The sequence below is a fragment of the Phragmites australis genome, chromosome 3 (genome assembly GCF_958298935.1).
Source record: "Phragmites australis chromosome 3, lpPhrAust1.1, whole genome shotgun sequence".
NCBI lineage: Eukaryota > Viridiplantae > Streptophyta > Magnoliopsida > Poales > Poaceae > Phragmites > Phragmites australis.
The window spans coordinates 43,275,752-43,340,401 of record NC_084923.1 but is presented as its reverse complement, the minus strand read 5'-3'; the positions used below and the strand labels follow the sequence as shown (position 1 = coordinate 43,340,401).

The window sequence follows — 64,650 nt, the reverse complement described above, 5'->3', positions numbered from 1 at the left end:
AAAATGTGCATACGATGCATTCTTGAATAACAATAAAGCGTTGTGTTTTGAAAACATTTACAAAAGATTGACAAATGACGCGGCTAGGAAAAAGTTTGAACCTTAGATAAGACGTCATAAGTTCATAAGCCTTTGAGCCGTTGGCGTTCAGACCGGCGGCATATAGAGAGTTTGTGTTTTAGCGGTTAGACCGAAACCCTGGGCGGTCAGACCGCGTGGTCTGACTGGCCCTAGTGACAGTCTAACTCCTGACTATGGAGTTTGACTGAGGTTTTGACCTACAACCGGCAGTCAGACCGGCCTGAGCGGCGGTCAGACCGTGAGTCCCTGTCAACAGCACCTTGGCGAGGTCGCCGGTAAAGGCTCCGGTGATGCCTTCGACCACGAAGGGTACCAAAGCGTTGTAGGAGACTAGTTGAGTGCTTCTAGGGGGTTTGGACAACATTCACCGAGCCAAACTTGGAAAGCTCCATGGATGGGATTTAGGCTAGGGTGGAGCTCGAGTCAAATAGAATGGGGACCGATTAGAGCTCTGGAACGATGAAAAAATGGTAAGAGATGTCTCACCTTAGCACCGGGAAGTTTTCTTTTGGAGGGGATCACTCCGGGGAAACTTCGATTTGGAGATTGGGCTCCCGGAGTGGTGTACGGGCTTGGGGTGGATGAATCTGTGTAGAAACGTCTCCGGTGAAGAGGAGGGAGTGGATGAGCTCAAGGAAGTCCTCGAGGAGCTTAAGGAAGTTCTCCCCGTTGATCTCCAATCGTTAAACCCGTTGAGGTGGATCTCTCCTTCTCTATCTAGGGTTGAGTGAAGAGTGTGAGTGAGAGTGACAAGTGAGAGAGAGATCGAGAGAGTTGGGTGATTCCTTAAGGGCGCGCTCGGCACCCTTGCGGTCGGACCGCGAGAACGATCTCTTTTTCCTTTTTCTATTCTTCTTCTTCTCAAAAGTTTTGGGTGTTTTCTTAAAGATCTCGAAACCATTTTTACTCACAAATATACTCACATTTAGGCGGGTAAAGGTTCCAAACATAAAACCTTTAAAATCCAATTGAACGTTTAAAATAATAATGATACACGTAAAATACAATGTCATGATGATTATACATACTTAATTATGTAATTAACGCTTTGGGATGTGAGAGTCATTATGCCACTTGTGTAGGCAGAGGGCGAACCACGACGGTGTGCAGCCCTGGGCAAGCGACGACCCTCCTCCCGCAATAGGTTGAGCTCGCCTTCTCCCATTAGGCCAGCGTCAGTTCAGTGCGTGATTTGACGACGCTGCCCCTTCCTTGTTCAAATTTGGGCAGAGAGGTTTGATGCAGACAAAGGAAGAACTCGGCCTAGAGGAGGATGACGCAGTCGGGCAACTAGCTCAAGCCCGAGAGACGCTCTAGCTCCGGGCAGGTGACGGTGCAGCGGATTGTAACTAGGGCAATGGCTGCTCCAATTCCAACATGCTTGCCCGCATCCAAACGAGGCTCTCACTCTTCATGCTCGCTATCAGCCCGACCATGGACATAGCCTATGTGTAGTGCTCGAATTTGTGAAGAATTTGAGGAAGAAGGAGAGTGCAATGGAGGAGAAGGCAAGGGGGTTGGTGAGGTGGAAGGTGGGGAAGGCTATGGCTGCAGCCATGAATTATGGTGGTGAAGGTGGATAGGAAAGGGGAGGTCAGAATTGCACACACAAGGGAGAAGAGGGGTAGAACAGGCATTTCACTTGGGCTGCCACATCAAAATAAATAAATAAATGCCAGGTGGCACAGAAAGGGCTGAAAGTTGCAAATAAGCAAATTTTTGTGACGCTCAGATGGCATTTACATTTGAAAAGTTACCATTTCCGGTACAGTGACAAAAATTTAATTAACCGCTGTCTTCTAGCGTGAGAGCATATTAATTCCTCATAGCACATGTACGGACCTACAGCCCTGAGCTATGCAGTTAACCTCAATTATGCCACCTTAGGCTTAAGACACATCTAAATACAGATTTAGGTTGCCTTTACAATGTGTTTTTCTTTTTCACAGGAGATGTGCTCGTTTCAGGCTTTTACCGGTTTACAGTAACAAACCATTGCCCGTGGTGGATGCCCGCATGGACCATGTAGTACAAACGTTCGTGTTACGCTGACACCACGTACCTAAGTTAGTACGCACTGGGGAGATAGAATATTCACAATGGTTAAATATGAGTGCCGACAATCATCGACGACACAGTTTCGCGCACGTAAAAACGCAAAGTCATGCCAATCCGAAGGAAAGTATAGTACAGTACGTATTTTGTCACTATGTAGTACCTACTCGCAAAAGTTGACGACCATGTACAAGTTTCGCGCTAGATTCGAAGAACCGAGACATTCCGCACTCCGGGTTGCGAAAAGTCGCAGACGGGTTGCACACATCCATCAACGAAAGCTTTCGACGGCCGGATAATGGACTAGTGAGGACAAGTCCCTAATAGAATACGTCCCCGTAATGGAAAGCTTTTGACGGCCGCATGGACATGACCCGAAATTTAAGGTGGAAAAGATTCTCAGAGAGAAGATTTCATTGGACGAAGACCGAACACGCCTATGGCCAATCTTGTACCGTTTCTAGGTACCTTCGATTTGTTTTCATGTCACTAATGAGATATGATGTCCTTGTACTTTTGGGAAGCATTTGCTGTAGATTATTTCTAATAGATATAGATGCATAGCATATCCTCTGATTTTGATTTTTGAACGAGGAGCATGCGTTTGTTCCTCGAGAGGGATACTGCAGCATGCCAGCATGTTGTTTCTCTCAGAAATTCAAATAGCATGCTTTTTTTTTTCTTCCTACGTACCAGATATGGGCGGCCTAAAGATTTCAGTGCGTCGTACGATCTAGGAATGGGAATTCCAAGAAGAAAACGAAATGCCGAGATCCTATCTTAGAGACGAGACGAGATGTGATAGGGACGGACGGGGCCGGCTTCCTCGTGGCCGACATGAATAAAGAGGAGCCCTGCCAGCCATCGCGTCCCCCTGTGGGCTGGCGTCGCCACCGCCCCAACGGCCAACGTCAAGTCCCATCCGCGGACACGCCTACACGGCGCGAAGCACCGCACCGCGCCGCGCCGCGCCATCTGCACACCAGCGAGATGTGGACGACCTATCCCTGCTTGGCTATCCGTTGGCGTCTCCTCGCTCTGGTCCAAACTAAATGACGCTTTTGCCCCTTGGTCTCTTTCCCAATTATGCTCCGCCCGGGCCCTCGCCGGCTGTGAATCGATCCGTCTGGTTAAAGTTGCTACTGTATCTGCGTGTCGTGTCGTGCTCGTGCATCGTTCAATAAAGGAAGGAGGTCCCGGTTTTGCCCTTGCAACCTCAGTTGCTTAGCCATCAACAAACGATAGGCTGCCTAGATCATAGCTAAGCTTGCTACTCCATCGTTGACATAGCCTAGTTCCTGGCTTCCAGCATCCACATGCACGGAATAGATAGGGTGGATGAATGCACGACGACGAAATTTTAATTTCTCTTAGTCGAGTTATTGCAAAACGTACAGAAACGGTTACGATGGCGTGACGGGCCGGGACATCCCCGGCTCGGCGGAGCCCTATGACCGCGCTGCGAACTCTACCGAGAAAAACACATGCCACGTCGCCACCGCGCCGACGGCAACCGCGGTTGCCGGCACCGATCAAACATGTTAGGCTATATGTTACGGATACAAAATGATGTGTTTGTTATAGTAGGATAATATTAGTTTTTATTTTATTTTTAAGTGGTTTGATATCTAAGTCGTATATATTTTATATATTTTGTTCTTAAGGTTCAATAGAACATATCAACTATATTAATCGATCTACATACTCTTTTATAGTATCACAAAGTTATGTTCTAATTTTAGGTAATAAGCCCTAGCTACCTATGCTTCAGCACCGTGTGTCCCTAGGAAGATCGATATATATGATCTTTGTCAGGGGCAGCATTGCCCGTACTTAGGGTTCACGGTGCCATTCATGTTGATCGACCGTCCGAGAGTCTTTTTTATCATTTGATCGAGATTTTCTCTCTCGTCAGTCATTGATCGGTGTTGTCTCTTTGGTTTTTTCCGATCATAGATCGGTTTACGTCGTCCGTCGCTCGTCAATCTCGTACGCCTTTACTCCAACCTCGGCAACGACTTCACCAACTGGCTCCTCCACTCGTGCGACATGGTGACGGCTCCTCTCGTACAGTAGGACGATGGCCACCCATGCGGTCCATCCACCCACGACATCCACCCATCGCGGAGAGCTAAGCTGTCCACACGTCCATCCGTCCACGCGCCACACACGTCGGCGTCTCCGTCCTCACCACGCATCCACAAGTCCCCGCTGCCCGTCCGCACGATCTCTATCACCCGCTCAGGTGCCTGGATCCGGTCACCGTCACCATGCATCTCCTATCATATCCGCGTGCACGGGACATCTTGACTCCACGTGTCGTCACCACGTCTCCATGCACGCTTGCTCTTGGATCCGCTCAGTGCCCGTCACTAGTCAATTAACTCCACGTGTCGTCATCCCATCTCCACGTGCACAGCTCCGTCCGCCATCGTCTCCACGCATTTGATCCGACTCCATCTGCCTCTATCGACCATGTGCCCGACCACGTCATCGACCCTGACCACATGCTAGATCGTCGCCCCTAACCACGCTGCTCGACCAGCACGCCCTCGACCACGGCTGTCCGTGACCACGGCGCTCTAGGGGATGTCCTCACGCGTCGCTACACCGCCACTCCGTTCGCACGACACTCCACGTCAGTTTGTCTTTGTCGTCACCTCCACTCGGGTCTCTTTGCCTTGACCGTCTCGTGCACCCTCGGTCTAATTAGCCGATCACGTGCGGTTCGTCCCAATCGATCGGCAGTAGCTCTTGTCCTCCTCGTCCATGGGTACATGCTTCTTCCCGAGCACCGGGGCTTCCACTGTGTCGCCTTTGGGCCATAGTGCTGTCGTCCTTTATCGTGCTTGTCGTCCTTTATCGTGCCTCTGCAGCGCCTCCGCGCCCTCCCTAGCGCGATTCGGTCGAACGAAGGATCCCACCGTCGCCCTACATTGCCATCCCATGCGCCACCGCACTTCAGTCGACAATCGCCCCCTCTTCTGCGCGTCATCACCTCAATTGTCGGCGCCCTTGGTCCTTGTCATGTTGTTCAGGTGTTTTTTGCCATCTTCTTTGAATACCACCGCCACGCTCTCCCGAGCACCGGATTCACCGCTCTAAGCCACTAGTTTCGCCTTTACCGCCTTCGTCTAACACAATCTCATCACTAACGTCGTAATCTTCTCCTCAACTACTTCGTCTACTTCGGGAACCGTGAGCTGCATCAACACTCTCCTCCTTGCCACTCTGCTGCTCCCTCAAACAGTGGCGTATGGTTGGGCTTCCTACCTTCATGCGTCCGGTACTGGCAACACCGGTGTGTGCCTTCGTTCCCACTGTGTTCCCGAGCTTAGCAAACTCGATGCACGCCTCATCCTCGACGGCCTAGACTACGTCGACTTCGACATCGACATACTCTTCTACGACTGCGTCGTCTGCGTTACCATCTTCTTCTGCCGGGCTTCCCTGTGCCCGTCAGCATAGCTCATTCTTTCGCCCGTAGCTTCATGCTTAGCTCCCTTAACCACGGCAACCTTGACTACGACTAAGTCGACTACAACTATCTCACGCACGGCATCCTCGACCACAACTGCTCGCCTAGCACTCAGCTACATCGACATCAGGCATAAATGGCTACCATCTGTATGAGCAATTCATTGGTTTCTCGAATCACAACATTTTATCGTGTTGTTTCGACTACGGGGGTTGTGCTTCGTTTTTCTCTCCAGTCTCATCGTTTGCGACATTCCCACTGTGACTACTTGGATAGTAGAGTATATAGTATATGGTACACAATGATCTAATTGTTATGATATGATATAATTAATTTTTAGCTTATATCTAAAGTGGCTCGATATTCCCATCATATATATTATGTATATTCCGACCTCAAAACTTAATACAACGCACCGACCACGTCAACTAATCCTAGTACCCTATCAAAACAATTGCCGCAAGGTAGCACCAAGCGACACACGTCCGGCTTCCGGAGCACACATAGCGGCACAGCTAAGCGCCCGAACGTGGCGCGCTGCCTGCCCGCGTGCGTGCGTGACGCTATCCACCTCGATCGGCCGCCTTCGTTTGCGTTCGTCGGCGCCTCCAGTTAGGGGTTTCCCATCCGCGGCGGCGCGACGCGTGTGTGCTGCATGCGCGCGCGGCCGGGCCGCTTTAAGGCGGGCGAGTCCCGATGCGATAGCGTAGCGGAGGTAGGAAACCGGTGGCCATGTCCTTTCCCTGTCCATCATTTCAATGCGCGGTGCGCGTTATGGTACTGGTTGGTGGGTTGGTTGGCAACTTGGCGCCGGTATCGTTATCTTTCTATCTTCCATGCATGCATCGCGCAAGAGAACGGACCCGGCCTATGCGTCAAAAAGTGGCGACGCCGACGCCGGTGGGGTGATTAGGTCGATCGAGGTCGAAGTTTCTGGAAAGCGTAAACCGCAAGCGACCCGTTCCCAGGCTCGGAACCATGGTTTGGTACCACCACCACCAGCGCGTATAGAAGCGAGAACTTTCGGGCACGGCCTTGTCTTGGTTCGAGAGGCACTGTTGCTTGCAAGTTGCAATAATTCCGTGATCATTCGCTCGTTCACCCGTCCCCGCCGGAAAAATTCCCAGCGTACGCCCATCCCATGACTTGATGTTTCCTACAGTATTCAAACGCATCTCGGGCTTAGTCTTGTAGCTACCGTCCACATCCCGACGTGGTCAAATCTACCTCGCCATCTACCAATAAAAATACTCCTGTACGAGACGAGCGGCAGTAGTACATGCGTGGTTCCCCTGAGGTTTCCGAGAATTGCTTACAGATCCTTTGGGCACCGGTGACGGCTCCCTGCGCCTCCATCGGGCTGACACATGTAGGCGACAACATTCTGATGAGCGTGTGAGTAGTTTACACTCGAGAGAAGCGTCCCGTTAGCTCCTAACCGCAGCTACGAATCTAGGTCTCTTGTGAAAGGCTGTGCAGTGCGCGCCTTGTGGTGACCTCGGGTTTCCTGCGACGACGTCGTGGCTTACAAACCACGCCGCCCTTGCAGACAGCTGCAGCGAGCCACTCCAGCTTCTTGGGTTCGGCGTGTCGTTTGGATGGATTAGCGGTTAACTTAATCGGACGCCACAATCTGCGTCGTCCTCCTCCATCATTCCGATGGCGCTGCCGCACGCGCGGCCCCATGCACATGTTCGCGCCTTTTGTCTCGCCCCTCGCCCGGGCACACGCATGGGAACCCGAGTTCTCCAGCTGGGACCAGGCTGCGTACCATACAGGCATGCATACACACACACTAGTCGTACACCCTCCCTGCTCCAAGCCCATGCATTGTCTCTCTACGAAATGATGGACGGGTTCACGACCTGATCAAACTAGTGGCTTGAAGTTTCCTTGATTTCTTGATTGGTAACAAATCACCAAAACGACCGAAGTTGTGGCAAGGCACAAACCAACATTTGTCCCGTGCAGTCAAATGCCCAAGTGCCAAAGGGCCGTGTTTGTACGCACGTCCTACAAGGCGTATGTGCTGACCAGAGCAGTTGCAGGAGCTGGCGAGAAAGCCCAGGGAAGATGACAGGAGAAGCTTGCAGTGCATCATGCAAGGAGAGACAAAAGGCGGTCTCATTAGTTAAATGACAGAAGGCTTGGAACTTGGAACTTGGAAGCTGGAAGCTGCCGGCAGCCTCACTAGTTAAATGACGCTAGTGTACATGTCTTTTCCTCGTGTTAACCAATGTGCTAGCTAGGCACAAGGCATGGGCCTCTTTGATCTAGCTTGTACCGTAACACTGTGATTAAGTGTGTTATGCGCGCGCGATTGCATTCCCACCATCCCATGCATGCACCTGATCAACAAAAGTAATCCACAAAATTAGCCACAGGACATCTCCATGTATACAATGCGTACGTTGCAGATCTCGATCGGGCTGATGGCTTACTTAACAGACATTTTGATTCTTTCCACATAGTTTAGGGACGGTTTGAGAGCTTTCACGCGAGACATACTTTACACCAAACAGCGAGCTTAAGATATATAGTAGCACTAGTGGTAATATTACAATGACAAATGAGGATCGATGCACGACATGGCTGGAGAAGAAAAGAACAAAAGAGAAGTCTTGCTCGCAAGATTGGGTGGAACCCAACGGATGCTGCCGGGCTTGTTTATTACCAGCTCCGAGGACGACATCAAGATGCCAACCACAGCTAATCCGTTCTTAATTTAGAGGTAGAGATAACATCGATCACAAACCTTATGGAGAAAGAAAATTTTCAAATCTATCTTTGCAGCACTGAAAAAAAAACTAGCATTAATTTCCAGATCAGAGTTTTTTTTTCCCGCCGAATTTAACACCTAAAGGTCAGCATGCTAAATGAAGTTGACCAACTTATTGACGGGAAAAAAAAATCTAATTCTACCGATGAAAAATGGAGGTGCGATGCGCTAGTACTAGTGCATAAAATCTCAATGGCTCCAGCAACTTCGTTCACCCAAGCCCTAGATAGAATTAAGGAATACAAAAATTTCATTAGAACAGAATTATTTATTTACGTTAAGATTTATGTTAGATAAATACGTGTAAAAATCATAGAGAAAATAACATAATCAAATAATAAATAAATATTAGATAGAACAATAAATAAACCTTGAGTTAAATTTTTTTAGGATTAAGACATGAGGGTAGGCACAGCCTATTTGTGCCAACTAACCCCTTTCTAACCCTACTTTGGGAGCCCGTCCGTTTTAGTTCTCGTTGGCCGAGGAATGATGCGTGCCTTCGGTCACATGGGGGAGGGATGAGAATCTTGGTTTGTTTACATGGGAACGCGTGCGGGCACCTCCTCCCTTCCTACATGGTCCCTGCGGGGTTGGGATCTGTGCGTTGCCAAAGCGTAAAATTGACCACACCGCTCCATTAGTGAGTGGCTAATAAAATAATGTCGCCAATGTTTACTGTAGCATTAGGAGACTTGTACTACTCCGGCTTGTATCTTTTGTGGGCTCATCCATGAAACTCTTTTTCGGTCTTCCTGATGGTGGGCTGTAGACTTCTACTGGTTACTACTGGTACATATTGTACGGTATTTTCCAAAGTTTGGATTGGTCTACTGTATATCTATTCAACTACTCTGTCCAATTCTAAATATAAGTCCTTCTAAATTTGTCTTAAGTTCTATTTTTAACTTTTTGACCATCAATAAAAAATAAATCATATAAATTGACAATATAAAATTGGTGTGATTAGATTCATCATGAAAAATTTGATTATAATACATAATTTTTTATTTCAAATAATATACTTTTATAGATATTATTAGTCTAAGTGTCACGTTGAATAACGTGTCGATGTCGTAATGGATTTATATTTAGGATTCAAGTAAGTACTTTGCTACTGTTCATGTCATGAACCGAGTTCTTGTGTAGTGTAACCGCAGGAAAGAGATCATCTCGCTGCGCCTTTCCAATGGCGAAGGCTGCGGGGCATGCGCACGGCAACACGCCTTTCTTCGCGTCCGATCCGTAGGATCCAAGGGAGCAGCACGTGCAGCAACGCCATGCATGCATTTCGTACCGAATCCACCCCCAGCTCATGTACACTGTCTGAAAGACTCATGGCTTGTTTTGATTTCGGATTGTTACTTTTAGGTTTTACAATCTGAAATTAAAGAAAATAGATAGTTTTTTGCTATAGCTTTTTACAACACATTTATTGGATAGTGGGATCTAAGAAACTAGTTTTATTTAGCTTTTTATAGATTATGAAAATCAATTTTTACTGAACTATCCATTAAAATTTTATAAAATTCACCGTCTAACAGTTTTTTACTATCAACTGTTTACAATTCATAATCTACAAATTATTTTTAAAATTCTTAACTGAAATAAACAGTCCTAAAGAGTACTCTAATTTTTACGAATATCTACGAGGGGTTAATCCCAGCTCATACATAGCACGTGGTTGGGTTTGGCGTTAGACCGAGAGGTAGGGAGACATCTTCCTAGGTACTTGTATTGAGGAAAACATCTCTCAATGTGCCTTCGTGCTTCTCCATGTGTACATTAGTTTATCTACTGCCTTGAAAACGCAACACTAAATTACCCTCAAGTCTCAGCTAATCTAACGACATAGCTAAGCTTAACAACAGGAGCTTAAGTAGCAATGGGAGTGGGAAATGGTTGCAAGAGAAAGTGAGGAAGCACGAGCTCGGGTGTCGTAAATCCAGGCCATGCTCGTGGGCCGTGTCTGGAGAAATCGACGTCGGCCTTACTGGACGGCCCAGGTAAAGCCCCTGGCCCTGGTCCGTAGGCTGCAGCCACTCGGAAAACTACACGCCGAGGCCGCGCCACGCGGCCTTCCCGCCGCGCGCCAACGGCCACTCGCTCGCTCGTCGCTCACCGTGCCAGTGGCTCACCGCCCACACACGCGCGCGCGCCCCCGGGCCAGTCCTCGACTAGGTACGCCGTGCACCCGCGTCCGTCCCCATGGCGATGGCCGTCACGCTCCCGCGCGCGCCGCTGATCACTCCCCGCGCGTCAACCTCCGGCCGGCGCGTGCCTGTCTCGGCCGCGCACGCCTCTCTCCCGCGCGTAAGTCGCGTCGGTCGCCTCTCCCTGACCGTCTCCGCTGCGGCGGAGGCTTCCCCCGGTTCGCCTCCCGACGCCGCCGGCGCTCTCGCGTGGGACGCCCTCGGCGGCGTCTCCGTGCTCGCCGCGGGCACCGGTGACGCCGTCCCGCTCAGGGATCTGTGGGACCCCACCGAGGTACTCGCTTCCTCCTAAAGCCAATCTCTTTCCGACACGATGCGAGTACGACAGCGAGTCGGCGATAGTTTTGGAGTCGTATGCTGAAGCCGAAGCCTTGCTGGTTTACGCGCGCAGGGGGTGGCCGTGGTGGCGCTGCTGAGGCATTTCGGATGCTTCTGCTGGTGAGGAGATCGAGACGAGACATGCTTCTTGCTTAAGGTTTCTTGTTCTTTCATTGCTCGCGACTAAGTTTTGGCCGTGGCCGTATTCGCAGCTGGGAGCTGGCCTCTGTTCTGAAGGATTCCATGGCGAAGTTCGATTCGGCCGGGGCTAAGCTGATCGCCATTGGCGTCGGCACTCCAGATAAAGCTCGCATTCTCGCCGATCGGGTAAAGCTCGCCCCTGAATTCTGTCGAATCGTGTTCTGGGATGAACTGAATTTTCAGGGACGTGTGCATTGCAGCTGCCGTTTCCTTTGGACTCCTTGTACGCAGACCCCGAACGCAAGGTGACGGTTCCCTCCATTTATGTTAAAGTATTTGAAAACGGCCTATGGAAATCACAGTGTGTATGACTTTGGACTCATCCTTTCAGGCTTACAATGTCCTGGGTCTGTACCACGGTTTAGGTCGGACGCTTTTCAGTCCAGCTAGTGTAAGCATCGCTTGAGCCTACCGCCGTGTGCTTGTCTTCCTACCGTGCAACTTTTCCGCTAGAAACTGCTTACATTAATGGCACTGAATGGTGGTGTTTCTGAAGGCAAAAATATACTCGAGGCTCGACTCGATCAAGAAGGCGACGAAGAACTACACGTTGGAAGGCACCCCGGCTGACCTGACCGGTGTCCTGCAGCAGGTTGAAGTCATCTTGCTGCGCACACACCCTGTGCTGTGCATCCATAATCTGAACTCTGAAGAATCTCATGCGCTGCTTGTTTCTCAATTCTCTCCAGGGTGGGATGTTCGTCTTCAGAGGGAAAGAGTTGATGTACGCCTGGAGGGACGAAGGCACAGGCGATCATGCTCATCTGGACGACGTGCTCAGCGCCTGCTGCAAAGTCCCGGTTGTTTGACATTTTTCATCAGCTGGATATGTAACAACTAGCAATGTGACCCGTGCAAATAAAACGGCTAGACTCGCTACCATATTTATTTTTCACGGTTCTTTGAGACTCTGAGTTCACGTATTTTTGTATTGTTCTTTCCTATTTATTTTGTTTTAAAGTTATTAATTATCTTACAAGAACTCCTAAAAATTGTATCCAGTTAAAAACCTCTTAAAGCGGGTCGAATCCAACGTATTCTTTCAGCAAAGCCATCCAACATTATTTTTCTTGGGCCACAACCCGGATCAACTCAGCTCTAGCGACTACTGGCTTGCATGCCCGTTCGCGGGCGCCTGGTCGCTATTGTTGCTTTGTTAACTCGATCCAGACATCGCATGGCTGCCATACCCATGTGTCGCGGCCTCGACGCTTGTCCCTACCACATAGCCGTGCCTGCGGTATTCCTGGCTCGTCCGCGTGTGCGCCGCCAGACCTGTTCCGCTGTTGCTGCTTTGTTAACTCCGGAAATGTATCGCCGGGTGATCGCCCGACCTGCGTATTGTGGCCTCGATGATCATCTCCGTGGCACCCTGTCATGCTTGTGGCTTGCCTGGACCATGCATTCTCCTGCGCGAGCCTACAACGGCGCCGTCCAACGCCACTGGAAACCCGTTCAATCCATTCCCTATTTGTTTTCTACTCAACATGCTCTCGAGCCGCCCTTCCCGCCGGTGAGCTCCGCCGCCGGTCTGCTCTTTGTGCCGCCAAGCCCACAGCCCTTCCCACGACGAGCGAGCTCGCCCGGCCTGCGTCGCCGGCCTCCCACGCGGCGCCCTTGGCTTGCCGCGCGCGCGCTCACCCTGACTGCGCCGCCATATCCTCCCGCGCGGTGCCGTAGCTGCCAGGGCTCGCCTGTCGCGGCTCGCGTTCGACTCGATCCAAGGACTCCTCGCCTCGCCGTCTTGGGCTCTCGTAGGCTTAATCTCTCACGAACAGACCTGACAAGGCTAGAATCTAGAACCCATAATTAATACACAGAATAATTTAGATAGATAAACAAATGTTTCAAGCTTGAGAATAGCATAGGAGGTTCTGGCTCTTTCTGACTGTATTGAACACGAATTGTCTTCAAACAGAGTTGTATTTGGCCACTATTGCAATGTGTATCAAATCAATCTCAACCGTTGTAACTTGGACCCACGACAATCAACCATGCACTTTTGGATGATGTGCTCAACATTTGCTGCGAAGTTCCAGTCGCCTGATGGCAAATCCCACAAGTGAGTAGGACAGATACTCGTGCGCGAAGGTTTTTTTATCCATCGTAACACAGAGCAATTTGAGCTTTCTTTTTTAGAAATTTCTCGTTGCATCCTGATTACAAAAGATAAAATAAGAATATACTTCTAACACGCATATTGCGTTCATCCATTCTCTTTAGACATCAACAGATCCTTTGCTTTGCTCACAAGCTGACCATGGTTTACGTTAATGTTAATTGTTGCATAACCTCATTCTAAGTTACTTCTGTATATTTGAAAAGCACTTTTGGTATCCCATGATTTCCGAATCTCAAAGATTGGCTGCTGCAAGGGTAGCTTATCCATCAATGTACATCTGATGCACCGATGTTCCAAGCTTTGTGTATAGGTCGAGATGGTTAACTTTGTGATACCTTGACGGTGATGGAAGCCTTGTAAGCTTGGCTTGTGGTACACATGTACTGATTGTGAATTGTGCATTGTAAGTATGCGAGTTGCTGTTAATAATTCATGAGGAATGCTGCACATCTAGATAATACACGGTTGGTATTAGAGATATATTCGTACAGTTGTAACCTTCCTAGTTTAACTCCTCTAATTGAGGATCTATAACTTCCTAATGCCCGCTCAATACGGCTATATATGAAAGCCCACCCCATCCATTGGCTTGTGCGGTGATTTGCATCTATTCCCCCCCCCCCCTCTATCTTATTCTCTACATGGTATCAGAGACGATCACATCCTGATCTCTTCTGTTGCCTCCCACCTAGCGTCGCCCTCATGTCGCTCATCGGCATAGGTGCCGGTACTTGCGTTGCCCCCTCCGATGCCCTGGTTGCTGCCGCACCGTCAACCTTCATCAACCTGTTCTGCACCGTCGCTGTCAAGTCGCACGTCCTAATGGTCCTCGACTCCAAGTGCCCCAACTACACCAAGTGTTCCTCCTTCTTTGAGTCCATGTGCGGCAAGTTTGGGCTCATGGCGCAGATTAACGACTCTGCTCTGGCGAAACCAAAGGACACACAGTGGGCTCAGGACGACTGTGCCGTTCGCAGCTAACTGTACGGCACCGTCAGCAACGATGTTCTCGACATCACCATGGAACCGAACTAGCACACACGTGCTCTCTAGGTCACCATCAAGTAGCTATTCCGTGACAACAAGGAATCTCGTGCCATCTTCCTCGGCAACAAATTCCACTCAATGGTTCAAAGCGATCTCTCCATCTCCAACTACAGCCAATGCCTCAAAACATTGGCAGATTCCCTGTGCGATGTTGGCCACTCCATCTCCGAATCACAACTCGTCCTCAACATGCTTCACAGTCTCAACTCTCGCTTCTCCAACAGTACGCCAAGGCATGCTCCATGCTCACCTTGAAGGAGCTTCACCTAGCGAATGAAGTCAAGGTCACTGCTAATACCGCCCTAGTCGCGTCTACACCAACCATGCCTTGCAGCCTGGGCGGGGCAGCTCCTTGACGTATTTACCCTCTTTAGCTAGCAGTGGTGGTAGCCGCGACATCAAGCGTGGCGGCAAGAACCGTTGTGGCAAGAACAATGCCAGTTCATCCTTGTCGCCGCGTGGTCCCACTCCACAGCCCACCGGTCCTTGGTTCTACTTCAACCCAAGGTTCGCTGCTCCCGGCACCCCCTACACCGGCGCTCCTCCAAGCGTCGGCATCCTGGGGCCATACCCTTAAGTGCACGCTAAGTTTAAAGCTCAATCGGCAGAAGTTTGAAGCCTTGGCTCTTTATTCCAAACGAAAGTTTGGTGCCTCCAGGATCATAGGAATCATACATGCCATGTGATCTTTTGTGCTTTACATTTGGGATCTTTTGGTTCATCACAATTATTCTGGAAAACTATTCCACTTATTGACCTTAGAAACTACAGTGCCTGTTTTATATCCAGTTAATGACTGCCTGACTGGAGCTATACCATCGGTTTTATCATTCATGAAGTCATGCTATGTTTTATTGTGTCATGTTGTACTGTAACAATTTGAAAAGGTTCAAATCTACCGTAAATTGTAAGAATATTTAGAATCTAGTGGAAGAGGGACGATAGTGTGGTCTCCAATGCATCTTAATCTAAATGAGCTTCAAATGCACCACCGCTGCATTCCTCACTTTCAGAAAAGGCAGCTTCACTGTCTTCTCCCCATGTAAGTTCAATACAAGATTATTCGTAACTAATTTCAGTAATTAGTTTAATTCTATGATAACATGACATTGGTTACACGTTAAATTATGCATGATATTTTAGCTTATTTTTTCGACGATAATGCACTCTCGGAGATTCGACAATGGATCGCTGAGTTCATGATGTCTGAAGTCATCAACCCACACGGCGAGTTGCACTATAAAAATCCTAGGTTGTGGAGTCTTATGTAATATGAATTGATTAAAATTTTGTAACCTTTGCGATTCTGTGATGAATTGATTGAAATATTGTAACCTTTGCGATTCTGTGATAAAATAAGTTCTTATATAATTGTGTTTGTCGATATGGATTTGGATACATTACTCGTAGATAGCTGTCAAATCCTAGCTACGCACCTCTTTACCTGTCACTTATGTCTTAATATAAGTGACGAATAACCTCTTTATCCGTCACTTATGTCTTAATATAAGTGACGGGTAACCTATTAACCTATCGCTTATGTCTTTCTCTTCAGTACATGGGAGACACACATCAGTGACGGGTCACGATTATGATCTATCACCTATTACCTCATTGATGATGGATCATTACCCGTCACTTATGACTAGTCATCAGTGACACGTTCGAGGTGACAGGTGCCCATGTGGTTATCATTCGTCACACATGATCTTTTTTTACGTAGTGATTTATCAGATAATTATAATAATTAATATTTTAGTGTGATGGTTGCTAGACTAAAAGATTTTGGAATTATTAGGTTTAAATACCCTCTTATTTCCCTTTAGAACTTTATGACATGTGTGTATGTGTAAGGTAAATTGTGCTTTAGTTGGAGTACATTGGATGATTATCGTAGCCATGCACGTAGGTGCTTGTGTTTGCTTGTGTGCAGTTGTTGCATCGTATAAAGCAGCGGTTAAAGATGCAGTTATACATAACCGGCACATGCCTTTTTGCTGAGTGAATGTGTCCATCAATGGCACCCCTTGGTGGAATATAAATAGTGCATGTATACATGACATGCCGTAAGTCACTTCTTGATAGCACATGCACAGGAGCACACAATTGCATATGCAATGCATTACTGATCTTGTCATTAGAGGCTAGAGCAATCAAAGTAAAGAAGTAGATGCATATGTATACATATTAACCTTGTTCTCCAATCATCAAGAGAACACAAGAGATGAAGAGAGAAAAGAAACACTTTACAATGGATACTCTATTACTTGTATTCCGCGAGATCATGACGTGATCAATGTATTATATCAAGTATTTAAGGGTTTAATCAAGTCTATACTGAAATGATCCTCTCTAAATGGTTCCATGTTAAAGATTTTTCTTACATAAATGCTGTAAATAACAAATGTGTTTGTCGATATAAGCCAAGTAACAAATGTGATTTTCTATATATTAGTTGACTATCTTCTTCGCCCCCTCAAAATATACACAACTATTTTGGATGTTGGTTCTTGATATAATAAACGTTATACACTACGAATTCTTAGATATTTTTACCCGTGCTTAGGCCCGCCTTGGCTCAGGTTTTCAAGGGTACGGTTTCTGCTCTCACATTGGCGTTTGAACAAGCCTACCCTTGAAGATCGTGGATGCCAATAAAACATTGGGGCATCATCAATTTCAAACATTGGTTGCATTGTTGAAATTTCACAAGAACTTCACAAATAATCTGGAAAATTCATACGTTTCAAGTAGGACCTCAGCAAGCCAACAAATAGGAGGAATTTGACCGGAGGCAGATTTTGCAAATCCGTTGAAGAACAACGCAAACCACCATCAAATTTTCCATACGACGAGACGTGCACAGCGCAGAGGAAGCACATAATTTCCTCCTCATTTCCCGTGACCGTTAATCGGACATCAGTTTAGCCGGTGCGTCTCCTCATCTTTCGCTGCATGCCTGCGTCTTCTCGTCTCGCGCTCCAGGCCCACGTGCTCCAGCAGCGGTCCCGCGTTTTGCCGTGCGTGCGCCCGCGTTTAGCAGCTGCCGTGCGTGTGCGTTTAGCTGCTGCCGTGCGTTTAGCGCCCGCGTTTAGCTGCCGTACGCGCCCCTCCCGCCTTTAGTTGCAGCATTTGTGCGTGCTATGGATTTGCTCCAGCCCCCTCCCACATTTATCTTTTTTTCTGCGCGTATGGCAGATTGATTTGACAGTTTGATTGAGATATGGAGGGAAGAAAATTTTGGCAGAATCATTGAAAATTCAAAAACTTGCTACTCTCTCTGCTCTCCTCTATTTGTATAAGTACTGATGAGCACCAAAGCGTACACATGAGTACTGATTAATTTTAATGGCTAGGTTAGACCTTAATACTCCTACTATCCCAATCAATTGGGATGAGGTTGAGGAGTTTGAAGGATCGGTGTTTGATTTGAACTATGATCTTGAGTGGGATGATGATGCGAACGGAGTTGATGAAGGTGGTGCTGTCGGAGATGGTGCGCCCGACCTTGTGCACGGAGGCGGCGAAGGAGGTGGTGCCTCAGATGATGGCACGCACGACCGTGTGCACGTCGACGCCATCCGCGGCCACAGCGGGCTGGATTTACAAGGCGGTGGAGAAGCACATGTAGACGTTCCACCACAGGGAGAAGAAGAAGGTGAGCGTTTTGCATCTCTATCTCTCTCTGCTTTGGTTTCTGCAGAGATTGATCGGCTTCGGTGTGATGATCAGAATGTCGTGTTATTTATTGGTGTATGCGCATGTGCTGTCGTTCTTGGGCTGGAAGAGGTCACGCCGGGCTTGGTCGTGCTGTTGCCGGTCATGCACAAGGAGAGGAGGTTGGTCGAGTCACTGGCGTCAATCTCGTCGGCCACGGGCACGCCTGCCGCTGTAGGCTCCGCACGCTCGGTCTCAGCGGCCGCAGGCATGCCATGCAAGGACATTCTCAGGAAAGATAGTCATATTTCCTTTTACTTTTGTGGAGGCTGCGAAATACAAGCAGCAGCTATCGAGGCGTCGCCAAAGCATGGGAGAAAGCAGAAAGTCAGGAGCATATCAGAGAGAACGTGTTGGATTCTGGAACGAATCAGAAAAATTTAGACTTCTTATGATATGGAATGGAGAGTATAGTTTATTAAGATGGTTCATTTATATTGAGATTATTAAATTAAATAAAAATATTATAAGATATATGAAAGAATAAATAAATATATAAGTATTCGGTGATTGATATTGACGTATACGGTGAGAGTTATGGACGACGCACGCGGAGTTGCATTTCCCATCCCCGGGCCCGCCGCTCCTCGTCCACACCAACCCTCGTTCCGACCTCCTCTCTCCTAGACTCTTCCAATTAAGACCACCGGAAAACGAAATGTAGGCCACCCAAACCCAGACGCAAATCCTCCTCCTCCCCGCCACCGCCGGCTTGAGAGACGATGCTGCTCGTGAGCCAGGCCGCGAACGGCTCCCTCTCCGCGCGGCGGCTGCCCTCCAAGCCGCCGGGGCCCACTACCTCCAACCCCTACCCGCTCTTCGCCAACCCCCGCCTACCGCGCCGCCGCCTCGCGCTCTCCGGCGCCGGCGCAGAAGCCCCGCGCCGCGCCGCGCAGACATCGGCCGCCGTGGGCGAGGGCCCCTCCGGCTCCCCGGCCACCGCCGCCGAGGACCCCGTCCTCGTCCGCGTTGCCGACGACGGGGTGCCCCTGGAGGGCGTCATCCAGATAGAGAAGCCCGGGGACGCCAACGCCGGGCCTAAGCTCGTCTCCTACGCGTACGTGTCGTACCGTGTGGCCCGCGCCATTCCCCCGGTCTAGCCCGTTGGTTCGTATCCGATTCGTTGATTCGTGCTCTGCGTTCGCAGGAAGCTGGGGCTTTTGACCGGCGGGGATGTGCTCTGCCTGCTGGTGTTCTCCGCCATAGGGAGGTTCAGCCATGGGCTGCCTGTTCTCGACGCGGAGACGTTCAAGACGGCCGACCCGTTCATTGCTGGTTAGGGAAATTCCTGCCTGTTTTTCATCTGTTGTGCCATGCGAATGTCTTTCTCATGGATTCGGGTCTTGTGTAGGGTGGTTGCTCAGTGCCTATCTCCTTGGTGGATTTGGAGACGATGCAAAAGGGCGAAATGGTGTGGGGAATGCTGTTATCACTGCGGCCAAATCCTGGGTTGTCGGGATACCGGTAATTTTCTGTTCTAGTGTTTCAAACATGAGCCGTGAATTGTGATATTAATGCTACAATGTACGATGTTGTGAATTGCAATCTTTGTGAACCTTTTTCTCCCATCTACTTAACAGAGGCAGGAGCCCATTCCCCATTCTGTTGTTAACTTGTTATCACTGACTCATCTGTTGCTTGCATGAGAATTGGCCAATTCTGCCCTGTATCAATACTTTATTCATGTGCCTTTCAATTATACATCAGCATACATGCCTTTTTGCATCAAATATTACAAACTACATTTATTTCTACATCTGTTCATGCAATTTTATTTATCGAGGTATTTAGGGTCAGTCTTATTCTTGTCTGTTAATAGGTTAATTGGAGGGCACCACCGAATATTAACCACTTGTCAATCTCTCATGAGGGATAGCCAAATAAGCTTTCCATGTGCTTGAATGCCTTATTGATAACCTAACCAACCTACTTTTCTTGATGTCGTTTTTGTTGGAGTTACTAAATATATCAACATTGCTAAGCAAATTTAGATATTTCTTTATTAGTTGACAAGTGATCCAAACGGACCATAGACTGTTTCCTAGGCTACACAATTGGGTGATATACTCTATTAGTCTAGTATGGTGATTTTTCTCGGATGATTAGACAGAAGTGCCAATCCATTACTCAAGAGTCAAGACCTAATTGGAGGTTGTTTCATTTGTGTAGTGTTGAACCATATATAGTGTTGTTAAATACAATGAACCTACTTCTAAATAGTCATTTGAAGAAACAATGCAAACTGAAAGTTGGTGCCACTGCTTTTACCTTGTTTACGTGTACCTATGCATTCGTCTCAAGAAAAAAGAAAAAACCTCTGCATTTACTTATGTTCTAAACTCTTAAATATTTTCATGTCTTATTATCTACGGAAAACTCCAAATCACCCCCTGAACTTTGCTTTGATCTTCAAATTTCACCCTGAACTTTGCTTCGATCTTCAAATTTCACCCTGAATTATGAAACTAGATATTTTTCACACTAAACTTTACAGTACCATTCAAATAACACCCTAACCGGTTTTGGAGGGTGGTATTGCCTACGTGGCAAGTATACATGGGCGGTTTTGCTACATGGGCATGCTGACATGGCTGATTTGGTCCAGCTCACCATCCACCTACGTAGACGTGATAGAGCAAACCCTGGCCCCACGTATCATTCTCTCTCCGGAGGATGGTGAAGCAACATGAACGAGTCAATTCATGGCAAAACTACTTGCCAAAAAAGAAGAATAACAACAATATTAAGTGATATGTCAGCCCACGTGGCAAAAACCGCCCATGCCGATCTGCTATGTAGGCAAAACCACCCTCCAAAACCGGTTTGGGTGTTATTTGAATGGTATTGTAAAGTGTCTGGTTCCATAGTGCAGGGTGAAATTTAAAGGTCAAGGCAAAGTTTAGGGGTGATTTGGAGTTTTCCCTATTATCTAATGATGATGTGTTGCTGATATTTAATATCCGATGCTGACTCTGATTCTCTCTCTTCTGTTAGCTGGGGCTTGCTATCCGAGCACTGGCATCTGGTCATATTCCACCAACTCCTTTTATCTTGGTAACCATGGGAGGTACAGGGGTCTTGTTAACTGTATGGCGTGCCCTGGTTTCTCAACTCCTTTCCACTGGACAGAAGCAGCAGGATGATGTCTACCGGCGTGGAAGTTCTTTCGAGCTTTTTGAGGTCAGAAATTCAGGGTCTTTCCTTTTTTCTGTGCTGTAATTTGATAATTCCAGATGCAGCAGACAGTCATAAATTTGTACTACTGCACGTAGTTTTTTTAAGTTTGTGCCCTCTTATGATACAAACAATACAGTGATGGAAAAAGACAGGCTTTATTCATTACTGAACTTCGCAGGGAGGCAATCTTATTTTGATACCAATATATTATCAGTTCCCCCACATTTAGATCATTGCAATTCTCTTTGATTTATAAAAATAAAACTAGTTGAAAATTTTGGTTGACGAATAACATGTTTCTTTCATGGAACTAACATTCTAGTTTTGCTGTGGGTATTAGAGTATTACACTATTAGTTGCCTGCCAATTTGGCATGTTCTTCCCTCAAATCAAGCCCATGTTTGCAACAAGTTAGGAGCTACGAAGAGCTCTTAATCTTATAGGATGATGAAGCTGAATTATATTGCTTATTCTTTACAAAATGAGTTCATATAATATGTAAAGTTAATCGCTGCTATATTATGATCCAAGACGAACGACAAGCTCACCTTTGCAACAAGGTTGGAACTAGGAAGAGCTCTTGCTAATTAGGTGATGAAAACTAAATTGTTGCTTATTATTTACAAAATAAGTTCATATAATATGGCAAGGCTCTTTTTTCTCAAAACAACATCTTAAGGCTTTGTGTTTCTTGGCTTCTGTCATAAGCAATTTTCCTCATTCTTACGGATTGCTTCTCATCTCACTAGTGATTGCAATTAACTACACAAAAATTTCAAGAGGTCCTAAAAAATTGTTACATGAAACACTGAATAACTTTTTTCTTCTTCATGCAGTTACTCACATCACTGGTGCGGAGGTGGTGATGTCTGAAGGCCGAAACAATAAAAGGTCACGGTTACCTGTGTGTAAGTACAATTTTGAAGGTGAAGATGAGCAGACTAAAACCTAGTTTGGAGCATATGCAGGATCAAAAATCCTTTGACAAGATCACACGCGCAACACAGCGCTAAGTGTCTTATTTATAAGATGTGCGTGATCAACCCCCTTGTAAAATTATATATGTAGCTTGACTTTCTAATCAATAAACTTTGCCTCGTGTACCGGCATTTTCGATTCCAATATATGATTTCGCTACACTGTGCCAGATTGTTCCTACTTGTTCATATGATGGACTCACTCGAAGCTCCTGGTGCTTACTCAGCTCCACAGGAAGAGTGGACTCAAAAAATTGGGGGAAAAAAAGAGGACGAACTCCATAGTTTCGAGTCGACGGCATGAAAATGAGGAAGCCTTCCAAGGCAGGGCCCACACAATAAGCTCCAAGCCAGCGTGCCCAGCTGCTGCCAAGTGTACGTCTCCCCAGGCCAGTTGGATAAGCCGGGGCCTCACCTTGGTCTCAACTCCACTCCGTCGTCGCCACTCGCCCCTACTCACTCACAGGCCAGCCACCTCCGACCCATCGCATTCTTCACGACTCCTCCGGTCACGCGGCTTCTCAAACCTTCTAGAACTCCCGCCTTCCTTCATCCTTCCCTCCATTCCAAACCTTTTTAAGCTCTCCCATGACGCCTGACCTCCTCAGATCTCTCAGCAAAACACTAGAGCAAGCTAAGCACGTACGTCAAACTCCACAGCTCGTCGCCAATGGCGTCTGCTTCTCTCGTGACTTCTCTCTTGTGCAGCAGCAGTGCTTCTACCAGCAGAAGTGCAGCCGTACCAAGAGCGATCCGGATCCCTCTCTTCTCCAAGAACCTGTACAAGCCGTCTCTTTGGCCTCTTAGGAGTAGTTCTGTAGTTAGGCGATCGTTGCAGCAGGAGCAAGAGGAGAGGGCGGACCCGGCGTCCTCCGTAGCTGTAGCCTCCGGCGAGCAGCAGCAGGAGGCGACGGCGTCACATCATGTCGGTGGGGAGGATGACGCGAAGGCATCGCATCATGCTGGAGGAGAGGGAGGCCAAGAAGAAGGCGATGGTGAGGAGAAGAGGAGGAAGGAGCAGCAGCAGGAGGTGGACTGGAAGTCGGACGAGGAGTTCAAGAAGTTCATGGGCAACCCGTCTATCGAGGCCGCCATCAAGCTGGAGAAGAAGCGCGCCGACAGGAAGCTACGCGAGCTGGACCGCGAGCCCGACGCCAACCCCGTCGCCGGCCTGCTCCGGGGTTTGGCCAAGGACCAGCTGGCCCGCGAGAAGCAGAGGCTGGAGCTGGCGGAGCAGACCTTCAAGGCCCTTGACCTCAACAAGGTAACCTAACCTGCTGATGTTCTGTTTGATTTATTATTGATCTCGTCCTCTCGATTGGATTGAATCATTTGGTAAGACGAAAAATTTGATCTTTGGGCATGCAGCTGAAGAGCTGTTTCGGGTACGACACGTTCTTCGCGGTGGACGTCCGGAGGTTCGGCGACGGCGGGATCTTCATCGGGAACCTGAGGAAGCCTGTGGAGGAGGTCCGGCCCAAGCTGGAGAAGAAGATCGCCGAGGCGGCCGGAACAGAGGTCACCCTCTGGTTCATGGAGGAGAAGAACGACGACATCACGAAGCAGGTAACCTGTTGCTGGCCGGCTTCTGAGCCGTTACTGCATTCGTACATTCATATACGATCATGGAAGGTGACGCCGTTTTGATTCGCGATTCGGATTCAGGTCTGCATGGTTCAGCCCAAGGCAGAGATTGATCTCCAGCTCGAGATCACTAAGCTGAGCACGCCGTGGGGCTACCTGAGCGCTGTGGCGTTGGCGGTCACGACCTTCGGGACGATTGCCATCATGAGCGGCTTCTTCCTCAAACCCGGCGCGACGTTCGACGACTACGTCTCCAACGTGCTCCCGCTGTTCGGCGGCTTCCTCTCCATACTCGGCGTCTCTGAGGTATGAATGATCTCCGTTCTACGGCGTCCTTCCACCTCTGTCGAGCGTGCTAACCATCTTGGAACAATCGATGCAGATCGCGACGAGGCTGACCGCTGCGAAATACGGCGTGAAGCTGAGCCCGTCGTTCCTCGTGCCGTCGAACTGGACGGGCTGCCTTGGCGTGATGAACAATTACGAGTCGTTGCTGCCCAACAAGAAGGCCCTCTTCGACATCCCGGTCGCGCGCACGGCCAGCGCGTACATCACGTCGCTCGTGCTGGCGGTCTCGGCGTTCATCGCCGACGGTAGCTTCAACGGCGGCGAGAACGCCCTGTGAGTCCTGCAACCACCTTGCCTTCGGTTGCTAACAAGTATTTTTGAGGGGGACAGGGTTCTGACGACTCTGGTTGCCATTGCCGCAGGTTCGTGCGGCCGGAGTTCTTCTACAACAACCCTTTGCTGTCGTTCGTGCAGGTGGTGATCGGCCCCTACGCCGACGAGCTGGGGAACGTGCTCCCCAACGCGGTGGAGGGCGTGGGCGTCCCCGTGGACCCGCTGGCGTTCGCGGGGCTCCTGGGCATCGTGGTGACGTCGCTGAACCTTCTGCCGATCGGACGGCTGGAGGGCGGCCGGATCGCGCAGGCGCTGTTCGGGCGGGGCACTGCGGCGCTGCTGTCGGTCGGCACGTCGCTGCTGCTGGGCGTGGGCGCCATCTGTGGCAGCGTGCTGTGCCTGGCGTGGGGTCTCTTCGCCACCTTCATCCGCGGCGGGGAGGAGATCCCCGCGCAGGACGAGATCACGCCGCTCGGAAGCGACCGGTACGCGTGGGGGTTCGTGCTCGCCGTCGTCTGCCTCCTCACGCTCTTCCCCAACGGCGGCGGCACATACTCCAGCTCCTTCCTCGGCGAGCCGTTCTTCAGAGGCGGAATCTAGACGCTGCGCCGTCGCATGGTCGTGGCGTAGGAAGAACTCAGAGGAGTTGTAGGAGGGATCTTGTACAGTTTCGTACGCTCGGATTGCTCTCCTTCGATTCGTGTTCAGTGTGGCCGTAGTCACTCAACTAACCACTATGCAATCTCCATGCCAAGATCGATATAGAAGCACTTCCTGCGATATATTTTACAGATAGTATTGCCAGGGGACAAGGCGCCTTCAGGAACCTAGGAAGTTCACATGAATTTGATCAGTTTCACATAAGAGTTTTCAATTTCTATAGGAAACATACAAATTCTTAATTTTAAAATGGGTCTAAACAGTGCTATACTGCATTGTGCTTGTGGGACTGAGCTGTTTGGATGCTATCCAATGCAAGCGGTACTAATTTTTAGTGTTCCCGAAACACGGGCAACGCCAAAATATGAGTATTACCAACTTTCGGTAAGGTTTGGGGGCAACAAACCATGGACCTATTATACATTGCTTAGGAGGATCATTATCCCCCATTTGCACACCCTAAGCCCACCCACGTCGCCCCTTTGCAACCTCCTCATAGCTCTCTGGCGTCGTCTCCGCTGTCAGAGAGCCTATCCGATGAGTCCCCACCTCCACCTCTCCTCCTTCAACTCTGGTGAGCTTTTCTTGTCGTGCTCGCCACACCCCACCCTCATACTTCGTCTCTGGCGATGGAGATCTAGTTTTGTTATTCTAAGATCGAAAATGACGACTAGACGGAAGTAAATAGGCGTCTCAATAACTTTCTTGCAAAATTGATGATCTTCTACTATTCGAACACCTGACGCACCTATGCAAGAGAATCACAACAGAATGCAACACAAATACACAGCGAAAAAACTATATCAACCTAGAAATTCCAGAAACTACGGAGAAAGATCAAAAACCAAATTACAAGATTTAATAAAAAATGGGTATCATAGTTAGAATCGAACACTTAGGTTTCACACCAAAATAATCTATGACTCATTCCCACATAAAGATTGAATCTTGAGAAAAGATCACTCAAGGAACAAGAAATGAACAACAGGTGAAGAAGATCTCCAAGATGATAGTCTAAAGGTAAGTAAATTCAAAACTCTATCATATATGTATGTGTATGTGAATTTTAAGTCTTTGGCATCAAGAATAATAACCTCCTAAGGTGTTAAAATTTCAGCTAAAAAGAAAAACAAAAATCAACACCGAAGAAGAAAAACTTGCACACAAGGTAAGGAAACTAAGAGAGGAAAACTAGAAGGAGCAGAATTTAAGCATATGAAATAAAATAAACTTTATTACTCAAAGATGTCAGCTCTATTTTAGATCAAATATAAAGATTTTTCTCTTAAAACTCTCACCTATTACATAGGTTGAGTACTCATTCTCCGCTCCTCTAAAATCCTAACACAATGCTCTTATATAGGTGGCACAAGAGGCTCAAATAGTTGGTTCCTCCTCTTCCATAGTCCTACCCCTCTATTTATATGTCTAAGAAACTTAACCTATAAGTTTTGTAGATTTTTTCTAAAATATTTCTCTCTTGTAGTACACCTCTACCTACCACTGAGGACATTTTAGTCCATTCTCTTCTCCATTCATCGGACGGTCACGACACCTTTATGACTTAGCTTTGCCTCGATACAAGCTTCATGATGGTGCCACGTAACCCTCCAGTCCTTCCACGGTTTTTAGGTCAAACCGTGAAACCCTAGCACGCTTCTCAAAGCGTGACTAACCGTCACTTGTTTCCACATGAAGCAAGCGCTCCAATGATGACGCATGTCCTCCGTCTTGTGATCTTGATCGTTGGTAAGTCTTTCCAGCTACCGATCCCTCGGGTCACCTTGTCACTTGCACCGACATCCTCTTCACTTGATTTTGTCAATACACCATCTTCATTCTCTATTTCATGCTTTACTTGACATTCATATGTACAGCTAGGATCACACTTGACTCCGTCCGATCCTCCTTGATCGTCCAGCACCAAACACCCACTTAGCTCCGATCACCCGTCGTCGACCGTCAAGTTGCATCCATCACCGGCACACCTTGAAATAAGCAAACATATTTTTTCACACTCAGAAACATCTCCAGATTAGCACAAAATCAAAAACTTCAACTCAGAGCACATCTTGCAGAAAACGTGAACAGCGGATGTTCTGGTGTGTTTTGATCCTGAACACTGGACCATCCGGTGAGAGTAACACTATTTGTTCCAAGAAAAATTTGCTCTCTATAAGAAAAGGTCCGGTGAAAGCTTCCGATGATCTCATGTCCATCACTAGATAATCCGGTGTATGTCAATCCACCAAACCACTCTTCTGCAACCTCAATATAATAAAAGATCTGATGTATTCTCCGGTGTTCAAAATTTCAATACAAGACTATCCGGCGTACATAATCAAACTTGATGCCAAAAATCTCTTCTTTGCAGACAATATTCTGGCGCTCTCGAAGTCCATCACCGGACCATCTGGTATTTGCTTTTATTTCTGCTTCAGCACTGAAAATGCTCCGGTGTAGCCACCACACTCACCAAATCTTCCGGTGCATCGATCTCTAATTTCGCCTGAAAAATTGCTCTCTGCAAGAAATAGTTTGGCAAGTATACACTACCCACACCAGAACTTCTGGTGAACACTGGAATATCTGATGTTCACACCAGAACTTTCAATGTGTATAATTTTTTTACGTACAAAGAATAATTCGCTAATTCTAAATACTGCCAACTCAAGTTAGACCCTGTTTGGTTAGGCTTTTCCTAACTTATGCTTTTCTAGCTTTTGACATGCTAAGAAACTAAAAATTTATTAAAAAAATTATAGCAAAAAGCCATCAGCTAGAAGCCAGCTTTTTAGCCCAAAAGTAAAAAACCTCAGCCCAACCAAACACAGACTTAGATATAAACAAGAACAAGCATTCACAAACATATGATAACCAAGTTCAAGACATATCAACTGTTATTAATGACTTATCACATGCAAACCAAGTCATTTCTTCACTTGATTTCTTAGACATGTTATTTTCTTAACTCTCCTGCAGCCAGCACTGCTCACCTGCTATCCTCCAGCAGCTAGCGGTGCCCCACTTTCTCGCCACCCCACCCACTGCCCGCTATCACCGCACGGTCGGTAACCGCCTAAGAGCCTCTCCTTCTAAGCTCAGAGGTCATCTAATCCCTGAACCTAAACCTCGCAACCCAAAACCCTAATTGTAGTTCGCAAGCAAGCTCAAGCACGGTGGAGGTGGTGTGAGAACGGGTCTAACCAGCCCCTATGCCACGTATATTATTCCTGCACAAACTAAACATTCCTCTAGTCTCACTGTTGGACTTCAAACGTCATTAATGGGCCAGGCACACCAAGTAGACGAGAAAAAGAAAAGAAAGGGCCTACTTCTACAAACTGGGCCGGCCCTATAAGCCTCCACTCTCGCCCAACCTTTCCAAACAGGTCCACCTTTATTCGAGCAGGCTGAATTATTGGGTGCTTGGATGTTGGATCACAGTTCAGCAGTAGTACAGTACATCAGTAGTTTTTTTATTTTTATAATTTTTTTGCAAAAATAAACGTCCAATTGAAAAATTGCAAAAATAAATATTCATTTCAAAAAATTACAAAAATATGCTACTGTCGTCCATTGAAAGGGTAACAAACACTTGTCTCTCTTCCAACGAGTGATAGGTTTAAGAAATAAATTTTGCACCCTTCCAACATGCAATAGGTTTAAAAAATAAACCTGTCACCCTTCTAATGACCGATAGGTTAAAAAAATACATCATTATAATGCTCTCAAAAATAAAAACACTATCGAAATAGTTATATATATATTTTAAAAAAAGTATGGTATAGAGGATGCTAATCTAGCTTTCCAAAAAAATTCAACTAAAACAATTACATTTACAATGAGAAAAAAAGAAAAATACCATTGTATATAGTCTGACATATCATATTTTTGGAGACAAAAAAGATATTTTTTTGGTATTATCTACACCACCAATTTTTTAGAATTTTCATAACTATTTCGGTAGTGTTTTGAATTTTAAGAGCAATGAAACGTAATATTTAATTTTTTAACATGTCGTCCATTGGAAAGACGACATGTTTATTTGTTTTAAACCCACAATCTTTTTTGTGAAAGTAATGCAATATATTTGTTCACAGCTCTATCTACTTTGTCTAAAAAAAGCTCTTCATTTACTTTACATAAACTCTGCATTATTAAATGATAGAAGCACTTTGGAAGTGTTTTTAGTTTGTTAGTACTTAGTAGTACCACGGAAGAGATAATTAGAGCTACTCCTTGTGGTCCTGTTAAGAGGAGTTTATACTTTATTGCTATTGCTCAGGAGCAGGACTAAAATTAACATATACACAGAGAGGCATCATACAGGGATAGTTCTGTATTTTTCCACAAAAAAAACAACAACACGGATAGTTCTGTTGGTGAGCATATCGTAAAGGTTACTTGCTGTTACTAGGATTTTTTTTTTGGCAATTTATTGCAGTCATGGTTTCAGACTTTCACCATCTGAATGATTCTTCTCAAAACAACCTGCAGTGTAGACTGCTTTATTTTCCTCAAAATTCATGTCCTTCTCTTTTTATACAAGCACCATCAAACAACAGTAATCAACCTTTTATCCTTATCATTGCTACCCCAAAGCTAGGAGAATGAGTGTTGCTATACGTACAACCCATTTATATATAACTCATTTTCAACGATCGGATCAAATAACGGCTCAAATCACTTGAGTGGTTTCTCACTTATGAATCAAATGGTTCAAATCATCTAGTTGTAATAGAGTTGTACAAATAGGTTATACGTGAAATATTTCCCTATTTGAATTCCCCCCTCTTCGTGGTCCTCATTACGAACCACACACTTGAGTACTTTTAAATGTTTTAATTATCGTGTGTTTGGAAGGGAGGGAAGAGTGTTGGTTCTTGGAATTATCTAAAATACTCCATTTATTCGTAAATACACGACGTTTTAATTTGAGAACGTGCATTTAGAGCTCTCCAATTCTGCTTGCTATGTTTTTAACACAGCTATTGAAGTTGGGTACATGGAAGTAATGCATTTGGATTATTCATGAAATTACAACAATTCATAATTTTTTACTACCACTTTTCATATAAGATGTAATGATGGAAGTTGCATAAGGGGATCCTTGCGATGTCCAAAACATCATCAATTTATGAAACTATCTAAAACACACTTCTAGTAACGTAAGTGTGTCTAACAATCCATGCCAACTAACTATAACAAAGTCATATTACATCCATTCTCAAATAGATATTGTTCTACAATACGTATAGTCAAACTTTAGAAACTTTGACCGCTAATATACACAAAACTATTAGAATTTGATACATGAAAATAATAGTAGTGAATTTTTCATAAAAAATACTTTGATATCATCTAATTTTTATTAACTTTTACCAAGACGTAGTTGTTAAAAGTAATAGTTAAATATACTTGTTGGAGACTATGTCAATGTCCTAAACAAAAGTAAAAGAGAATGGAGGTAGTATCAGATTTTTATCTATGTGGATGAGAAAATGAAGGAAGAGAAATATATGCTAGATACTCATTATTAAATAATCTACTAATTAAATACAATGATATCGTAGTCTATTAGATGTGAGCATATATTAAATTTAAAGATAGTGATATTGCGTTATTGGAAAATATGATTATTGTACTTATCTATTGGTGACATATACTACGTCTTTAACAATACATGTCAGCTATAAGGGAGATCATATTAGATTTTTATATATGTGGATGAGAGAGTAAATAAAGAGAGAGAAATGCTAGCTATACTGATCAATAGATAGTCTACTCATTAAATACAACGATATCGTAGTCTATTGGATGCGAGCCTACATCAATTTTATAGACAATGTGATATAATTGTGTTATTGAAAAATATGACTACTGTAATATCTATCAGTGACATATACAATTTTTATAGGGATTAGCTATCTATTTTGTTGGAGATGTTCTTAAGTATATATGCCGGTGAAGTCATATGGGTAGAGTACTTTAAAGAGTGCGTCCTCAATTAACCTGGTTTCTTCTTGTGCTCGCTAAACCCGACCAGATGATTGCGACACTAATCTAACGCAAGTAAGATCTCTCTCCGGCCACCACTCCATCTTTCTCATGCATTGCAACTTTGCAAGGTCTCCATCATGGGCAGCATGGGTGCATCGAGGCATTGAGCCACGCCACACTTCCCATTGGCGCGACGATCTCCCACTCGATTAGCGAGCGAGCGAGCGCGCACCGGGCGATCCATCGATCGGTCTCGAAGAGGCGGCGATCATGACGCCTCTCCTATACGCGTGCCGCGTGCGGTGCCGCCCTATCATACACTTCACCGTAAGTTACTGGTTTTACAACCCCCCCCCCCCCCCCAATTGAGCGTACTTAGCAGTGTGATCAATCACTAATGTCTCACTCCGTGTCCACTGGAAAGAGGGACAATTAGCTTGGATAAAGATGCGGTTAATGATTTTGCTATTCGCAGTTCGAGAATGGTTTTCGAATTGGGTTGCTGCTACTAACCCCCTATGCCCTGTTTTGGGAGCTTCTATAGTTACAGGATTCCTCTATGTTTATGGGCGTATTTGTTTTTTATTTTGACTATAAATTTTAACTCCAAAAGTAAAAGAAAAAATAAGTAGTCGTAACCTAAAAGATGATTCTCATTATTTCGCAATCTATAATCGGACAGAAATGAACTTCTCAATAAAATGCAGGTCATAACAATCCACAACAAAAACAAGTAACACCTAAATATATCTCGACTTAATAATTACTTATAGCAACTACAAGTCAAAAGTTACGATTAACCAGTTCTTTAGAATTTTGTTTTTTAAGAAGAAATTCCACCAAGGTAAGTGATTCAACTACCATGAAGGAGGGCTCCTTAGAGCTCACGAAAATGGAATAAAGATGCTACTAACCCTCTCTTGGAAGCAAGCAAATGGATCCTTGCATGGTGATATCAAGGGAGCAACAAATTGTACAAGTTCATGATACAAAAGTCTAATAGGTAACAAATTGTATGTAGGAGCACCACAAAACCCATCGGGTCTATAGGCACACCGGTGAAATCCTCTGAGGATATAATTGGTAGTTTTTATCCGTATGGATCTAATAGTTAGATTGAGAGGAGTAGACTGAGCGAAATTTATATTTATTGAAAAGAAGTTTATTTGGTTGGTTGTATTTGTCTGAATAAGTTAAGCTAAGTTTTTATTTGATTGATCAAATTTCAGATCACAAATGCACATATTGGTATTATAATTAATTACTCGTATAAAAATAATTGCTCTACATAAACAGATGCAAAAAAACTACTTTCATTAAATTAAATCAAAACAGTATATACAGACAAAGTATATATGTTTCTCAGACATTATACGCATTATTTTGCCTGATTGCTCGACCAATCAAACCCCAAGAGATCGATTAAAAGACTAGCGTGTGAGCTCTGCCTAGTACAAGCATGATGTCACTTAGCCTACTGCTCTAGCACACTTTTTTTTCTTTTTATTTTGGAAGGGGCTGGAAGCCCAGATTATATTAAAAGGCACAAGCTTACACCCTGGATTTACAGATAAGTCCCTGAAGAAGATTAAAATTACAAGAAGATCCGCTAGAACTCCTTCTCCAGCTAGTTCCTTTTGCAGGAAAGCCCCTAGCAAAACAGGAAAAGATATTTAAGCACCCCAAGGTCATCTTCTTCTGGACCGGCCTTCGCGCTGCTCGTCTGACCACCGATGGTTGAGAATGAACGCGAAGACCGGAAAATATGAGCCCAAACCAAGCCATCAAAAGAGACCTGCAACATTGAAAAGCCGCAAGACATCTACCCTCTAGAGTATATTAGCCATCATCCTCGATGACTAGGGCAAGCAATAAGCCGGCGTCGCCGACCCAGAAGACGAACCCACTGTCACTAAAAAGTAACTCAAAGAAAATTCTGACGATGCAGATAAACCAAAACTCTACCTAGAAAAACATATCTGCCTTCGCCCCAACTATAAGGGTGAGTAGTACATACCTCTGTAGCGCGCTATCGATGACACCTCTAGATCCACGATGGAGGCTCAGCTTCATGCTCCCATCACCTAAGGAAACTGCACCAGCGATGTCGTCACCGGAGGAGCAGCGAAAGCAACAAAAGCACCCCATCGAACACAAAAGCGAGGCCAAAATATCTCCTAACCTACCTAAAACTAAGCAAAGAAAGGAAAATATATACACCGATAGTCAGAATTGCAACTCCCTATCCCCTCTGGTGCCAAAGAGGCCGCCGAACGTGATGCGGAGCTGATGAAAGCGGCGCCAAAAAAGAGTCATCTCTGTTTCGCCCTTTTCACTGTAGCAAATGTGGAGAAATAGGCAGAACCATGCAGTGGTTGCTCTGGCACACCCTTTGGTCCGCGTGAACTAGACCATGACTACTTTGCTCTAGCTCTAATACTTTTGCTCTTCCACTTGGATAGTCACATGTTTGACCTACTCGATTTGGACTGACAGAGAAATTAGTTCATTTTTTTGGCTTAATCGGATTCGATCGCGTCTAATCCTATCCATCGAAACAGTTTTTTTTAAGGGAAAAGTATATACTAATTGAGATCTTGGAGAGCTTCTCAAAGCTTACTCGTAGCCCAGTGCAAGAAGAACAAAGGAACAGGCGAACAGTAACAGCTAATGTTTCCAATAATAAAAGAGGCAATTTGGACTGAACTATCGAATTAAGTATAGCTGAATTACTGCAAGGAAGCATGTAAACAGCCAATCACACCGACACATAATACAAGTCCCAGATTCTCTCTCTCTCTCATCGGGATGCAGAATTAGGAGGTGCCTGCCTAGCTGATTTAGGGTATTGTAATATCCAGCTCATAACTATCTGCCTGGTTGACTAAACGGTTGGAAAAATAGCACTTCCATATTTAACTTAATTTAATTTCTAAATATAATATGAATATAAACATATGCAAACAATCAGCTCTGACAAGCTCCGATGAGCCCGATTAGATCTAACTAGCTTTCTGAAAAAGATCTTAACAAGCCCCGATATATAATGGATTGTAGTGTATATATCCGATGGTAGCGTGAGATGCATAAGCCCTCATGACGGAGATGCAGCAGATGATGGCGACGACAAGAACGCAGAGGATGCAAACGGCGATAATGCAGAGGAAACAGATTGTGAGCGATCGCGATAAGCGTTTCTTAAAAACCTTATTTGCCATCTCTCGATATAAGATTCTAAGGGCAACGGGTTTCAGAGATCTGTTCTCCTATTTGTCGGTGCACTCAGTGACGCAGCATAGAGAAACAGACACGACTGGCAAATATATATATAGAGAGAATCTATATTTCATCTGTTTATCCACGTAGTTAAAAAAATAAAACTGTAAAAGAGATCACGCTCATGCAATCAACTAGATTATATTTCGATGAACCATTCATATAGATACCGTACCTTGGTCACGCTCGAGCGAGCGCACACTGATCTTTTAGTCATCCCATTCACACCTACTAAGTAGGTGAATGAGAATTTTTTATATTGATCTTTTTTCACCTCCACTAACAAGATAAGACTAAAAATTATACAACCAACTTTACTTATGGTGTCTTTGAGATTTATTTAATTTTTTAAAATATATTAAGCTAAGTACATATATCTAGCATAAACGTTTTTTTGACACATGCTGCTTAAACTTTTGTAGAGCTGTGGTCCTTAAAAAAACTTTTGTAGAGCTGTGTTGATTTGATTGATGCTGATGTCATTCCATCACCATGTACTAGTAAGTATTTTTTGGGTCGTATAGAAAAAGAAAGATCTTGCGGAGATGGAGACACCTAAGCAAGCAGAAGCGGCAGGATGTTACAGAGTTTGCTTTGACCATATCTCCAAAATCCAGCTAGTCCTGCATTTCTTCACTGTAGAGGACAAGAAGGTGAAAAGATTACAAGATTCCTCATGTTTTTCTTACCTTCTCGTTCTCCTCAGCCCCTCTCTCTATTCTTCTCCTTTCTTTTTCCCTCACTGGGTTATAGAGAGAGGATGACTGTAGGTTGGCTGACAGGTGAGAGAGAAAAAAGCCCAAGTGTACAAATAGATGGCAGCATGTCAGTTAAAAAGAGAGATGCCCTCCTCATTGAAAACTTGGTGTGAAAGAGAAGCACCCCTACCCTTATAAACAAAGCCATCATAATTTACTCTTATAAAGTACTAGCAACAGTGCTGCTACACCTACAAATACAGGCATAACATAAATTCCAAAAAATAACTTCATAAACCCTACAACCATCTAACATTTGAACCAATCCTTCTCAAATGGAACATTGAAGCTATAAGAACTTAGCCTTGCTACTTGGTCAAAATTTTCTTATATTACAAATTTGCAGGGTGCCTAAGACCACTCTCAATACGACATCACGAATTAATGTCTAAAAATTACCACATCATATAGACACAAAGTAGATATAAATTATCTCAATGCATTGCATCTAAAATAGAGTCTATGTAATTAATGCATATTCTCTTTCCTCACCTCACATCATATAAGACATAAGTTATATCTACTTTGTGTTTATGCTATGTCTATCTCTTGGATTTTAAACAAAATTAATGTTTTATAGAAAACACTAACTCATTCTCTTTTCTTCATTTAATTCCTTGTCATATCATCTTTTATTCTACATGGCTACCTAATTAATGCCTAAGATATACAATATGGAGCATTAGGAGTGGCCTAATGTATCTACTACAGAATCAATAAAACAACAATCTAGAAAGAAAAAAAAATACAATTTTAATACCAGACTACAGAAGAAATGGGGCCCACAAGACATTGAGCGTATGCAAGGGTGGGCAGGTAAGAATTATACACTATTTTTTTTTACTCCCTACTTTTTTTCTCCTTGATACAGCTAATCTTTGTGTACTAAAGTAAAGTGAACAGTAAACTACTCCTAGTCTAGTACACTAGTCCTGCAGTTACCTTTGATTAGGTGTGTTAGCTTACGCTAAGGTTTTGGAAATTGGGGGGGGGGGGGGGGGGCAGTTGCAGTGGGTTTTTTTTTGTAAGAAGTTGCAGTGGTTAACAACCCTTTGCCAGAGCAAGAAGGAATCATTCCACCTCACTGGCAGGTAACAAACACCACTTACCAGCAGGCTCCCTTCTTGCCCTTTTGCTTCCTCCTCCGTCCCTTAAAATCTTTCACCACCCCCTCACCTTGCGGTCAAATTTGTAATCCATACTTGGGGAGGGCCAATAAACGGAGCTCTCCAATGCACAGCGACGCCAGGTAATTCAGCAAAAAAGAAAAAAGAAAGATCATTTAGCTGCTCTTGAGGTCTCGAATTATTTCAATGTATTGATCTCCGCTTGCAGGTGAATTTGTGGCCGCTTGAAGTTGAAGGGTTCATGTGATCTCACAGTCAGGTAATTTTCAGACAGTTATTGTTTTGAACATTTTAGCATCCGTTCCTCATTACACGATGGAGTAGTCAAAGGTTGTTGCTTTCCTTCCTCCTGCTCCGGGGAAGCTTCAACACTGCCCTAATTATTTCTTGCAGATCCTACTCCTGCCATCTATGCATTTTAATAACCTCACGCCCTCGCCAGTTCAGTTTGAACTTCTAGCTCCCCCCCCCCCCCCCTGTTCTTTCCAAGATTCTAGAGTTATGTTCTTTCCAAGATTATGAAGACTTTATATGGTGATCAAATCATTTGTTGATGCACCTTCATCTTTTCTGTGTGCTCCTGAAGATGCTATTCCTGTGATTTTGCTCGACCAAATAGGCCCGTTAGTTTAAATTCCGGCATTTTTAGGATCTCATTTAGCTTCTTGGAGATATCTGCTTAGCCATATCCCCACTGCTTGGTTAGTTCCTAACTTGTTTGGAAGTTCTTCATCTTGTGAAACACCACTCTTTTCTTTAAAGTTCCATGTTGCTAGTTATGGTACATGCCTGATTCTTGAAGATTTGATTGGTAGGCTTTTCCTGTTTCCAAATTAGCTTTGGTGTTTTGAGTCTTTTAGGAAGAGCAGGCTCTCCTCCCATCTCATCACTTTGCTCCAAAAGCCTAAGTTAGTGTGTGCTGTTTGCTTAATGATGGGGTTGTTTCTCCCGTGTCTCCCCTTCCTTTATGCTCTGGGTTTAAAGTTTCACTTTCTGGAATCTGGGCTGTGCGCTTCTTTAATCTGTGGCAGATTTAGTTTGTTCCTCAAGGCTATGAAGCATATCTCCAGCTGTAATATAGTTCCAGCAGGCCTTTGCCTGGACGGTGGACCTTTCTTTTGCCCTTCTTTTTATCTGTAGATAGGGATAATGTGATTGGTCTTGAAGGGACTGATTGCTTTTCACCTCCATTAGGATTACCAGTTGAGGTGATACTGTTTTCCCTCAAACAAACTAGTTGAAGTATTTATGCGAAATAAAGACCGCTGCATAGTTAATCAAAATTTACTCTTTTGTTCAAGGTATTCTTTATATTTTTGTGTTCTTATGGGCAAAGTAGCGGTAGTTCTCATTCATCTTGTTCACCTTTTTTTTTTATCTTGAACAGGGAATTAAGGATCATTTGTGTTTCTGGACAATTCGAGATGTACTCAGGCCAGCAATCTGATCAGGGTCCTAGTGCAAGTAGTGGCAAAGAATTCTCGGAGGCAAATTGGAATTCTGTCACAATGCATCAAAAGATGGGTTATCACAGTGGACCGTATGCATTTGGACCTTACATCATGGAGTCAGAAGAAAGACCAGGGTTGTATAGATCTTCTACTGGTTAGTAGCTTTTACCATGTTGTCTGCTAGATCTTTTTGAAGGTGATGATTCTGTAGTTAATGGCAATATTAACAGTTCTTCCAGGTGCATTCAGTCAGAACATCCAAATGAGTGATGAGCATAGTGGAGGTGTGAAGAAAAGGAAAGGAATTGATGACTGTGTTGCCTTGTTGCAAGTAAGCTATATTTGTGGCTCGCTTCTTCCTCTAATCTGGATGTGCAGAATTATACATCGATGGTTTCTTATGGTACTGACTAACTGTCTTGTAATTGTTGGTTATAGAATGTGGGTGATGAACAAACAGAGGGTTCATCTCAGCCAGAAAGGAATTCAATGGAGGGGAACAGAAAGATTTCGCCCAAAATGCAAAGCAAGGAAGATTCTTCTGATGGTGATGGTACTAAAGAGGATTATGTTCATATCCGGGCAAAGCGAGGCCAAGCCACTAATAGCCATAGCCTTGCAGAAAGAGTAAACTTCTCACTAGTAATAAGGATCTACTAGTTTAATTTGCTTTGTGCTCTTTACTCATGCTTGAAGTTGATGAAACACTTTGCAGCTGAGGAGGAAAAAGATAAGTGAGAGAATGAAGCTTCTTCAAGATCTTGTTCCAGGATGCAATAAGGTAACTTCTTTTTCTTTTATTTGGTGCAAGAAACTTCTCAAAGACTCTTGTGCTCTACACATTGTCTTATTCCTTCTCACAGATCACTGGCAAGGCAGTCATGCTTGACGAGATAATCAACTATGTGCAGTCATTACAACGACAAGTCGAGGTAGTGTTAGTGCATCTTTAGTTGAATTGATCTGGAGTATGCATCGCATCTTGTTAGAATATCATCCAGTACTCTAATGCAATTTGGAACTTGCAGTTCTTGTCAATGAAACTTGCTACTGTCAACCCTGAGCTTAGCTTTGACATTGAGCAGATCCTGTCCAAACAAGTAAATCTACTCCCGATCATTATACATTTCTCTAGACGTTTTAGATCTGATGTGTTCAATGTGAATTCTTGTTTGTAGATGACACTTTCACACGACAGGCATCTTGCTTTCTATGGAGCCGACCCAGGATCAAGCAGCCTTGTCGCCCAGTTTAACCAAGGAATCATGCAGCCAGAAATGATGTGCAATGTTTCCAATCCTGTTGATGTTTTGCAGGGAACAATTCATGACATCTCCACAATGAGCCAGGTAAATTCAGTCCATTTCATGACATGCGGATTCACATATATTGGAAGGGCCTCACCTTCTTAGATGGTACCTGTGCTTCGTAGCCAGCAATGGCTTGAGAGATCTGTGTGAAGGAGACGTGGTTACCAGAGGTAACCACAGCAGGAAGCTGTAGCAGGGGGAGGGGAAGAACAGAGAGCAGCAGGGGGATCTCTGCAGGGATTGATCAGAACAGGGAGAGGCTACCGAGAGGAATAGAGAGGGAGAGATGGAGAGAGAGGAGAATGATCTCTTTATTGATTCCTGCGGCCAGGGGCCAACTCCTATTATAGCCGGCTGTGGATCACCCCCCCAGCCGGCCCTACAAGATTCTCTCTTATCTCTAATTAAACCAATTCTACCTCTAACCTTTATCTCTAATTTAAACTAATTAATTCTCTTACTGATAGCCAAATTACATTTAAATATTAATTTGATATCCAACTAATCTATCAACAAAGGCGCCCCTAGCCACTTCTATTGCGTCGGCTATAGACCTTGCTGGTCATAACATGTATCATCTGATTCTGAAGTAAAGGTGATGGGCTTATGTGAACCTTGAATCCAGATACCTGCAATGTAGGAACCAACTCCTATTATAGTCGGCTGTGGATCACCCCCAGCCGGACCTACAAGATTCTCTCTTATCTCTAATTAAACCAATTCTATCTCTAGCCTTTATCTCTAATTTAAACTAATTAATTCTCTCTCTTACTGCTAGCCGAATTACATTTAAATATTAATTTGATATCCAACTAATCTATCAACAGAGGCATCCCTAGCCACTTCTATTGCGCTGGCTATAGACCTTGCTGGTCATAACATATATCATCTGATTCTGAAGTAAAGGTGATGGGCTTATGTGAACCTTGAATCCAGATACCTGCAATATGGGAAGGACTTCAGAACATCTCTCATATGAACTTCAACCCTGGTGTGGCAGCAGATAGCGGCACCAACGACTCCGGTATGCATGCTCCTTTCTTTTTACGAAAAAGATATATGATCATAGTAATATATCCAACTTACAGAAATGTTCTTTTTGTGCTCTACAGGTTCCATGAAGATTGAACAATGAGCTGCTGGTATAGCTCTGAAATTGATATGTGAATCACAGAATCTTCGTAAAGCACTGCAGAATGAAGTTTTTGTATAGCTGGAGGCCTAACCATTCATTGTCGGTTTCCTTCTGTTGCTCCCCATAGTGTATGGCGTATCGGGTATGGCATCTGAAGATCCTGTACAGTTGGAGCTGAAAAACCGATTCCACTGTAAATTTCTTTTGTGCTTTAGCCTGTGGAAAGTCGGAACCCAGTATTATTCATGAACTCCAAGGGTAGAAGCCTAGGACAATACTAAATGAGTAGTAGAATGGAACCGTGGTTAAAAAATGCAGAGTTTTGTCGAAAGTTCCATGAATCATTCACTGTTTGCAGCAGGTTTCATCCTGCAATGCAAGGATACTCATTATTGTTACCAGTAGGGACCGAACTTCAAAAGAATGGAAATGTATGATTATATGTTTTTAACAAAAATAGTAGGAAATGATAATACTATGTTTATATTACTATAATGGTAAAAATGTTACAAGGCAAGTGACGGTTGAGGAACCAAAAGTGACACTGATGGTGACTTAATCGAGGACCGGTTTTTACCTGAGTCAATGGTTAATGTAATAAAGAACTTCTCATCTCAACATCTGTTGCACTTGGGCTGGAAAAAGGGCACGATCTCTCTATCAAAGCGGTAAGCTGATGTGATTACCATGTGGTCTGATGCCGATTGAAGTGCCAATCGCCCTTTTATATGCTATACAGGCCGTCAACCGGCACGCAATGAAATTCTGCTAGTAGCAAATGGCGGCAATCCCAATTTTATCTGAAGAAGGTTCGTCTGTAGTCCTTGTTTCTGATGAAACAGTCATGTGGCTCTTCGTTTCTTTACAAGTTTGAGGTTGATAAAGGGTAGAATTCTGTTCAGAAAAAATAGGGTCTGTCGTATGAAAATATCGCATGTTCCTTATCAGGCCAAAACATTTGGGTGGTGTTTGGTTCACGGATTTTGCTCCGCGACCTATTTATGCTACTAATTAATGGATGCCGTTAAATCTTGTTTGGCTCGCTTGACCTGTAATCGCATAACGTGGGATTCGATACCGGCGTAGTACATGGCTCATTCCGCCCGATAGGTAGCGTAGTCGGAAAGCGTTACGGGCGGAACAGTCGAGGCGTCTGTGGAGATTTAATCAAGCATTAAACAAGATCATTAACCCTAAATCAAACACCAACTTAAAACGGAAGCACATATATGTGTACCTGTGTTCGGTGATGCTATAAGGAGTTACGGTGAGGTCGGAGAGTATCGGTGTAGATGCAAATATTGTCAATGATGACGTCGGCAGTAGCCTTCACCTTGTTTATTGCGTTCTCTTAGGATCGGATTAGAGTTTGGAGGGAGGGAAGATTAGCCTGACATACGAATTATGGTCACATGTTCTACGGGACTCCCCCTTGGTTTATATAGCGCAGCACAAGGTGGGACCACCACCATTTGTTGGTTGGGGCTCCGATCAGAGCGCACGGAGGAAAAAACGGACCTCCTTTTATCTCGGTCACGTTAGGGATAAGACCGAGATCAATCCCAACATTCTCCCCCTTGATCGAAAGGCTAACATCATAAGCCCTATTCTTAATGAAACAGCACACCAAGGCAAAAGATTACAGCGGCTCATAAAATGCCACTGAAACCCAACCCATAGTACACTATTTCATCTCGAAATGGAAATTCGTTATTCCTAATGGGAGTTGGTTTGCATTATGGTCCTCTTATCCAGAATCATAGGCTTTCCAATAACCCCATGCCGGCAACATGATCACGAAAAATATGAGGTGGTAAGCCTTTAGTGAGCGGATCTGCAAGCATTGACTTAGTGTTTATATGCTTGACACTTATTGTTTGATCCTGAATTCTATCTTTCACAACGTGATACTTAATATCGATGTGTTTGGCAGCACCACTCGACTTGTTGTTACTCGTATAGAAAACTGCGGGTTGATTGTCGCAGTATAATTTAAGTGGTTTTGCAATGCTGTCGACCACTCTTAGTCCCGGGATAAAGTTCTTTAGCCATACAGCCTGTCCGGTAGCCTCATAACATGCCACAAACTCAGCTTGCATCGTTGAAGATACTGTAAGTGTCTGCTTGGAGCTTTGCCACGAGATAGCTCCTCCAGCGAGGGTGAAGATATAACCTGACGTGGATTTCTTAGTGTCTACACACCCCGCAAAGTCTGCATCCGAATAACTAATGACTTCAAGGTTATCGGATTCTCTAAATATGAGCATGTAGTTCTTAGTGCCTTGCAAATAGCGAAGGACTTTCTTAACGGCTTTCCAGTGGTCCGGTCCTGGATTTGATTGATATCTGCCAAGCATCCCGGTCACGAAAGCTAAGTCAGGGCGTGTACAAACTTGAGCATACATAATGCTTCTGACAGCTGAAGCATAAGGAACCGTCTTCATTTGATCAATTTTATATTGGTTCCTTGGACATTGATATGTCCTAAACTTATCGCCCTTAACAATAGGAGCAGGCGTGGCAGAGCACTTATGCATATTGTATTTCTTTAGTACTCTGTCAATGTATGCCTTTTGAGACAAACCTAATACTCCTTTGGACCGATCTCAATGAATTTCAATGCCAAGAACATAAGAGGCTTCACCGAGATCCTTCATATCGAAGTTAGAGGAAAGAAATCTCTTGGTCTCAAACAGCATATCCTTATCACTGCTGGCCAATAAGATATCATCCACATAAAAAACTAAGATAGTGAACTTTCCTCCTTTAAACTTTATATAAATGCAGTTATCAACTTCATTTTCTTTAAAGACAAAATTTCTGATGACTTTGTCGAACTTGAGGTACCACTGTCTAAACGCTTGTTTTAGACCATAAATTGATTTCTTAAGGCGACATCCCAAATGTTCGTTGTCTTTCATGACAAAACCTTCCGGCTGAGCCATGTAAACATTTTTTTCCAAGTCACCATTAAGGAATGCCGTTTTTACATCCATCTGATACAACTCTAAATCATAATGCGCTGTGAGCGTCATAATTATTCTGAAAGAATCTTTACTTGATACAGGAGAGAAAGTTTCATTATAATCGATTCCTTCTCTTTGCAAGAAGTCTTTAGCTACGAGCCTTGCTTTGAACCTTTCGATATTCCCATTAGAGTCATGTTTAGTTTTGTAGACCCATTTACAGCCTATTGTTTTGGCTCTGTCAGGAATTTTTACTAGGTCCCACACATCATTATCGCTCATAGATTTTAATTCGTCATTCATGGCATTAAGCCACTCAGACGAATGCTTGCTCATCATGGCCTCTTTATATGAGTTGGGATCTTCTATCTTCCCTATGTCACTAACATCCTCATTCATATAAACAACATAATCGTTCGATATGGCAGGTCTCCTGTCACGCTGTGATCTCCTGATCGGTTCATTATGCACTGCAGGACAAGGACTGGGTACTGCAGGGGACTGCTGAGGCTCATCGTTAGGTATATCGTTAGGAATTTCAGAGACCTCAACAGGGGGTGTACTGACGTTAGTTTCTACTGAAGGTGCAACCACCTGAGGCACAGGAATGTATGACTCTTGTATCAGCGGAGTAGGAACATAAACCCGTTTTTCTTCAAGATCAACTTCCCTCGGCTCCATATCCCCGTTCTCAAGAAACACAGCGTGTCTTGTTTCCACAAACTTAGTGATCCTATCTGGACAGTAAAAGCGATACCCTTTTGATCTTTCCGGATACCCGATAAAGTGACAACTAACTGTCTTAGGATCTAATTTCCCAATATGTGGATTAAAGACTTTAGCTTCAGCTGCACAGCCCCACACGCGTAAATACTTTAAAGAGGGTTTTCTTCCAGTCCATAATTCATAATGTGTTTTTGGAACTGATTTACTGGGAACCCGATTAAGAATGTGTGTGGTGTCTTAAGTGCCTCCATCCACAGTCCAACTGGTAAACTAGAATAGCTGAGCATACTTCGCACCATGTCCATAAGCGTGCGGTTGCGTCGCTCAGCTACCCCGTTTTGCTGAGGTTCACCAGGTGTAGAAAATTGGGCTACTATGCCGTTTTCCTGAAGGAATCTGGCAAAAGGACCAGGGATTTGCCCATATGTGGTATGCCTCCCATAATATTCTCCCCCACGATCCGATCTCATTACTTTAATCTTCAGGTTGTGCTGATTTTCTACTTCAGCCTTAAATATCTTAAATTTATCGAGAGACTCAGATCGATCTTTAATGGGGTAGATATAGCCATAACGGGAGAAATCATCAGTGAAGGTAATGAAAGAATCAAAACCGTCAACTGATGTCACAGGAAAAGGACCACATATGTCCGTGTGAATTAATTCTAATAATCCTGTGCTCCGAGTAGCCCATTTTTTTATTTGCTTAACGTATTTTCCTTTAATGCAATCTATGCAGTGGTCAGAGTCGGAGAAGTCTAAGGGTTGGATAATCTCTTCCTTAATGAGACACTCCATTCTCCCCCTCGAAATGTGGCCTAGACGACAATACCACAGTTTCAAAGAAGTCTCATTAATTGTACTTCTCTTTCTCTTATGGCTTACATCATAGACATTCATCGTCACAGAGGATTCATTAAGAGGAAGCATATAAAGTTTATCTTGTCGGATGGCAAGACCAATAACATCTGAATTAAATTTAAGAATGCATTTATTGTTTCCAAAATTACAATGAAAACCATCATCATCTAACATCGAAACTGAAATGAGATTCCTCCTTATAGAAAGAACATAAACTACATTATTTAATCTAAGAGTGAAGCCACTATTAAGAACTAATGGAAGGGATCCGATAGCTTCAACTTGAGCTTCATTCCAAGTTGAGGAGCTTTTGAATGAGTGTACTGGTATAAACTTTGGATCGCTCCCCTTATAGCATCTGATATTGAGTTCCTCATTATCATAAGAGACATGCGGTTGGATCGCTCCCACTTCTCAGAAAGTGCATCATAAGTTTTCTTTAATTCATCATAATTTTTCATGCCAATGGCAGGAGCAGTGGGAGCGTCGACCCTGAGAGCATAGTCCAGGTCCAAAATACCAAGTACAACAGTCACTTTAGCTTTCCAAGCGGGAAAATTATTGCCCGTAAGTTGCTCTATGCCATCAATGGTGGCGGCAACAGAGTAAGCGTTAAGAGCTGGAGAGAAGAATAGGGCCAGATTAGTAAATTTATCATAAGAAATAATTTACACGAAAATAACCCTATGTTGGTCTGATTAAAATCATGCAAAAATAAAACTCCAATCCGCATCACCGTTGGGCAGAAAATGGAAAAGAATTTAAATAAACACATAAAAATGGTATATAATTACAGTCAACTTTGGTCAGAAAGTAATTATGAACATATATAAATTGATTGTAAAATTCTCCGAAAAAATCTTCTCGTTGGATCCAATTCAACCAAAGAATTAATAATATTTTATGCATTAATCATCATTAACTTTGGGCTATTTGCATTAGATATTCCAGTGCATAAATGGAAAAAATGTTAAAAATCACTGAAAATTCCCAAAAATGGAAAAGCCCAAAGCTTTATGGAAAACAACCCAAAAAGGTCTTTCGGCCTGGCTTGGCCCAGAAACTAATGCGTGGCCCAATTGGCTTTTCGCGCTCGCGCCGGCCCGGCCGAGGGCGCGGCCCAGCCACCGTGCCCGACCCATTTTGTGTTCGCGCGCGCGCTGGCCCGAACCTTTTTAGTCGTTCATCACGATCCGACGGCTGCCCGACGAAAATGCACGAGATAAAAAGGCCGTCGCCTGAAACCCTAACCCTAATTCATTTCCCTCTCTCTCCCCGAAAACTCCGCCCGACTCGAGAGAGAGAGTGGCGGCTCGAGAGTTCACCAGCGATGGAAGCCGCCGGCTGAGAGAGAGAGAGAGAGAGAGAGAGAGAGAGAGAGAGAGAGAGAGAGAGAGAGAGAGAGAGAGAGAGAGAGAGCGGCAACCACGACCGCCCGAGAGAGAAGAAGGCAAGGGTGCCTCTGTGAGCCAATCCGCCAGAGCGCGCGTGCGACCGAGATTGCACGCGCCTCCGTCGGTTGGTTTGCGGTGGAGCCCGGGAGGAGGAGGTGGTGAGAGGAGGTGCCCCGTCCCGCAGCGGAGGCGAGAAGGGCCGGATGAACCACGCGCGCACGAGGAAGATCCCGCCGGAGGAGAACTCCGACGGGCATGAACAGCGATGGAAGGCGCCGGAGCCGTAAGTCCTCCACCCCCCACTTCTATTGCTCTAGGATTTCTAGAAAAATGGACTTAGGGTTCGGGATTTTGGGGAAATTTGGAGGTTTAGGGTTCGGATTTGGGGGGGAATTGGAGATTTCTTAGGGTTTTTCTTAATCTCCCCAATTCCCCGCCTTCAAATTGCTTTAGAGAGCATCATTTGCTTAATCCCGAGGTCCAAAAGGGGCATAAGGTCCTTAATCCGAAACAATTAGCGCACAAGAACACAAATGTGCACAAAAAACATCTCATCTGAAACTAATACATGAATATGTAGGTCTAAACCGATGCTAATTGGGGCTAAGACGCGTCAACTAAACCTTAAACATAAGCAATTATGGAGTAAACAAGCTTAATGGACAAAGACAGTACTAAAACTTGATCAAATTAGGCCTAATTAACATTAGCCAAACCTAATTCATCTTAAAAAGACATAATTTAAAGCTAATTGATGTAAACCGAAAACAAATAGGCCAGTTTGATCAAAAGATGACATCAACCGAATATGATCTAGTCTAATTAAGATCTAAAAGGGGTCTGATTAGGGCTAAAGGTGGCTCTGATACCATTGTGAAGATTTAATCAAGCCTTAAACAAGATCATTAACCCTAAATCAAACACCAACTTAAAACGGAAGCGCATATATGTGTACCTGCGTTCGATGATACCATAAGGAGTTGACGGTGAGGTCGGAGAGTGTCGGTGTAGATGCAAATGTTGTCAATGATAACACCGACAGTAGCCTTCACCTTGTTTACTGCGTTCCCTTAGGATCGGATTAGAGTTTGTGGGGGGGGGGGGGGGAGGGGAGATTAGCCTAACATGCGAATTATGGTCACATGTTCTACGGGACTCCCCCTTAGTTTATATAGCGCAGCACAAGGTGGGACCACCACCATTTGTTGGTTTGAGCTCCCGATCAGAGCACACAGAGGGAAAAACGGACATCCTTTTATCTCCATCACATTAGGGATAAAACCGAGATCAATCCCAACAGTATCCACCACCCCTTCTCTCTTCCATCCCTTCCTCACGGCAGTGACACACACACAACCCCTCGATCAGCTCCCCGATTCGTTGATCTCATCCTGGCTTCATCACAAGGCGATCTGCGCTGCTGGCTATTGTGAAGGTCGCAAAACCAGGTGGTAGCAGCGTGTGATCCCGTCATCGACTCTATACCCATCGGCAGCTGGGATGACAGGCGCATGGTTGGAGAAGGGTGAGCTCAGATGCAATGGTATTACGGCAGCCAGCGAGTCAGCGATGATGCTATGAGATTCACGGTGGCCGACGTTTTTACAGCTCGGTCTGCTCGAACATCTCACATCCATAGCGTTTGGTGAATGACGGGTGGCAGCGCTAAGGCTGTTGTGATGACGGGTTGGTGAATCAAGTGGCTCACCCTTCTAAAGGTGCAATCATCCATTCCACCGGTGATTCCTCTGTAATCTGTTTCCATTTGCGTTTACGTTATCACTGTTAGGAACCAAACACCACCTTGGTTGTAAAGTTCCTAAGAGTTACCGGAGCTGTCTAGCACAAAAAATCTAAATAGAGATAGGACTGTCGACGAACCAAGTTCAACCGAGTTTGACATGACAAGCTTAAACAATCCTAAGTTATCGACCGAGCCTAAAGTCAGATTTAAACTCAGCTCAAGTCAATTCGAGTAGGCTCGTTAATACTTAAAATTTATAAAATTTCTTCTCTATTCCTAATCAAACATATAAATTATTAAATTATTAAATAAAATAAGTAAGTCACAAGCTTTAAGCTTGGCTCAGCTAGACTCACGGCTTGGAACCAGGCTGATGAGCTAATCTCGAATCAAGCTTTTAATGAGCCTATTTCAAGTAGCTTGCAAGTCTCGAGATTTTTTCATAGCCCTAAACAGAGAGGAAACATCTGTTGCTTTCCAAGACATTTTAGGCTTCAGCTTATGACGGCACGCCACCAAATTCTAAGAAGAGTAAGAGTTTCCTCAAGGCAATAAACAAATTCTACAGTCAGCCGCAAAGCTTGCCTTTTGTTTAAAGAACACCCGTCTCTCTCGAGATACTACAGTTATATGGCGTAAAACAAGCCTACAAAATCGAGCGAGCTTCGTAGTAAACTCCTTGCAAAAAATTTAGCTTTCCACCTTCCTCTTTCTTCTATCTGGTTCACCACCCTCTTTATCTTTCCTCCCTCGTCTCCGTGATTTTCCCTGCCAGCAAACAAAAAAATCAGAATAGGAAAGGATTGTGCGGAAGCATCAGCATCATGTAACAGACAAAGGAACGGATCCGGGGTGCACAATTGAGAATATTTTAATTCTTCATGTTTTCTCTAATCACTTAAAGGCTTGTAGCTCGTCTGGAGTAATGATATGCATTCATCACAGACTTGACATCAGGTAACTATGGCAGCAATATCGCACGATCAAACAAGAAACAAGCCAAGAAATGAAAATTTCAGGACAGTTCAGGAACACAAAACATGTGTATAGTGTCAGGAACCGTAATTAAAGTTTGGTCATAGAACATCGCAAGCTGTAATATTATCTTAATTTGAAATTTTGTAAGTCATTGAATGGATTGATGTACCTCAGCAGAGAAAGTCTTAAGTGGATCTCTACTTTTGCCTGATCCCCCCTTGAATACCTGTCTTCTCCGCCTTTGGGGCTTGTCAATACCCATAGCAGCCCTGTTAAGTTTGACAACATTACTGGCTTCTTTGGTTTTGGGATCAATTAGGTACTCAGGGACATCACGCAGATGTGCAGGAATTGCTTTGTTGCTTAGTAGTTTGTCGTGTTTGAGCAAATCTGAAAAAAAAAAAAAGATACAGCATCATCTGGCTAGCCAGGTTAAATAATAACACAAGTTTTCTGCACAATACACATAAATCTAACCAAGGTCTCTCGGGTTCTCTTCAAAATGAGACTTCAACCTACAAGAGGAAATGGCATCACCATTAGGGGGAAAAAATTACAGGGCAGAAATGACCTTTTTCCATTAAATAGCAGAAGGTACAGTTTCATATTTTGGATGTATCCAATTTATCAACAATGAAGCACAGAGTTTATTAACTAGCAATATACCAGAAAGTTGTTTTTTTAGGAGAACCAGGAAGTTGTTTTCAAGAGAATCAATTATCATCACGTGATGTGCATTCTACCAATAGTTTCTTTTATTTACAATCAAATTCTTACTTCTCGGAATTGAGAATTTCGTTCTTTATGTCCTGGCGACGTGCTTCCTGTATATCACGGCTTGTCACACCCCTCGCAACATCCTGCAAGAGTAGTGTCCATCAAAATTAGCAGAACAAATTAATGTTACTGTTTAAAGAGTACATGAGCAAATTTAGCAACCATACCGGTGGCAGCAATGGTTACAACAATTTTGCAAAAGGTGAACCCAATGTGCTATCAGCAACCACGTTAGCACCAATAGGATTAAGATCTAGTCCGGAACAGATGGCCCCCACCAACTGTTCCGTTTACCAACCTGATTACTGCTTAGTCCAATAGCTTGGCTCAACAAGAAGCCACATCATGCATTTCATTGCTAAGAAAAATGGAATTCCTTACCATGCTAGAAAAGGGCAATACAACCACAAATAGAGATACCTGAGTAAGATTTCATGTTTAATGGAATGCCTCACACCCCAAGGCCCCAGCTTTTTTATAGGAACTTTGGACTTCCGTTAAACTGAGGGTGCGGTTAAATCACCGGCCACCACATCCAGAACACAAGACAGTGCACTGTGCATACACAGGTCGGCACCCACTGGACACATACCACCATATGCTGCCAAAGCATGCCCATGGCTTTATTACAATTTCTAGGAACGAAACTAACCGAAAAACTCAGAAAACTGAGCTAGAGAAGATTAGTAGTGCATACAGTACCTAATTGACTAATAACAGGAATAGACAAAAGGGACCAAAAAAGGATGCTAATAAAATATCACCAAGAATCCATTAAAAAGGGAATGCAAGAAACTGGATAGGACATTCCCAGATTAGCTTTCAGACTTGCCAGTAATAATATAGTAGATCCGGACCGGGCAAGCTTCACCCTCGTACTAGCATAAACTCACAAAGCAAATGCTCAATATCTACTGTCCATTCTTGCAGAATGTTGAATAGATGGGCAGAAATGAAAATATAAGATATGCTCGAAAGAAATACAAGTATGCATAATTCACAATAAATATATTACAGACCTGAGCCCTATATCGCAGAGACTCAACGGCATCTTTTGTAAGTAATGGGAAAGGTGAAATGCAGTTCGTATCTTTCTTTTCAACATCTTGCAACAGATGCACAATCTCTTCAAAAGTACTATTCTCCTCTGGCGAAACCTGAAGAAGCGATTACCAGGATGAGGATATAAATAACAGAACATATAGGATCTGCATAACATGTTAATTATTTCTCATGATAATCTATGTGATTGAACCATGTAAAACTTGAACTTACAAGCGATATGGATGCACCAGTCTTATTTGCTCTCCCTGTTCGTCCTACTCTGTGAACATAGCCAGCAGGATTTGGAGGCATGTCAAAATTAACTACCTAGAAGAGGTTAAAGATAAAGGTCAATCCTGCATCCTAATCAAGAAATTTAAGTCAAGAACTAATAACAGAACCTTTTTACCACAAACTTATAAGGACAAACCATTGACTTCAGCCATGGGTTCAATGTTTCATTTATTCAGCTGAGTGACCTATATTAATTTTGTTTAGCTAATAAGTCAGAAGAAAAGATAATCAAATACCAAAACTTCTGCTATGCATCTTTCTAAAAGGAGAATCATTGGTGAACCACACATTATTTCCTTTATTTTGGAGAGAACATTGGTTGACAATTTTTGAACACATAAAATTCAGCATCTATTGCTCATTATGAATATAAATCAATGCAACTGTGAGCTCCAAGATAAAATATAATAAAATAGCCATAAAACAAAGCATTTGTGATGTAGATCCAGCAGTTCTCCATACATATGCTCTCAACTATTGTTTTGGTTGCACCCAAGGCTTGTAAATGCCAGTCATGCAATGTCTCCAAATCTCTGATCATGATAAAATTGAGTGATATGCTTGATTAGAACTTACTGTGAATACATTGTTGAAGTCAATTCCTCTGACAACTCCAAATTCGGCATCTAGAGTCTGCTGCAAATGTTTGCGTGATACCCTTGACTCTTTCTTGTTTTCCTTATTGATTTGCTTCTCCTCCTTTGGTTTATTGTCATCCGTTGCTATCAGATAATCAAATAGCCTAGCATTGAATGCCTGTAAGAAATAAACAAATATGTTAAATCATTTCTGGAGCTACCTTGTCAGTACAAGGAAGTAGTCTGTGCAAGCTTCTAACAAAACATAACAAAAAGTTTCGAATAATTGGAATATTGTTTTACGGGTAGCCTTCCGTAACGTTCCGCTTCAGTTCTTTATGTGATGAAGTTACTTTTTGAATGGTTTTCTTTGTCCACATGAGCACATGAAATATATTGCCAGTAGTTAGAAACAAATATAACATAGTTCTAGAGTCAAGTGCCTTATCATAAATCATGGCTACACAATTCACACACAATAAGTAACATAGTTCTAGAGTCAAGTGCCTTATCATAAATCATGGCTGCACAATTCACACAATCTAAGCTAGTGTTTGGTTTGTGGGACGGGATGGGACGGAACGGATCCATCTCGTTTTTGAGTTGTTTGGATGGAGAGCAGCGGGATAGAATGGTTTGAAATCAGAGAATATTTTTCAAAGATTCAGAACAAATTCATTCCTCAAAGATTCAGAACAGAATCATTCCAAAAAAACGGTGGAACACAGCTATCCCACTTCAAACGTGACACTGACGGTAAGCTCGAGGTACTAAAATGGACTCATTCCATCCCAGCCACCAAATAAGCATCCATATATGAATAGAATCATTTCATCCTCAAATATATGAATGGAATCATTCCATCCCACCTTGCTCTCTAACCAAACACTACCTAAGTGGCCACAGGGAACCTATCTGTGGGGCCAAACCATGATCAAGTTATCCACTTCATTCAACCATTGAAGTTCTTAAAAGTTACAAAAATTTTAATGCAAGCAATGGAGCAATGCTACCTCAATAATATGTAGTCGAGAATTTTGTGGCAACTCTGCATTCAACACCGCAGATCTTATTCCAAACTGTAAAAGGTGCAGCATATTCATTAAACTGTGGTTATTCTAAATGAAGTATATATGAAAATACAAGCAGTGAAGTGAAAAGAGGCAAACAACATTGAATAAAGTACTATGTCAAAACAAAAGCAGTGAAGTGAAAAGTATACTACTGGATATAATCATAGTGTAGGAAAAGTTTCCAAAGCATTATCCCAAAATGGCAGTACAAGATGAATCATGGATTGGTTTATTACTCCTTCCATTATTTTTCTATTTGGTCTTTTAGGATTGGCCAAGTTTTCCTATTTGTTTGATATATTAGAATTTCAAGAAGAGACAAACCAACATCTTTCTAAAGAGCCCCTACCTCATTTAATTTGTATCATATAGGTAGCTTAACAGACAAATGAATTTAATGAGGTAGCAATAGACTCGACTTTTATTTGACTGTATGCTCATCTTATGTTTTTTTCTTAACAAGTGTGCACACTGCAAACATCAAATAAAAAAAAGCACAGGACTACAGGAGTAGTTCAGCCCACAATATTTCATAGGTTCTATTACTCCATCACATAAGGTTATGAATTATCCCAAGCAATAATTCCAGTAATATATTCAGGATCTTGTGAAAGTTTTTACGGGTGTCCAGTAAACTAATGTTTAACTTCATGTTACAGACATAACAGAATTTCTCCTGATTTACTGCTTCACGTCATCAGAGAGTGCAGCAGCACCTTGCCACCTTGGTCAAACAGCGCATTTAGATTTGAACTGCTAAGTACTCTAGACTAGAATAATCCCAATAATGTGGCTGGAAAAATTAGACATCAAGGTTTGACCAACACATGGTAACAACTTTACAGATCTAAATCACCAAACACATTTAATTTGACTAGTGTAACAAAACAGTGGTTCAATTTACCTTTTCAAGGAACAGTCGCAATCTGAATGCCATATCAATGGAGTTGACAAATATAAGAACTTTCTTCTGAATAAGCTCTAACTTTAAGAGTGCAAGGATATGAAGCATTTTATCCTTAGCACTACATGAGATCTGTGGGCAAAAAAAAAAGAGAATGAATCTAATGGGTGTGATGCATAAATTGATGCACAAAAACAAGAAAAATTCAGCACAACAAATGCAAATAAAAAACTTTCATCAATTAAGAATGGCCCACATAAGGGCTAGACAAGAAGATGTAACCAAAACATGTTATGTGGAGTGGGCCCACTCATTCGGTCATGGGTGCGGATGAGGTCGGTGCGAGACGAAGTTCGACTGTCGTGCGCGCGTGCAGAGAGGAGGAATGGCACGGCCCAACGGAAGCCGCTCGTTGGTGTCTAGGCACAAGGCTACACACAATCGACGGGGCTACCAAAATATACCGCCATGGCCACCACCTCAGCTCGAGGACGAGCTGTCTCGCAAGGAGGGGTGGAGATGTTATGTGCTCCAAGTAGGGCCGGCGCAAAAGATAAAGATTGCCATTTATTTTGTTAAGAGATAAGTTTGGTAAGAGTTGGATTTCATTTTATTAGGGGATAACTTTGGTAAATTAGGATTTGGATTCGGATTGATTAGAAGATAAGTTTGGCAAGTTATGATTTAGATTTGGATCATGATTGTAATCACCCTCATCTATATAAGGAGTGGTAACTTTGAGAATAGAGGCAAGTAAGACAAATCAATTTAGTTCCAAGTCCCTTCTAGTCCTGTCTCCCCAATAGTCTAATCCCTCCCCTAGCAGCCGACGCCACCCGGCTATCCTCCCAACGAATGTTTATTCCTCTTATGATCTTAGTATCTTAACATAACATGCATGAGAACTTTTGGTTTTCCAGTAGAAGTTTTCAGAACCTCCAGGTTGTAATGATAATATAAAAAGGGAGATCAACAAGTTTATAGATTTTGCAAAGCTAATCCAAAAAGGCAGCAGAAGATACTTACCCAGAACTGTTGAACATTTCTAGGAATCACATCATCCTTTGCACGACCAACCTCTGTAAGAGTTAGAATAAATGGGTTGTGCAGAAGTAGCTTCGTCAATTTCTCGACATCAGAGCTGTGATTGGGTCAACTTTGATATTAGACCAAACATATGAAATGCAAATGAAATCAGGGGCCTAGAGTAAATCAAACTACTATTTTTGCTCTCTCATACGAAGGGACAATAATATATTGATTCAACCTCCAACACACAGAAGTTAAAAGCATGTTAACACAGTTAAACTACTAGCAAAATCCTATCAAATAAGCAACAACACAAATATGTCTAACTGCAATCATCCACTAAGAGAAACGGCATAATGAAACTGGATACAGCAAGAATTTCACAATTTGATCGTATTTAAATCAAGTATACATGAAATACTGAAATGCTTAGAGAAATCTACAAGTAAGTTATGGAAGCAAGATAGAATTAATAATTGCAGAAAAGGAAGGAACATGGACCAAATTTGACCTTGAAGTTGCAGACATCATAATGGTTTGACAGCTTCTTGGGATATGTGGGATGAGAGCTTTCAAGTCATCTTCACAGCGATAGGATAGAAGGAGGTCAGCCTGGGAACTAACTGTTAATATTTAGCAACTTCAAAACAAACTTGCCAGTACATTATGATTATTCCACAGCAAAAGTGCAAGTTTTAATATACACCACTGTAAAACAGCATATTTGGTATATGACGCTACAACTTTTAAAAAAATATGCCACCAGAAATTTGAAGTATGGCTCTCCGACTTAGCAGTAATATCAAATTTCATACTTTTGCAGTGGCGCAAATCAATACCAACACATGCACTAACACACAATAAAAATAAAATTCGAAACTCAATTAAAATAGAAGATTTTTTTTTTTGAAATTGGAGCGGAGAAATTCACTACAGTGCAAACTGCAAAGGTTCTGTGCAAGAGGATATAGAACCACAACTTACAGCAGCATTCTTGAGTATATTTAAGGACCCATAAAATATGTAAACAAAACAGAAACCAAAATTAGGAAAGACAAATGAAGTGCACCTCATCGAGAATCATCATTGAAAGTGACTCTTTAATAGATGATCCACGGATAATGCCCTTTGATATGCATGCTGCAACGCAAGCTGGAGTTGACACAAGAATATTAGGGGGTCCAGACAATGCAACAGTCTGCAAATAACAGGCAAAATTAAGTTAGTTGTGCTTATAGATATAATAAAAAAACAAGAATACCACATGGAGAAAATAACAACAAATAAGATAGACTTGTCTCACAATATCCTTATCCGACATGCTCGCAGTCACTTGCACAACCTTCAATTTGGATGTGCAGAACTCAAGGAGAGATGATGCCACATTAAAAACCTACAGCAAGCAAATACAGTACATAATGACAATGGCATAAGTTCCTATTCTAGCGAAGATGAAAATAAAAAGAAATTATAGCATACCCACATGATATTGATAGTTAATGGCAATTGTCCAGTCATATAAAACATATCATGGAAGACATTTGAATCACAGGTTTGCACTACATTGTATCCAAATATAAATCAATGAACTACTATAAGCATGTCAAATAGCATAGAATTCATATATGAATCAGGATGTATCCAAGTGAGATACAAATCATTAAACTGCTATACAATTAACTTTGTAACAATTAAACCTATACTAGTCATAAAAAATATCTCAGAAAAAGAAAAGGTAGAGGTCGACCTGCTGACATAACTCTCGAGTTGGCACCAGGATGAAGGCATTTGGTGCAGGTTTTCGAATACGCCCTTCCGAGGACAACTTCAATAGCTCGTGCAGCAGTGGTAGAAGGTAGGAAAAGGTCTTTCCAGAGCCAGTCTTGGCCTTTGCGATTACATCCTTTCCTTCCTGGAACCACAACATTTGGCTGTTGAACGGAGCCACAAAATACAGAAAACCAAATTTTTTGCACATAATCTAGCTAAGGGATTGTCTAGAGTGTTACTGATGTATGTTGAATAGGCTACATCAATTTATGTACCAGATCCTTCTTATGACGTGCTTGCCTAAAGCTAAATTTAATATAAGATCGTCTTCAACGACAAACATTTAGCAGACAACTGACACTGATCCAGAGAGTTCATTGGAGAATGCAGGCAATCCAAATTGCAATTTGCGTATTACCATCACTAGACAGAACTAAACTTCTTCCAAGGAAAGGGGTCTGAAACTCAATAATTCATGCATCATTTCCCGGTATCTTCTTACCACATTCTCACATGGAAACGCTACAGCAATCATTCACCGAAGCCCGCAAGACCCAAGAATTAAAGCCGATTGTATTACAAAGGTCGAACATTTCAACTAAATTTGCACGAAGCAGAAAAAGAGCGAGATCAAAAGAGCATGTACGCCAAAAAGCACGCACCAGTATGAGCGGGATGGCCTCCCGCTGGATAGGGGTGGCGTTGGTCATGCCCTTCTTCCTCAAAGCCCTCTTCAGCTGCTCGTCCAGGCCCAGCTCATCGAAGGTCACATCCTTCTCTTCCTCCTCTTCCTCCTCCTTCACCTTCTTCCCGCCGGCGGCTCCATCGTCCGGGCTGCCTTCCGCCCCGTCAGTGGCTCCATCGTCCAGGATTCCGCCCGCCCCACCGGCGCCCACAACTTCCTGCCTTGCCTCCTCCGCCTCCTCCTCCATCACAGGGGCAGGCTTAACGCGGGGCATCGGGGGTCAGTTGAACCGCGAATCTTCGGTTGCTTGCTTGCAAGGAAGAGAAACGAACGAGACAGAAGAAATCGGCGGAGAAGAGGCTCGAGGAGAGAAGGAAAGGCGGCGGCAGGGAGCGGAGCTAGGGCTCCCTTCAAAACCCTCCCACCAGGCGATGTGGAGATGGGCCGCGCCAGCCCAAAGCCCACGCCGTGATTTCTCTCGTGGTGGAGAAACCGGAGTTTTTTTATTTTTATATTTATTCTATTAAATATTTAAATAAATAGACTTGGCAAGATTTGCCAAAATAGACATATGCTGCCCTCTGAAAGAACTGACGGTGGTAAGGTGCTACGGTGGCACTGCCACCCCTTACCGCCTTTTCAGATAGCGGGTGGGGCCATCCTGACGCCCGTAACCCTAACCGCCTACTTAGAGAGCAGGTAGGGATCTCCCCGCGCTCGCCACTCTTACCGTCCTCTGAAAGGGTGGTTAGTCCCCTTACCGTACTCTCAGAGGCGTTTAGGGGTCGCCTCCGCCCGCCCTCCTCTCCTCTCCACCCTTATATAAAGGGAAAATGCTCATTTTAATCTGAAAAAAAAAGAAAGGAAGAGGAGAGGAGAGGAAAGTGAGGCAGCGCGGCGAAGTCCTACTGTTTTTGATCTACAGATTTTGGATCTTGCTCTTCGGTAATTTTTTTATACTTATATTTTATTAGTAATTAAAGTACCACTAAATCTAGAGTTTAGCGGTATAACAATAGCTATATTAGATATGACATAGGGTTTAGAAATGTAGGATATGCTGTATTTTGTAGTATATTGTAAATATTAATTACGATATGGTAGAATAGTCATCAGATGCATAGTAGTATTTAGAGTATAGTAGTTTCGAATATCTAGATTTTACAAAATAATGATGTAAGTAATAATTATAGCTAATTAGAAACTTTATTAAATAAATGGAGGGTTAATTAGTTTAATTTTGTTAGTTTGCTTATGGGCAATATCAAATAAACTTATTATTAGGTGATCATCAGTGTCAGTAATTTTGTTAGAGTTTTGATAATCAAAAATATAGTTCTTCGGTATTAACATTGGATATTGTCAGTGTAAAGAATAGTGGGGTCCCCTCGCGGGCGGATCCACACTGGTAAGATATCAGTAGGTGCCGCGTGCCATATTTTATCTAGAATCGTGGTCCTCCCGCACGACCAGTTAACAACCGCGCGACCAGCCAGCGACCATGCAACCAGGCTCTCTGACCGAGCTCCGCGACCAGTCCCCAGTCGCAGAAGCAAACCCCACGACCAGTCTCCTCTGGTCATGGGGTAGGTATGTGTCTAAGCAATCTAATCACAATAAATACTTTTTTACTTGAGTATTTCCCTTCATCAGGTCCCCTTTCCGGTCGTCCACGGCGTGGTCAGTGCAAAGCGGCTGTGACCCGTCCCATAGCATTAAATGCTACGGGGACGGTCTGACAAGCGTGGCAGGAGTTCTTTTTTAGGTGTGCAGGCGACGTGTGGGGACGGGACAGAGCAGTCCGAGCGACCGAGATGGCGCAGGTGGTGGAGCGATGGGACAGGCTTTGTAGCGTTGTATAGCAAATGGGATACGTCTGCTCTTAATAATGATTGGCCTATGTGAGAAGCTTAGCTAGACCTGAGTCTATGTCTTGACTCAGGTGTAAGTCCTCTCTCCCTCTGATATATAAAGGGAGGAGTACCAGACTTGTAAAGAAAGGGAGGGGAGAGAGAGGCCTAGAGGCGAAAGAGGTCGAGAAGAAGGCTTGGCAAGAACATCATCTGTAACTGGCTTAGATCATAAGAAAAAATACATAGGACATAGGACTATTACCCTAATGGGGGTCTGAACCTAGATAAATCCCGGTGTTCTTGAGTTGCATATACACAGCCAGATTCAACATACACATTCCGAACAAAGATCACGTACCCACTGTCCAACATACCCCGGAATCACTGTCAGGGATTACCATCGACAGATATATTTTCGGATGTTTTCAGGGGTGTCAGATAAATTATATTTTTCAAATATATTATGGTGAAGGTCAAATTAGTTATGGTTCTAGCGGTGTAGATCTCTCTAGGTCTTAGCATGTCCTTAAGTGACTTAGTGGAGCCAATAAGATGACCATAGTGGATGTGTGCAAATAACTGATGCGCCATTTTCAACTGAATCTCTAGCAACGTAAGCTTAAGCTGAGAGCTGTGCTTATCCGTGCTAATCAGGGGTACTTTGGAGAGCTCGTCCTGATCAATACAATATCTACTTGGAGGAAGTATGTAGATATATTATGTGACCGTGTCTCCCTCTTGTGTTGTTAACTGAGGCATACCAGAAGGATCCAACAGAGATAAACTCTATGGAAGCAGTAGCGGGAACAAGTCAGATAATGGTAGATGAAGCAGACCCAGCAAATGTCGGGGACGAGTAAGATTTTGGGGATGTGCGTGAGATGTAACTGAGGGGTGTAGCCGATGAGGGGTACACAGCCCTAGCATAATTGAAGAGGTGGAGATGGAGGATCAAGAGCTGGAGAAAGCCATTACCGATGAGGATTCATCAGACAAGGAGGAAAATGCTCTTGTTCCTGCAGAGTGGAGGAATTAGGAATTTTCGGAGCTAGTGGTTAGTGAGGCTCATCGGACATCATGGGAATATCATGAGAATGAGGTATCTCAGGGTGCTATGTACCTAGTAAGGAGGTTATTATTGATGTAGTTAAATTCTGATCGCTGTCTCTTTGGAGGCAGTTCAAAGTTGTGAAGTCAAGTAAAAGGGAGTACGATATCAAGTGTTTGGTGCCTGATTATCCTTGGCGGGTGCACGTATTCAGTGGGAAGTGAGTTGACTACTGTGTGTGCTCAATAGTCAGGGAGCATAATTGTCACATTGAGGAAATAGAGTTCTCACACCGGAACATGTCATCTACTTTTGTTGCCAATGTTATATATGGGGAGTGTGGACAATCTGAAGTATGAGCCATGATCAATAATCTATGCTATTGAGCAAAGGTTCCAGTACACAATAAACTACGTCAAAACATGGAGGGCGAAACAGAAGACTATTGAGATGAGGTTTGGGACATACGAAGATTTATATGACAATCTACCGCGTCAATTATCCACAATATATGCAACAAACCCTGGAAGTTACTATGACATCAAGCATTATCCCTCGACCGATGTGAAGTACAGCGGGAAACGAGTATTACAGCGTGCTTTCTTTGCATTTGCGACAACCATCAAAGCATTTAGGCATTATCGACCCATCATTTATTTGGACGAGACGTTCCTCACTGGGAAGTATAAAGGACAGATATTGTCTGCAATTAAGGTCGATGGGAACAACCAAGTCCTGCCACTGGGGTTTGCTTTCCTGGAGAGTGAGAACGGGGACAGCTGATATTGGTTCCTTGAGCCGGTGAAGCACGCTATTGTTCTGGACCGACCAGATGTTTGTTTGATTTATAATAGACATGCAGGGCTGTTGCAGGCTTTGCTGGATATGCAATATGGCAATGTTCGATGGTGTGTTACAACAAAGTGACCCGACTTGAAGAGCAGGTGGTGAATGAGGAATATTGGTGCAAACTTTTACATACAATTCAAAAAACAAGGATTTGATGTATCTTTTCAAGAAATTGTGTAGCCAAAATCAGCAAAGAAAATTCAATGCCCTATGGGCAAGACTAGACGAACTAACTATGAAGCAGACAGCTGAGCTAGAAGCCACAGAAGATGAACTGATTGCTCTTGGACCTCTCACAATAGATACTTCTCAGATAATAAGGAGGTCAGTGTTAGCTATCAGGAACTTTTCGCAATGGATGCAAAATGAGCCAAAAGAGAAATGTGCTTTGATATACGACATTGAAGGGGCAAGGTATGGGATAATGACAACTAATTTTGCTGAGGTCTACAACTGGATCATACGGGGTATGAGGTCCCTCCGACTTATTGGAATTGTAGAAGGTATTATACATGGGACTTGCAGATATTTTATTGATCGCTACGCAGCTGTTTTGAAGGCAATGAAAGATAATTGTATGCTGTATGGATCGATGCTATGTGAGTAATGGAGAAGGTCACAAAGAAGGCACATATGCATCATGCCAATTAGGAGGGAACTGCGGAGCACAGGTTCAATATCTTATGCCATGATAAGGGTCGTAGAAGTGACAGATGTGAGCGGCATGTGCAATAGTGTGTGCTTAGGATTGGAACATGCATCTGTACGTGCCAGAAGCCACAATTGCTACACAGACCGTGTATACACATCATAGCTGCATGTGGGGAGCACAATATGCTACCCAGTTTTCGGAGGATGAACTCCTCAAGCGGGGATCCTGAGGGACCCCTTTTGAGATTCAGCCGGAGAGATGATTCTGAATCTACCTCGTACATGAATTAATGAGAGTAAATGAGATGCATGCGGGACGGATGATCGGATGCTAGAAGAAATAAATGCTCGAGGGATTTTTAGACAGGTTCAGGCCACATGGAGCGTAATACCCTACTCATGTGTGTATGCTATAAATGCTCTGGGAATGCCTCTCTGTGGATCTCTTGCGTTACAAGGATTTTTGTCTAAGTCTAGAGCTTCGGTCTAGGTGAACCTTTGCTTGGCTTCTCGGACTCGTACTTGAGCTTTGATGATCTTCTAAGTCTTGTGCGCCGAATGCTTCTTCAACCGTTCAACTTTTTGACCTCTTTTTCTCCAGGGTGCACCTCCCTTTTTATACCGTCGGGAGGCTTGGCGTGCCCAGAAAGGAGGGCACAAGTCCCCATGAGCTATAAATAGAAAGCAACCATCATGGGGCTGCAGCTTGATGTTACAGGGGGTGGAAAATCCGCCCTCGACCGGTCTTGTCGCCCATTACGCCTTCTTTTAGCCGGTGCAGCAGGGGGCCTGTCGGAGAGTGAACTCCTGTCGCAGGGATCCCGAGAGACCCCTCTTTAGAGATTCGGCCGGGGGGATGATCCTAGAAAAGCTTGTACGGGAAAAAAGCGGGAACGGAAGTAAATGCGCTGGCTTGCGGGTACACCGGGTTTTTGAACAGGTTCGGGCCGCGCGGGGGCGTAACACCCTACTCCTGTATGAGTGTTATATCTATCCTTGAAGGGGATCCTTCAAGGATATATCTGGTTCTCCAAGGAGAGCTGTTTACAAAGAGCTGGAGGCTCTTATGTTCTAGCTAGCTGGTCTCTTGATCGTCTTGCGATCGGGGGCTGTTGTTTTCTTGTTCTTCGACTGACTCTCTTCTTCTCCTTTTTCCTTCTCTTTTCGGTGTCCTCCATCCTTTCCTTTTATAGATGCGCCGACCTCGACATATCCTGAATGGGAAAGAGGGGACGCGAATGCCCAGGTGCCACGGAGAAAGGCGTAATCATTTCATTTTGGCGAAGTGACAGGGGCGGTGGAGGAAGGCGGCGTGCATTCGACCACCAGCCGCTGCGGAAGCTTCGGGGTGCTCTGAAAAGGGCCCACCGGACAGCCTCAGAGGTGCCCGGTGCGCCCACCCTGTCCTGTTCTCCTGCCAGGGCAGGGTGGCAGGCCGAGCGCTTCGATTCTGGCGACGTTATCCCGAGGCGCGCAGGCGAAAACGGGACGGGACCCGTGCATTTAATGGACCCATGCCCCCCTGCCATTGTATGGCAGGGTCTGACACTGGGGCGTGGGCAGCCGAGAATGTCAGGATGTCAGAACGTCAGGCCACGCGCGCCTATTAAATGCGGCATCGGGCCCTTGACTGGATGACACCCTGACGACGGGGCCCTTCGAGTCTTTGAACGAGCTTGCGCGAACCTTCGGGGGACCGAGTCCTCTGTTTCTACCTATCTTGCAGGGTGGTGATATGTGGTGGACGGCCGGTCTGGCCTCGGGACTTAGGGACCCCTGGTTCTAAATACACCGACAGTAGCCCCCGAGCCCGCTGGCAGTCGATGGGACGGAGACTGCGAATGGGCCCTTCGTCGCGACCGAGGCCAAGGCTGGCCGGATGCCATGTGGCAAGCTTTCGAGAGGTGGCCCCTGCGGATTTTAGACCTCAAGTATGCCCCAACGGGAAAATGAGTGGTCGCGTGTCCATACAACTTCCGAGGGGCACGATAATCATACGGGCGGCCCGCGCGGTCGCCGCGCAGATCGAGGAAAATACGCCTGGCAACCGCTGACATCGCGCGATCGGCGGGAGATTCGCCTGACAGTTGCGTCGACCGAGGCGACGCTTCGCCGAGCGAACCGTCCGGGGCGGCAGTTTTTGAATTTTGAGATATAAAAGGGGGAATGGATCGGTCCGTTCCCCTTTTTCACGCTCTCTCGCACCCGTGCTCCTGCTTCCTTTGCGCTTCGAAGCCCCTAGGAAATTCCCAGGCGACCGGAGCGTTCTTCCTTTTCTCTCTCTTCACCACCAAAAAACGCCTTCCACTCCGCTGAGATGACGAGGGTTGGAGGAGGACGCCGGGATAGGACTCCGGACAGCATCTTGCCGGAATCACGCCTGAGGAATGAGGAGGCGGCGGATAAAATCAAGAAGCTGCTGGTGCCGGAAGGTCAGGAGGGTGCTGTGGTGGTGAGGCCGGCGACTCTGACGCCGACGACGACCGTTCCTGGACGAACCGTCCTCTTCACCTCCTTCGTGGCGGCGGGGCTAGTGCCGCCGTTCTCCGCCTTCTTCCTGCAAGTGCTGGAGACGTACGGCATCCAAATGGCGCACCTAAGCCCCAATTCCGTCGTGGCGTTGGCGGTCTTCGCACATCTCTGCGAAATGTTCGTGGGGGTGATGCCGTCGGCGACGCTGCTTCGCCACTTCTTCGTCCTTCGGCCGGTGGGGAAGAAGAGGGGGCACTCCACGGCGGACGTCGCGGGGTGCTGCAACCTTCGGCTCCGGGAAGGCCTGGGGGACCATTATATTCCCCAGGTGGTGCGCAGCAAGTGGGAGGAATGGCGACGGGACTGGTTCTTCGTCGACATCGACCCCCACGAGCGGCTCGAGTTGCCAGAGAAGGCGGCGGAACCTCGGCGATCGACGTGGGAGGCGCCGCCGCCAGAAGATGCGAGGCTAAAGCCGGTGCTGGAGCGCATCTTGGAGCTGCGCGAGTCCGGGCTGACCTCTGTTATGGTGGTCGTGGACTTCCTGCGTCGACGACTGGCGCCCTTGCGGGAGCGGGCCCGACCAAGCTGGTTCTATACCGGGCCGGAGGACATCACTAGGACCCAGATCGGCGCGAGTTGGGATCTGGGGCAGGCGGAGCTGCGAGGGATGACCCGAGTGATCACCGGGTCGGAGGACATGAGCCGGGCGGAGCTCCCGTGGCCGGAGATGGCGCTCTGCGCCCATCCCGACCGGGTGGCTATCATGAGGCGGCTGCCGGAGTTTGACGCCCAAGGGCCCGTGGACCGGCCAAGAAGCCGGAGTCCCGAGGCCTCTGAACTCCCCGGGCTGGAAGAACTCCTG

At 44.6% G+C, this 64,650-nt stretch overlaps 5 protein-coding genes across 12 annotated transcripts; 4 read left to right on the top strand and 1 right to left on the bottom strand.

The window, feature by feature from the left end:
• The first annotated feature begins 10,479 nt into the window (after positions 1 to 10,479).
• Positions 10,480 to 12,031, top strand: LOC133913221 (uncharacterized). The gene is made up of 7 exons (XM_062356302.1): positions 10,480 to 10,880; positions 10,998 to 11,044; positions 11,137 to 11,251; positions 11,326 to 11,370; positions 11,457 to 11,516; positions 11,622 to 11,717; positions 11,815 to 12,031. The coding sequence occupies exons 1-7, from the start codon at positions 10,602 to 10,604 to the stop codon at positions 11,932 to 11,934; spliced, it is 762 nt and encodes a 253-aa protein (XP_062212286.1). The 5' UTR covers positions 10,480 to 10,601; the 3' UTR covers positions 11,935 to 12,031.
• Positions 12,032 to 18,605: 6,574 nt separating this feature from the next.
• Positions 18,606 to 22,335, top strand: LOC133913220 (uncharacterized). The gene is made up of 5 exons (XM_062356300.1): positions 18,606 to 19,068; positions 19,159 to 19,286; positions 19,363 to 19,475; positions 21,006 to 21,191; positions 22,025 to 22,335. Exons 1-5 carry the CDS (start codon positions 18,734 to 18,736, stop codon positions 22,052 to 22,054), a joined length of 792 nt encoding a protein of 263 aa, XP_062212284.1. The 5' UTR covers positions 18,606 to 18,733; the 3' UTR covers positions 22,055 to 22,335.
• A 97-nt stretch (positions 22,336 to 22,432) lies between these two features.
• LOC133913219 (probable zinc metalloprotease EGY3, chloroplastic) lies at positions 22,433 to 25,300 on the top strand. The gene is made up of 5 exons (XM_062356299.1): positions 22,433 to 23,429; positions 23,534 to 23,731; positions 23,831 to 24,055; positions 24,132 to 24,370; positions 24,460 to 25,300. The coding sequence occupies exons 1-5, from the start codon at positions 22,836 to 22,838 to the stop codon at positions 24,968 to 24,970; spliced, it is 1,767 nt and encodes a 588-aa protein (XP_062212283.1). The 5' UTR covers positions 22,433 to 22,835; the 3' UTR covers positions 24,971 to 25,300.
• Positions 25,301 to 36,106: 10,806 nt separating this feature from the next.
• Positions 36,107 to 40,588, top strand: LOC133913217 (transcription factor bHLH49-like). Of its 7 annotated transcripts, XM_062356295.1 has the most exons (11): positions 36,107 to 36,316; positions 36,403 to 36,453; positions 37,582 to 37,799; positions 37,876 to 37,976; positions 38,084 to 38,272; positions 38,361 to 38,426; positions 38,509 to 38,577; positions 38,674 to 38,745; positions 38,824 to 38,994; positions 39,892 to 39,979; positions 40,068 to 40,573. In XM_062356295.1, exons 3-11 carry the CDS (start codon positions 37,619 to 37,621, stop codon positions 40,088 to 40,090), a joined length of 960 nt encoding a protein of 319 aa, XP_062212279.1. In that variant the 5' UTR covers positions 36,107 to 36,316; positions 36,403 to 36,453; positions 37,582 to 37,618; the 3' UTR covers positions 40,091 to 40,573. The 7 variants fall into 7 exon arrangements, with proteins under 7 accessions (XP_062212279.1, XP_062212281.1, XP_062212278.1 ...); XM_062356297.1 differs by lacking the exons at positions 36,107 to 36,316; positions 36,403 to 36,453 and adding an exon at positions 36,515 to 36,635; XM_062356294.1 differs by lacking the exons at positions 36,107 to 36,316; positions 36,403 to 36,453 and adding an exon at positions 36,642 to 36,895.
• A 7,608-nt stretch (positions 40,589 to 48,196) lies between these two features.
• Positions 48,197 to 57,332, bottom strand: LOC133913216 (DEAD-box ATP-dependent RNA helicase 16). 2 transcript variants are annotated; one of them, XM_062356291.1, is made up of 15 exons: positions 56,890 to 57,328; positions 56,205 to 56,369; positions 55,761 to 55,850; positions 55,527 to 55,655; positions 54,969 to 55,069; positions 54,455 to 54,569; positions 53,429 to 53,560; positions 52,465 to 52,530; positions 51,450 to 51,629; positions 50,811 to 50,906; positions 50,555 to 50,692; positions 49,536 to 49,618; positions 49,236 to 49,273; positions 48,928 to 49,148; positions 48,197 to 48,548 (listed from the first exon to the last, which is right to left on the bottom strand). In XM_062356291.1, exons 1-15 carry the CDS (start codon positions 57,184 to 57,186, stop codon positions 48,471 to 48,473), a joined length of 1,929 nt encoding a protein of 642 aa, XP_062212275.1. In that variant the 5' UTR covers positions 57,187 to 57,328; the 3' UTR covers positions 48,197 to 48,470. The 2 variants fall into 2 exon arrangements, 1 of the variants encoding a protein (XP_062212275.1); XR_009909000.1 differs by lacking the exons at positions 48,197 to 48,548; positions 48,928 to 49,148 and adding an exon at positions 49,956 to 50,136 and having other exon boundaries at positions 56,890 to 57,332.
• Positions 57,333 to 64,650: the final 7,318 nt, after the last annotated feature.

What these genes read in the sequence shown, in the direction of transcription:
- LOC133913216 (XM_062356291.1), bottom strand. Translation starts at nt 57,186, where the DNA reads ATGCCCCGCGTTAAGCCTGCCCCTGTGATGGAGGAGGAGGCGGAGGAG. An exon ending in GCATGTCGGATAAGGATATT is followed by an intron (nt 55,656 to 55,760) that starts GTGAGACAAGTC and finishes TGTTATTTGCAG; the next exon opens with ACTGTTGCATTGTCTGGACC. An exon ending in CTGGTGCATCCATATCGCTT is followed by an intron (nt 50,693 to 50,810) that starts GTAAGTTCAAGT and finishes TCGCTTCTTCAG; the next exon opens with GTTTCGCCAGAGGAGAATAG.
- LOC133913220 (XM_062356300.1), top strand. Translation starts at nt 18,734, where the DNA reads ATGCTGCTCGTGAGCCAGGCCGCGAACGGCTCCCTCTCCGCGCGGCGG. An exon ending in CCTAAGCTCGTCTCCTACGC is followed by an intron (nt 19,069 to 19,158) that starts GTACGTGTCGTA and finishes CTGCGTTCGCAG; the next exon opens with GAAGCTGGGGCTTTTGACCG. An exon ending in CCTGGGTTGTCGGGATACCG is followed by an intron (nt 19,476 to 21,005) that starts GTAATTTTCTGT and finishes CTCTTCTGTTAG; the next exon opens with CTGGGGCTTGCTATCCGAGC.
- LOC133913217 (XM_062356292.1), top strand. Translation starts at nt 37,443, where the DNA reads ATGCGAAATAAAGACCGCTGCATAGTTAATCAAAATTTACTCTTTTGT. An exon ending in CATTACAACGACAAGTCGAG is followed by an intron (nt 38,578 to 38,673) that starts GTAGTGTTAGTG and finishes TGGAACTTGCAG; the next exon opens with TTCTTGTCAATGAAACTTGC. An exon ending in AGCAGATCCTGTCCAAACAA is followed by an intron (nt 38,746 to 38,823) that starts GTAAATCTACTC and finishes TCTTGTTTGTAG; the next exon opens with ATGACACTTTCACACGACAG.
- LOC133913221 (XM_062356302.1), top strand. Translation starts at nt 10,602, where the DNA reads ATGGCGATGGCCGTCACGCTCCCGCGCGCGCCGCTGATCACTCCCCGC. An exon ending in ATCTGTGGGACCCCACCGAG is followed by an intron (nt 10,881 to 10,997) that starts GTACTCGCTTCC and finishes TTACGCGCGCAG; the next exon opens with GGGGTGGCCGTGGTGGCGCT. An exon ending in CATTTCGGATGCTTCTGCTG is followed by an intron (nt 11,045 to 11,136) that starts GTGAGGAGATCG and finishes CCGTATTCGCAG; the next exon opens with CTGGGAGCTGGCCTCTGTTC.
- LOC133913219 (XM_062356299.1), top strand. Translation starts at nt 22,836, where the DNA reads ATGGCGTCTGCTTCTCTCGTGACTTCTCTCTTGTGCAGCAGCAGTGCT. An exon ending in AGGCCCTTGACCTCAACAAG is followed by an intron (nt 23,430 to 23,533) that starts GTAACCTAACCT and finishes TTGGGCATGCAG; the next exon opens with CTGAAGAGCTGTTTCGGGTA. An exon ending in AACGGCGGCGAGAACGCCCT is followed by an intron (nt 24,371 to 24,459) that starts GTGAGTCCTGCA and finishes CCATTGCCGCAG; the next exon opens with GTTCGTGCGGCCGGAGTTCT.